The following is a 71,611-nucleotide window of genomic DNA, read 5'->3' as shown; positions in this document are numbered from 1 at the left end:
ACCCAGAGGACCGAGGGCCGAAGCAATCCGCTCCCCCCATGCTAGGTCCCACGTGCAAGAGGTAGCTGCCGCGCGACCCAAGCCTAAGAAGAAATGGACCCCCAATGTTCTGCTTCTTCCACCGGACGGACACACATAACACCAGGGATTGCCGGAGTCTTCATCTAATCGCCCACCCCGTTCCCAGGAGTGGTGGTCGTCGATCGCCATCAGCTGACAGGCGAGAGAGGCCTCGTGAAGCCGATCGGACGATAGCTGATAGGCGACAACAACAGACTCCCGAGCGGCATCGATCTCCGAGACGGGAGAATCTCCGGATGTCTAGGGAACGGCCCCGACCGTCCGCTCGGGAAGAAGAAAATAGAAGTAATACTTCCCGAGGCGAGATCAACATTATTGCTGGCGGGCCGACCGGAGGCGACTCTAACCGAGCAAGGAAGGCGAGCGTCCGGCAGCTCCAAATCCACGCGGTCGGCTGCAGCCAGGAACGGGCGAGCGGACCCGAAATCAGTTTCGGGCCCAGGGACTTGGAAGGAGTTGAAGTCTCCCACGACGACGCTCTTCTCATCAAAGCGGTAATAGCCAATTACACTATTCATCGTGTTTTTATTGACACAGGAAGCTCGGTCAATATCATATTCAAAAAGGCATTCGATCAACTGCAAATTGATCGATCCGAGCTGCTGCCCATGACGACCCCCCTTTACGGGTTTACGGGCAACGAAGTTCAGCCGGTCGGACAAATCCGATTGGCTATCTCACTGGGAGAGGAGCCGCTCAGGAGGACGCGGACAACAAACTTCGTGGTGGTCGACTCTCCCTCGTCATATAACGTCATTTTGGGACGACCGGCGCTCAGCGAGTTCCGAGCGGCTGTCTCCACCTTCCACCAGAAAATCAAGTTTCCAGTTGAAGACAAAGTGGGAGAAGTACGAGGAGATCAACTAGCGGCTCGGCGATGCTACGTCGAGATGGTCCGAGCAGAAGCCAATTCTGCTCGGAAGTCGCCACGGATCGAGGTGAACGCTATAACTGAAAAACCTCCCTCTTTAGTTTATGAAGAAAAAGAGGAAGTGCAGATTCATCCGACCCGATCAGAGACAACGTTTGTTGCGTCCAACCTGGAGGCAAGCCAGAAACAGGAAGTGATCATATGCCTCCAGAGAAACTGTGATGTCTTCGTCTGATCGACGCATGAGCTGCCCGGAATTTCGCCGAGCATAGCGCGGCACGAGCTACATGTCCGACCGGACGCTCGGCCGGTAAAGCAGAGAAAAAGGGATTTCAGCGCCGAACAGAATGCCATCATCCGGGCGGAAGTTGAGAAGCTTTTGGAGGCCGGCCATATACGCGAGGTTCAGTTCCCGAGATGGCTAGCGAACGTAGTATTAGTCTCCAAGTCGGGCAACAAGTGGAGAGTGTGCATAGATTTTCGGGATCTCAACAAAGCTTGCCCGAAAGACTTTTATCCTCTGCCTCGGATCGATCAACTGGTGGACTCCACAGCTGGCTGCGAGCTGATATGTATGCTCGACGCTTACCAAGGCTATCATCAAGTGCCGCTCGCCCGAGAAGACCAAGAAAAAGTCAGCTTCGTTACAGCCGATAGCACCTATTGCTATAATGTGATGCCGTTCGGACTAAAGAACGCGGGAGCCACTTATCAGCGATTGATGAACAAAGTGTTCAAAGAGCAGATCGGGCGAAATCTGGAAGTATACGTGGACGACATTCTCATCAAGTCCGTCCGAGCGGTCGATCTCTTTGGAGACATGGAAGAGACTTTCAGAACGCTGAGGAGATATGGAGTTAAGCTCAACCCCCAGAAATGTCTGTTCGGAGCCAAGGGCGGGCATTTCTTGGGCTATATAGTGACCGAGCGGGGCATCGAGGCAAATCCCAGCAAAGTGAAAGCCCTACAAGATATGCCGCCCCCAAGAAATCTGTGGGAAGTGCAGCGCTTGACCGGTCGGATAACTGCTCTGTCCAGATTCATCTCCAAGACTGCCGACCGGGCATTACCTTTTTTCAAAATCTTGCGCAAAGCCACCAAGTTTCACTGGGACGAAGAATGTAATCGGGCTTTCGAAGATCTGAAGACATATTTGAATTCTCTTCCGGTACTAGCCAAGCCAACTATGGGTGAGCCACTTTGTATCTACTTATCTTCAACCGAGCAAGCCGTCGGCTCGGCACTAGTAAGGGCGAGCGGAGAAGAGCCTGTATATTTTCTGAGCCATATTTTAAAAGATGCTGAATCTCGCTACACTGGGCTCGAGAAACTGGCTTTCGCTTTGGTCCTCGCCGCTCGGCGCCTTCGTCCTTATTTCTTGGCTCATACTATCATCGTCCGGATGAATAGCCCATTGGGAAGAGTGCTGTTGAATCCCGAAGCGTCCGGACGACTCATTAAATGGACGACGGAGTTGAGCGAATTCGACATCCAATACCAGCCCCGGTCGGCGATAAAGGCGCAGTCCTTGGCGGATTTTGTCACCGAAGTACAAAGGCTAGAACCCGAAGCCATGTGGAAGATATTTGTGGACGGATCGGCCACTCGGCTCGGGAGCGGTATTGGTGTATTGTTGCTTTCTCCCCAAGAAGAAAAGATGCATCTATCCGTCCGGCTTGATTATAGAGCTACGAATAATGAAGCAGAGTATGAACCCCTTATAGCCGGCTTACAGGCTGCCCGGCATGTAGGGGCCGGACGGGTGACGCTACATTCAGACTCCCAATTGGCCGCTCAACAACTCTTAGGCTCCTTTGAAATTAACAACGCTCGGCTCAAGCTTTACGCTCAAGCCTTCGAGAAACTCAAGGCCGACTTTAGAGAGGTTATTATCCAGAAGATACCCCGAGCGGAGAACCAAGCGGCCGATGAGTTAGCCAAACTCGCAAGCTCAATAACGCCGGTCGCCATCCAGCAGCCAGTCGAACAAGTAGCTTTGGTGGCGCACGTCGACCGGATGGAAGGCCTCTCGTTCCCGAGTGACTGGCGGACGCCCATCATGGAGTTTCTCCGCTCGGGCGCTACACCGTCCGATCGGGATGAGGCCCAGCTACTAAGGAGGAGAGCCGGTCGGTTCACGCTCATTGGAGACCAATTATACAAGAAGGCTTTCTCTCGCCCACTGTTGAAATGCGTGAGCTCGGAAGACGCGGCGTACATCCTCCAAGAAGTTCATCAGGGATCCTACGGAGGGCATCCGGGCGGACGATCGCTGGCTAAGAAAATCCTGCTGGCCGGATGATTCTGGCCAACTTTATAAGCAGACGCCGCTTGGACCGTCGCGACGTGCCTTTCTTGTTAAAGGTATCATAATTTCTCTCACCGACCGGCGGAAGAAATGAAAGCAGCTACTGTGTCTTGTCCGTTCGACCAATAGGGAATGGATATTGTGGGTCCGTTTCCTATGGCGACCGGACAGCGAAAATTTTTATTGGTGCCGGTTGATTATTTTTACAAGTGGGTGGAGGCTGAGCCGCTAGCCAAGATCACCGAGCAGATGGTCAAGAAATTTATCTGGCAACATATCATTTGCCGGTTCGGCATCCCTCGCTGACTTGTTTCGGACAACAGGCGGCAATTCACAGGAAAGTTGCTCGAAGATTGGTGCAAAAGCTATGGCATCGAACAGCACTTCACGTCCGTGGCGTACCCCCAAAGCAATGGTCAAGCTGAAGTAGCCAATCGGGAAATTCTTCGCATTTTACGCGCTCGGCTCGACCATCTGGGAGGAAGTTGGGTGGATGAAGTGCCGGGCGTTCTGTGGGCCATCCGGACGACCTCAAAGGAAGGAACAGGTGTCATGCCTTTCCATCTGGTGTACGGCGGCGAAGCGGTGATTCCTGTTGAAGTCGGCGTCGAGTCCGCCCGGATCCAGAATTATAATGATGGCAACGCCGAGTGGAGGAACATGGAGCTAGATTTGGTTGACGAGGAGCAAGCCAAGGCGTCCGTCCGGCTGATGGCGTACCGGCAACGGATGAAGGAAAACTACAACCGGCATGTCATCCCCAGATCATTCCAGGTCGGCGACCTTGTCTGGAAGAAAGTGAAGTCGGTCGGCGACGTCGGCAAGCTATAAGCTCCTTGGGCAGGCCCCTTCAAAATCATCGAAAAACTCCGCTCGGGCGCTTATTATTTGGAAGACGAAGACGGGCGGCAGCTGGATCGGCCGTGGAGCGCGAATCATCTTCAACCGTACCGAGCTGGGTAAGAGGTGCGCTGATGTAATTTCGTATACGTTTCGGTTGCCCATGTACCTGTAATACAGGAAGCCAAAATAATTGAAAGATGGCAAATAGCTTCGCCGAACGGCTGTGTCAAGTTAGCCTTAAAGGTCGTCGAGCTCCGACGTTAAATATCGAGAGACGAGCCGGCGTCTATAAACCCGCCGAGCGGAAGACCATCGAGCTCCGACGTTAAAAATCGAGAGACGAGCCGGCGTCTAAAAACCCGCCGAGCGGAAGACCGTCGAGCTCCGACGTTAAATATCGAGAGACGAGCCGGCGTCTATAAACCCTCCGAGCGGAAGACCGTCGAGCTCCGACGTTAAAAATCGAGAGACGAGCCGGCGTCTATAAACCCCCTGAGCGGAAGACCGTCGAGCTCCGACGTTAAAAATCGAGAGAGAAGCCGGCGTCTATAAACCCCCCGAGCAGAAGGCCGTCGAGCTCCGACGTTAAAAATCGAGAGACGAGCCGTTATAAACCCGCCGAGCGGAAGACCGTCGAACTCCGACGTTAAAAATTGAGACGAGCGGCATCTATAAACCCTCCGGCGGAAGACCGCCGAGCTCCGACGTTAAAAATCGAGACAAGCCGGCATCTATAAATCCTCCGAAGCGGAAGACCGCCGAGCTCGACGTTAAAAATCGAGACGAGCCGGCGTCTATAAATCCTCCGAGCGGAAGACCGTCGAGCTCCGACGTTAAAAATCGAGAGACGAGCCGGCGTCTATAAACCCGCCGAGTGGAAGACCGTCGAGCTCCGACGTTAAAAATCGAGAGACGAGCCGGCATCTATAAACCCTCCGAGCGGAAGACCGTCGAGCTCCGACGTTAAATATCGAGAGACGAGCCGGCGTCTATAAACCCTCCGAGCGGAAGACCGTCGAGCTCCGACGTTAAATATCGAGAGACGAGCTGGCGTCTATAAACCCTCCGAGCGGAAGACCGTCGAGCTCCGTCGTTAAAAATCTAGAGACGGGCCGGCGTCTATAAACCATCCGAGCAGAAGACCGTCAAACTCAGACGGTAAAAATCTACGTTAAGAGGCGGGCAACCAGAGTCTATAACGCCGCTGGACGGGTAACGTTCTGTGTGATCTTCGGCTGTAAAGGCCGACCCATGATCGGGCCTGCCGATAAGGCTAGAATAAAGGCAACGTGTGGCCGAGCGGAACCCTTATAAAATATACTTGGCGCAAGAAAATTAGGACCGAGGCAAAAGTTAAAGATTGGATGCTGGGCGAACAAACAAATAACAAAAGAAGAGAATTCATTTGCGCCGAACAGAGGAAAGACAGAATTTATAATAGTATTCGCCCCGAACGGCCAGCTTACAAAAGACAGCAAACACTTTAAGAGAGTTCATAAACCCTTCATGCACTATCATCAAAATTAAAGAGAGAATCAGGGATGGAGCCCATCATGACTGCCAGATCTTCGGGGGGGGGGGATCGACAGCTCGGTCGGTATGTGGCCCTTGGTCTTCAGATATTCGACTGCCACTTTGATCACCTCCTCAAAAGTCAAGGACAGCTTGTCGCTGAACTTTTCGCCAAATTCATCCGAGCGGACGAATGCTTTGCGCACCTCCGCCGACCAACCGGGCTCCCCGTCTTGATATTCTTTAAAAGTAGCTTTAGAAGCGTCGAGGGCATCTTGAAGATCTTTTAGAGCCCCTTCCGCTTTAGCCTGGTCGGCTGAACGACCCTCCCGTTCGGCGGACAGCGAGGCGTCCAAATCCTTCACCCGCTATTCTAGCCCCCGGTTCTTCACCTTCATCATATCCATGTCATCGATGGTTTTGCGCTTCCGGGCGGTCACGGTCTTTATCTCCTTGTCCCACTGCTTGACCAAAGCCTCAAGTCGAGCCACTTCGCTCGACAAGCCGGAGGACTTACCCCATTCGGCTTCCAGCAGCTTTTTGGCCTTCTCCAGAGCGGTCATTGATTGTTTGCTTTCTCCCGAAGTTTTGAGCTTTTTCAGCTCGTCCTCCAGTTCAGCTAGGCGGTTGCTGATAGCAATCTGCTCCACCCAGTTCTGCAAATGGACGTGATCAGGTTAGAGGTTAAATCAAAGTAACCAGCAAGGTAAAGAATATACCTCAGTCGCCTGCTGCAAATTGTTGTCGCCTAGTTGACCGGGAGTCATAAGCGCGATACGGAGCCGAGCGTCCTCCCAAGCTTTGGCGAGGGGACCCGTGAGAGTGATCTGCTGCTCGGGAACAGTTGGCCGATCAGCAGCCGCTAAATATTCCTCAGAAGGAAGTCGCAGGACAGTTTTTATCGGCCGCGCGCCGCTCGGGTCAACTTGAGGCGCAGCTGCTTTACCAGACGGCTCACCGCTTGAGGAAGGAAGGTCGCCCAATCGTCTAAGACGACGCATAGGCTGGGGAGGACTGGAGGGCGGCACCTCAGAGGTAGCCATGGGAGAGCCGAGCGGCGTGGGGGTACTCTCTATGGAGACCGTCCCGGAGATCACTGGAGCTTCATCACCCCGCTCGGAACGCTGTTCATCAGATGGGGTCGGCTGAGAGACTTGCTCTGGCCGTTTGCGCTTCCGAGTTGCTAGGGGAGCTTCATCGGCAGAACGACCCTCCACTTCGACTTGAGCAGACGGTATATCGCCCGCAGCCTCGGTGGGAGAAGCAGAAGCGGCTAAGGCCTCAGGGACATTCTGAGTCCCCTCACCCTCTCCGGTGGCCGGGCCAGCTAAGACCAAGCCCCATTCGGCGACCTCCCTATTCTTGGCCGCCTCAATCTCAGCGGCTCTCAATTTCAGCCGCTCGGTAGCCTTGGCGCGCCACATGACTTCGGCTACAGAAGCAAATAATAAATCAGTTAGAACAAAAGAAAGAGGACGATAAGAGTACTTACTCATGCTGCAAGGCAAGTCGGCTGGGACGGGGGACAGGCCGAATATATACAGCACTCCCGGAAGGAGCAGCTTATCGATGTGGTAGCGTTGGCCGACCAGCCGGTCGGCTGCATGAAGATAGGCCTGATCGCCCCTAAACTTACCGAGCTCCGGTTGTGCCGGCATCGCCGTCTGCCATTTGATACGGAAAGCCGGTGGCTCGGGGAAACGCATATAGAAAAAATGCTCCTTCCAGTGTTTGTTGGAGCTCGACATATTATCAAAAAGGACAAAACCTATCCTAGATTGGAAAACGAAAGTACCCCACTCGGCTTGCTTAGGATAATAGAAGTAGTGGAAAACTTTGGGATCCAAGGGGATGCCGTTCAGTCTAAAGAGAATTACCACCCCGCTCAGCAGCCTAATGGAGTTCGGAACTATCTGGCCGAGCGGGATGCGAAAGTAGTTGCACACTTGTAAGAAAAACTTATGAGGAGGAAAGCGCAGCCCGGCTAAAAATTGGTCTCGAAAAAAGAGGACAGTGCCGGGCGACGGTTCATGAGGCCGGTCGGCGGGGGGTGGCTAATACTATGTGGTGGTCGGCAGGGATCTCATAGGTCCGAGCGAGGCGCAGTGCGTCCTCCTCGTCAAACCGGCTCTCCATGGTCGTGTACCAAAGACCAGGAGCGCCGGCGGTCGGCTGGGAAGTGCTAGTCATGGTCGAAAGTCGGGACAAAAACAAAGGGAAATCAAGCAAGGAAGAAAGATGGCAAAACGACAAGGGTAGCTAATCGAAAGCATAAAGGAATGAGGAAGTGAAGAAAAGAAGGGCTTACGAGTAAAAGGGTGATCAAAATGGGTTGCGAGGTCGTCGGAGAGCTGAGAAACGGAGTCGCCGGAGCAGAAAGAAGCAGCAGGGTGTCGAGGTGCGATGAAGCAGGAATGCGGCGGAGAGAAGAAATCGGAAACTTTATAGCGTTGGCCTCTGATAGCCCTAGTCGTCGGATTCAGGTTGCAAAAAACGAAGCTATCATCAAACCGTTCATTTCAAACGACGACTGTCCCATCGGAGGTAACGCCACCGCCATACGCTGACAAAAGCGAGATCGCCACATGTCAGCAGAATACAGGTAACATTTAATGAACGCCCCTTACTGCGCGCAGTGCACGTGCTGGGCAGTAAAGGGGAAGATTCGGTATGGATTCCAAGGGAATACAAGGCACGGGCAAGACACAGCCGAACGGGTACAACGAAGAGGGTAAACCGAGCGGATGAGCATCCCCAAGCCCTGCCGAGCGGACTAGTGTAGCGGTCGTTACTCAGTCAGATCGGCAGTCCAGTCAGTCAGACTTCGCCTCCTTCGACTAGACTTGAGGGGGAGGCAAGTGATCTGGCGGTAAGAACAGGGGACCCCATTTTGAGGAGTCAACGCCACGGGGAAGTCAAAGGGCCAGGTGGTCCATAGGAAAAGGAGGGACCGATCGGATGCTCGAGAGAAGGTCGGGCCGATCGGCCGACCGGAGAAGGGTGGCTGACCGACCGGATGGCCGACCGGTGTTTAACTGACGGCCAAAAGGTGCCCCGATGGGAGTCGGGGTTCCGACGCTCGATTGAATAGGAATGAAGGGCCGAGCGGAAGTCACGCTCGGCCGAAAACATAAGGTAGCATACTGCTAACAGTATCCACAAAGCACATGACCTAGAATCTCCCAAATAAACCACTATATATATCCGGGCGGACGTAAGGTGGAGGCTGTCCGGCCGGACACCCCGGCATGGAGTAGGGAGAGAAGGACAAGGAACATCTTCTGACAGCTGTCATGCTCTATGACTAGGCCATACTCCAAATCTGGCGACAAGGTGTTCTGCTGTCCCATCGAAGACGTGCCTGGACTGTAGCAGTATGGTGTCAGGTAAGCTTTCTGATAAACACATACCGAGGTATGGGCTGAGGACACGTATTTGCCTCGGTAGGTGTGCGTGAGCTCCTTCACCGCTCTATATAAGGAGCCTTATACTTCGCTGGAGGTACGCGTTCTGAGAGACTGGGAGCCACTTTCTTGTTGTCGAGCTTTGCCTGACTTGAGCGTCGGAGGGTCGCCGCCGGGAACCCCTTCCCGGCCCGACTTCTGTGCAGGTTCGCCGGAGGATCATACGACCAGTCGAAGATCTACGTCAGCGACTTGGAGAGCGTCACGTGCCCAGCGTCCGTTGATTCAGCTTTCGGACAGGATCATGCACAATCAGTGGTTAAACCTTCTGGCAGTTCGGACTCTAATACCAATTGTATGATCGAAAAGAATTTAGATATCTCCACAATGATATGATATTGTCCACTTTGGGCCTAAGCCCTTATGGTTTTGCTCTTGGGCTATACCCAAAAGGCCTCATCTCAATGGAGATATATTTTCTTTATAAACCCATGATCTTTTCCATGTGTTTTTAATATGGGACTATACTTGTAACCTTGCAATCCCAACAGGTACTAGGAGTAGAGTTGTTTCATTGATTTAGATATACGTAGGGTTAGTTCTCATCAAAATCATCAAAGAATTAAAATCATGAAAATTGATGATCACTTGTGCATATAAATTCAAATAGAGGAAATTATTCTAATCAATTAGCAACTCAAAGTGGATTACATTAATTCCTCCCTCCATTTTTGTTTCTATTTAAGACATGCATTAGGGCTACTTAAGGTTAGGCACACAAAGCTTAGATGAAATGCAAAGCTAGTGATGCGGTGATGATGAAAGGATCCACCCTGCTATTACAGTCGAGGTTAAAGGAGGTCAAAGTCAAGATAGTCAACTAGTGAAAGGCATCTACCGGTCGGGTAATCATGCTCCGACCGGGGAGAGGGCTTCGACCCGTCGTCGACTTTGACATAGGGAGCATTCAAGCAACCGATGCTCAAGGGAGAACGACGCGCAGAGGCTCGTGAGCCGAGCGGGCACCCCGCTCGGACTGCCAACGAGGCCAGACATCGACAGAGTTTAACTTTGGTCGGGCAGCTACTCTGCTCGGCCTGATAACAGAGTCGACATTAGCCAAGCACGCAGATAGTGGACTTCCGGTCGAGCGGCTATCCCACTCTGCCCAACAACAGAGCAGAGCACGCGGGCAGTGGACTTCCAGCCAGGCGGCTATCCCGCTCGGTCTGACAACGGACAACACGTGGATAGTGGGCTTCTGGCCGGGCGGCTATCCCGCTCGGCCTGACAACGGACAGCACGTGGACAATGGAATTCCGGCCGAGTGGTTATTCCTCTCGGCCCAACAACAGATATAGTAGGCTATCTTTCGACATCCTTTCGGGAGCTAGTGCCGCTGATAGACAATATGGCCAGACAAAAGATCGTACGATGGAATCTTCCACTGTCACTTTAGAGATATGTTCGGCATGTTAAGGTACTGTGTCAGGGACAAGTCTTTTCAGGGAAAGCTTTGAAATGAGTGCTTGTCTTAGGAAGCATGCACGCGCGCTACCAAAGCTCTATATAAAGGGGGTCCAAGCTTCAGCGGAGGTATGCGATATTTTACTGTTGCGCTACAGTCTTCTTGTTGCTTTACTCTTTGTTTCTTCTTGTTTGCCAGAAACTGACTTGAGCATCGGAGGGTCATCGCCGGAGACCCCTTCCCTGTCTCGGCACTGATGTCAATTGTGTTGTAGGATGGAGCGAAGTCCACAGGAAATTAACGAGAACACTACATCTCTAACATCTATCTCATCGACTTTCGAACAAGATCAGCTAGCAAATAATTTAAGAAGATAGAAAGGAGAGTTGTGAATATATAGTTTAAACTAATAATATCACGATCCAATCATTGTAAAGGATCAAACTTGAATATAATATACTCCTAGCAATTATCAATTGTTTTTATCAATTATTTCATGCATGCTTAATAATCAACAAGAAGTGCCAACGGTAAGAAGTTCCGAAGGCAATAATGAACGAACGAGTAAAATATATATGGTACAAGGGAGGTGCTGCACATAAGATGTTGTCATTAATGAGATTTAGGGTTTGAATTTTAGTAAAGTCGAGGTAAATATTTTTTTATGTGTTAGTCATTATTCCAAAGGCTGGTAGTTGTCCATAATTTATCTCCTCCGTGTTGATCTTGGGACGAATTGACGGAGACAATGGAGACGAGCGTATTCACTTTTTACCACCAAAGAGAGGAATGAGAAAGAATCGAGTAGAGGCATAGTTGAGAAAGGTTGTTAAACCCCTTTCATTTTGTTTAAGTTACAGAAGAAAAGTTAGGAGTCAAGTATCTACATAAAATTATTTCCCTCGTATTTCATGCACAAAAGTAAATTGAATATATAGTTTCAAATACAAACTTATCAACTTTTAAAATTTTAAATTTCAAATTGTTTCAAAATAATTAGTCTAGCTATAAGATTAACCCCATAATTAACTATCATAGAGAGTCAACTTGTTTGCAACTCATCAAACCGATAGTATACTAAAATGGTGAATGGTGATAATATTATGTTGTTAGTAACATTTCGAATCGAAGGTGATAACTAATAGTGATAATTAATGTCGCTAGCAAATCAACACCATGAAGAAGGTGTTAACTAAATTGCACTAATCTACTAGAAGATATTAACTAAGGACTACTGATAACATATATGCTGAAGGCAAGCTAGGCATTGATCCCATCTCAACCTCTTTATTCAAAGCTCCACTGGCTAGCAGTGTTAAATTGAAGTTGAAGTACTGTAGCAAGTGACTTTGAAATCTAAAAAACCCTAGATTGAATATTCACTTCTTCCATATATTTTTATATAAAAAAATAAAGAATTCAATTGTACATACATACATACATACATACAAGTTAATTAATATGTACATACATATCTACCTTTGTACATATTTTGTCACTCTATCTTAATCCATTCACCAAAGAGCTTCAACCTCTTCTTGTTCTCCATCTTGGGCGACATCATCGACAACACCACCTCTCCATCCTCATACTTGGCCTTCATTTTCCTCTTCAATTCACCCTCCTCTCCTTGATGCCTCACCCTCCTCTTAAAGTTGAGCCCTAACCCTATTTCTACTCCCTCACTCGTGCTCCAACTAGAGTCCTGATGATCTTCTCTACATTTCCGGTCGTCGTCTTTGCTCTCCTTGTTCTCGACATGCTTGATTATGTCTATCAAGCAGTATGGCTGTCGGAGCCCATTCCTCTCGTTGCACTGGTAGAAAGCCACTGTGTCCTTGGCACACAGTCGCTTTTCCTTCACAAACCGATTCCACCCCTTAGTAAACACGTAGCTTTGGCTGCTCTTCCAGTAGCAGTACCGGAATGCCCACCAGTGTCCCTCCTTGTCCACAAACTTCATCAGCAGTTCGTCTTGTGCTGAGCCCTCAACGTGAGAGAAGTGTTGCGTAGCATACTTCTTAGGGATCACCAACCTAAGTCGATACGATATAATCATAGGATAAGACTGCGTACAATAGACCATGTCCCAAGACTTCATGCAGGGGATTAATTAACCTTTTCGTAGCTAAGATTGCATGGATTAATCTCTAGCTACCTGTTTAACTTGCCGACATCGCTGGGCGTTAGCTCCTTGGTGAACATCTCCACCGCCACCACGTCGTCCCTGAGGCCGCCGGGCGCCAGCTTGGTCGCCGGCGCGAGGGCGACCCTGTTTTCGTAGGTGGCCGCCGCCGCGGCGCTCTTCGACAAGAAGGCGTTGGGCCAGATGCAATCGCGGCCGTGGGCGTCGTAGACCTGCGCGTCGTCCCAGCGGTCGTCGTAGAGCCGCAGCATGACGCCCTTGTGGCGGTCCTGGCCGTCGACGGCGGGCTCGTTCGAGGCGGCCGTGTCGCCGGCGGCGGGGGACGACGGGCGCGGGCCCTGACCGCAGCGGCAGCCTCCGCCGCCCCACATTACGCTGTTGGAGCCGGAGCCTTCCCGCGGCTCCGAACTCATGATCACGGAAATCGCAGCCAGCCGCCTGGTAGCTAGGAAATTTTTTTGCGTATCCAGACGAAAGAAAAAGACAAGAAAAAAAAAACAAAAATCCGAGTGAAAAAACGATCTCAAATCCCGAGGAAGTAAGATCCGATGAAGAAGATCTAGAGATGGAAGAAAGATTGAAGGGAATCGGGAATTAAAGAGGTGGATATAAAGCAAGAGATACTCGAGAGGAGGAGGTGCATGGGAAAGTTGGTTTGCAGGACTAATTAGGGAATGACCTGGCTGGATTTAGGCGATGAACAGCATCACTAGATTGTGATGAGCTGGCTCAGACAGCAAAAGGACAAAAATGAAAAGAGAGAATGGACGATGATCGTCTCATTTGAGGGCGGTGATGAATTTGAGGAAGCTCGACTGTCAATCAACTACACCGCAAGTGAGGAGGGTACGGATTCCGTGGGTTGCCATTTTTGGATAGTAAAAAGATAGCAAACTTTTTATTCCCTTTTTCCCACAAATTTTTAATCGGCCAATTTATTAATATTGTTTAAGCCCCGTGCCTTTCTCAAATAAGCTAAATATTCTAGACAACTTACTTAAAAGTTATGAAAATTTTAAATGACGTTTCTAATTTTCAGATTTCAACGCACTTATTTCCTATTTCCCTCTTTTCGTTATTACAATGGTGTTACATTTAAAAAAACATCATTGATGTTGATTTTCCAAAATCAATTACATAAGTTTAAAATCAACACTATTGGGGTGTTATTTTTGAAAACTAATACTATAATGTCATTGTTCTTTGAAATCCAACACAATGGCAAGAGGGGTATATATGGAAAACAAATGTGCTATTTAAGAAATCTAAGGTGACGTTTTGTTTAGAGGTTTGAGAATAAGTGAATAGATTCATTCTCAAATTTTATGTTTGGTTGATGAGAATAGAATCAAGATTTGAGAATGAAATCCAAAAATTAATATGGATGAAACCTACTCCCTCCCTTGAATTTTGATGGAATAGAAATGAGAATTAAGTTTTAGACGAAAATACCCTTAGTATATTTTATCAATTTTTCTTTCATTTCACTCTCTATCATCATACTTTCTCTCTCCTTATCACATATTCTATACTATTTCTTCTCTGTATTCTCTCTCATCAAAGACACTTACTCATCATTTTCTCTCTATTCATTCTCTCCTCCTTTTTTATTATACTTTTTCTCTCATCATACTTTCTTTGTCCTAAATCTCTCTTACCATACTCTCTCTCCATATTTTCTCTCATCACACTTTCTCTCTTTTCATTCTCTTCCATTACACTCTCTCTCTCCCCTCATTTTCTCTCATCACACTTTCCCTCTCTTCATTTTTTCCCATTACGCTTTCTTTCTCATCACATTTTCGCATCATACTTTCTCTCCTCAATCTCCCATTTTCTCTCGTCATAGTTTCTCTCTCTTCATTTTTCCCATCACAGTACATTTTCTCTCTCATCATACTTTTTCTCTTCTCAATCTCTCCTATCAGACTCTCTTTTCTCATTTTCTCTCATCACATTTTCACTATCTTCATTTTTTCTCATTATACTATCTTTCTCATCATATGTTTCTCTCACATTCAACTTTCTCTTCCATGTAATTTTTTCTCTTATTTTTCTCTGAGGTTAAAAAATGAAATTTAGATTCATTCTGATTGAAAATATTCAACTAATAAAATATTATTTTTAATAATGATAATCAAACTCATACCATTTCTATTTTATAATATTATGATACTTATTCGGATTTGTAAGAGAGAACTAAACGCCACCTAAAATTTAGATATATCTTTTAAAAATTTCACAACTTTAAATGCGTCTCAATTACAGATTTATTAATATTCAAATAATCTAAATATTCTAAGATACTTTAGTAGTGTCAATCTGGCTAATATGAGCTAGCATGGCTAGAAATAGGTCGTACCAAGCCTAGTCAAGAGATCAGGTTGTGTAAGGTGGTGGGGGTACGACTCACATGGGTCGGCTCACTTTAGAAGGTAAGTAAAACTTTATCATTGCATGGGTTACGTCTCTCTAGAGTTGTTATTTGTGTTGATTTGGGTTTTAATGTATTAAAATATAATACAATAAAAATTATTTAATAAATTCCTTTTTATTTATTTTGATTTATAAATTTGTTCAAAGAGAATACGAGTCGTTAATTTATTAAAATAAATTAAAAGATTAATTATTTAATAAATTTCTTTCTAATGTGTTTTCAAATGATATTTATTTTAATTTATAATTTATACAATTTTTTGAAAATTTTTAATCTCAAATTTTATTTTAGCGACGCTTAATGTATCTACGTTGTCAAATGACTACAATTTGAGGTAGGAAAACTTTTCACTATTATTAATGACGTTAAGTGCAGAATGCGTCGTCATGTCACATTTGGCGACGTATTTTCTATGTTGTGTCGCAAAATGACCCAGGGAAAATTTGCGTTACCTTTTAACGACATGGAGTGAAATGTGTGTCGTGAAAGGTCTTCATTTGACGACTCGTATTGTTTAACACATCGCTAAATGATACAAAATAAATGTGGGAAAATTTCCTCCTAATGTTCTATCTTTTAGCGACGTGAAACATTCCAAGCATCGCCAAAAGATCATATTTTGCGACGTTGATCATGCTATGCATCGCTAAAAGTCAGAATTCTTATAGCGTGTATATAAGAATATTATAGTAATGTTTTATATAGGTAATAGGCTAACAAGAGAATAATTGCAAAATAATGCCTTAAAAGATTAAGGCATCAGAATTAGTGTCTCACTAAATGGGTCCAAATGATAGAACAAGAATAAATCACATGTCTCACGTAAGTATAATGATAGAAGTATGCTCATTTCGACACCACTAGTTGTTTTTATATAATCTCTTTTTGTATAAAACATCAATTACATTAGAACATCATATCTTAGGATAGCATCCATATCCTTTAAAATCCAAAACAAAAATATAAATTTACTGTGTTTACCTATTTAGTGCCTCAGCTTACAGTCTCATATTGGAGCAAAATCTCACAAGGTAGAAAAGAAGAGAAGAAGAAGATTTACTACCATAAGTTTTGCAAATTCCATATCTTCTTCCGTCAGACTCGCGAGCTACTCTTCGAAATTCAGAACTAGAGTTCCAGGCAATTGTACACAATCCATTGTAGCAAGAACTATTCCTGATATTGTTGTATCTGGTTCAACCTACTGAACCATATCGAATGTAGAATCATGTGAAAGATGTCATACTTGAGTGGCTTGGCATGCCACAGGAAGTGCTTCTTCAGCCTCCTCACACAATTGTGCATTCTGATGTATTTTCTATGAGATATCCCTAACAATATGTTCTTCAAGTTTGGTATATCCTTCTCGGCGACTACTACAGAAAACGAACTCCAATCCAACACTTCCTCAAAAGGGAGAACAAAATTGTCGGCTATGATCACTGGAACACACTCAGCATGTATGGCCTCTACAATCCTTGGGCTGTTGACTTCAAAACCCATGGGACAGATGCAGAACTTGCTGGCTCTCATATGCTCGACATAGGACATTGTCCTTGAGACTCTATTCGGGAGTCGTCTATAGATTTTCATGTCTTCATCTTTGTCATTCCCCCAGTGCTTGTTGAGGATTGGCCTGACCCTTCCGTGCATATTACCAGCGTAGAAGGCAAGAATAGAACGCTGAGAAATGGGCCTCCCGTCACCGACATACTTAAAGAGGCCTCTTTGGCACTTTGATAGTGGTTTCGGGGAGTGACACATCTTTTCCGCGAATAAATATACCTTCTGAAGCATCAGCATTGCACAGGGCTTTGATGGTGTTCTTACAAAGTTCTTCATGTAGAATCGTTGTGTAAGGTCCCTGTAGGATCTTACTTGTTATTACAGGAACTTGTATATATACTGAACTGTAAGATGCCTAAACAGTTATGTAGATTTACCCAGTCATGGCAAGCAACCAAAAAATGATCCCTTCCTCTAGTTCGATTCCAAAAGGGATACTTTGCGGCAATGTCGTTCACATAGTCTCTTAGAAACAACGATAAGGGCCTCATGTTGTGTGAGTTAGGCACATAAAGGGCAAGCTTTAGCTTCCTTATACTGTATGGTAGATAGAACAAATGAGCTTTGCTTGGATCCTTAGTCACAAATCCCCTGTTCTCCTCCAACAATTTCATAAACCATCCTTCAGAAGCATAAATACCTTGAAGTTCTGGTGTGTGGAAAATGGGTCTCCGACCATCTTCATAGATATAAACTTTAAGTATTCTCTCCATCAGTTCATAGCTCCTGAAAATTATAGCTATTTTTCAGATGCACAAGCCTTCTTTTTCTAAGGTTTTATAGATAGAACTATTGATTAGATAAACTTTGATTTGCATTCTTTAGTTCATGATTGCTGGAAGCTATGAAATTCAAGTGATCTAAAACATTGTGAATTCGAAGGCTTCACGGAGAAGAAAACAAAAGTCCGTGCCCTAAATAATTAGGGCATCAATTCATGTTGGGAAAGAACACAGAATTGGGTAATTTCATCGTCTCTGACCTCTTGAAGATCGATACGTTGCGGAACAGAAGGGAATACAGTTCTGGATCATCGGAAACTGCAGGGGCGTCGTCTAATTCCTTCCTGACACGCCTGAGTGCCTCCTCCGGCGCCATTCTCCAATAAGCCACCTACACGAACTCAATAACAATGCCGACACAATCTTCATTGGGATCGAAAGATAAACCAGATTTCTCAATATATGTTCTACCTCATGGCCGCGCAAAGGTCGGTGCTTTGCATCGGCACGGTTAGGGATCAACCCTGCGGAAGCCGAATCCAAAGGGCTTGGAGGTGTTGGGGATGACGGCCCAGGAGGAGGAGCGGAGGAATGAGTTGCAGGTTGGATTTGTTGGAGGCGGACGAGAACGGAAGGAGGCGGGGGGAGAAGAGGCTCAGAGGAGGAGAAGACGGCGAGGAGGGCGGTGGCAGAAGCTGCGAGGAGGGCGAAGGTGGCGACACGGCGGCGGCTGCAGAAAGCAATCGCTCGGCCATGGCGGTGGCGTCTGGCGGCGAGTGACCTTGAATCCGCGGCCGCCGCCATGTACGAGGGCCTCATGGTGAGGAGGATGGACGGAGAAGAGGAAATGGAGAGAGAAGCGGAGGCGGAAGGCAACCAATTAAAGGTTGCCCCTTTCGTTAGTGCGGACGTTAGTGCGGACAAGAGTGCTACTCCGCTGTCACCTACAAGACAGGCAACTGGGAATTAGCGGAGCGACCCGGGGCGTAAAGAAAATGTATTGGTCGATTCTGTGTTGTCTGTCCCAGATATGTGTCGTGTCTCCTCGTCGGTTGTGGAATTGCGGGAGGCGATTTTGGTTTTTTTTTTATTAATAATGTGTTCAAATTTAATCCTATTAATTTTAGAGATAAACTATTTTTATATATATATAATTCTCCTATAAATTCGAAGCACAGACTAAAAATAAATATTATTTTTATTCATTGTTAATAAAATTAGAAGAAAATACTAAAAATTAAAAGAGCATCTCAAATTAAGGAAACATAGAATGAATACCGTAAAAGAAAATCAAATGGATGTCTTATCTATAATTTTATTTTAAAATACTCATGATCCAGTGTTATTATAGCAACTAATAGTCAGCTTCTATATATTGTAACAATTTACTATCAACTTCTACATAATGTAATAATTACTGATTAATTTCTACACAACCAATTATAATCAAATAATGCTCATTTTAAATATTATGAGGGTGATAAAACCCTTTAATTTATTTGTTATCACTCTCAAATAAATAAAATTAATATAAGTTTGCAACTAATTTCGTACTAGCTAGTTATTAATTTTTAGAAGATTAATACTCATTTCAAATATAATGGATGTGATAAAATCCTTTAATTTGGTTTACTCATTTAGGTATTATGTTAATCAGGTTATCATTATAAAATCAAAAAGCCGAGTGATTAATGCTATTATGTTAAATGTGATGTTCATTTAATTATAATTGAAAATGAGACGTCCGACCATTTCATAAATGATGGGCGTAATTTTTGTTTAAAAAAAAAATATATTTATTACAATGGTTGCAAAGATAAAATATTTTTAAATACAACTAATGAAAATATTAAATTATTTGAGTGAAATTAATTTTAAGGCAGGATTTTTTTAAAAAAAAAATTGAGAGGAGAAGGAATTTTAAGAATTATTTTAATATAATAAAAATTTAGCGTGCATTTAAAAATTATCCTAATTTTTTAATCGACCCCAAAAAGGAGAGCACATCTCCTAAATCACTTTTTTATGATCTAGAAATGTACTACTCGTATTTGGAGTCGGATTGTGATCACGATTTGATCATAAATTGTTGTGATCTCTTCTTGGATTCATCGTCCCCATCAAATTATAATTTTTGTTCGGAACGGGATAAGTGATCAGATTATTAGACACCGAGTGAGGGTGTCCTCCAGGCTCCAAACGGTTTCCGACCCGCTTCAAATAAAAACTATAATTTGATGAAGATAATGAACCCAAGAATATTATCGCAATTATTTACGATCGAATAATGATCATGATCCAATCGTAAATACGAATGACCACACCAAGTGGTCCAGGATATCCTGCCGACGGAGAAAAGCCCGAATGTTTCATCCGACGAAGCGTCCAAGAAGGCATCCTCCTTCGCAGAGCGCCTCGCCGTCCGCTTCATCTGGCGCCCTCTCTCCGCCGACGGAGAAATCGCCGTAGCCCTCCTCCACCTATGCGCGTCGCCCATCATGGATGCGCAGGAGCCCCCTACCCTCCGGTGCCTGCGCATCCTCTACCAGAAACTCACCTTCGGCTTCAAGGCCGGATCCCGCGTCTGTTCTAGCTTTCTCTCCCTCTGTGGCGGTGAGGAAAGCGTTGTCCCTGAGGCGGTCCTCTCTCTCACCCAACATAAACTCCGCTAGATCGGTGTCTCCTCCCGCAAACCCTCCTACCTCCACAACCTCGCCCGAAAGTTCCATAGCGGGATCCTTTCCGATGCCGTCATCGTATCCATGGACGACAAGGGCATTTGCACCTGGTCAGTTCACATGTTCATGATCTTCTCACTCCACCGGTCTGATGTCCTTCCCGTAGGAGACCTTGATGTCCACATGGGGTGCAGATGCTTTATAGTCTCGCGGAGGTACCGCAGCTTTCGCAGACGGACCAGATTTGTGAGCACTACTGGAGACCGTATCGCTCTGTAGGGTCTTGGTACATGTGGCGCCTTGGGGAGGTGAAGGGCTCACCCACTCTGGCTTCATGTGGAACACTTGATACGGCAATTGAGGAGGAACAATGCAGCATCAGAAGCTAATTGATCCAGTTCAGATGTTTCACAATCTTGGATGAGAACGTACGCTGCCTGCTAACACTTTTGATTCCCTGCTCCTCTAAATGTAGCTTATTAGAATGGGCCGTTTATCCTTTCTTACGTTCAGTGATTGAGCTGCTGTCTGTACCGAAATTCTCAAGTTTCTTATATGGTAATTTACATTCTGCCTATGTTGTGTTTGCTCATTGACTCATCAACTTCCGCCACTTTTCTATTGGATTTCTTATAGCCTTCCATGTCTATGTTTCTTTAGAGTTTGCGCTTAGTATCAACACTTCAGCGTGGGTGGAAAATGGTGATAAAACATTATTGGTCATCTGAGACAATTGCTTGTTATCATTCATTTTCATCTACCTTCCACGTTATTATGCTAATCTGGTGATAGATCAGAAAATAGGAATTAAGAAGTGCCAGGTTGTTCTATATTTTTAACCTAGACCACAGACAACTGAATCTTAGTGAATAGAACTTATCATCATTTTGCATTGTTAATTTTTATGAATTTTGTACTTTCTTGGTGCTTTCAGTATATTTGGTCGTTTGATGTGTCTGGTTGGAAGTGTATCAACAGGGAGGTCATGATGAAGATATTTTTAATGGGATAAAGAATGAATAGGTAAAATGGATAGAAGTTTCAAAATTATTTTGTATGTTGTGTGGTTCTTAGTTGAGAGAGAAAAATATATATATTATTTCTAACAAAACCGCTATTTAACTATTTGAAAATATTTATTATTTGATGATTCCATTATCTATGTCCAACTTTTACATAAAATAAAATTTTCATAAATATAAAATAATGTAAAAATACACAAGGTTAAGATGCCAAATTTCATAATGACTCTAGTAGTAGATGAACTGTGTCTATGATTTATTGGGTCAATAAGGCTATATCTACAAATGCTGATGTTTCACTAGAGTTGCCAGGAGTCAGCTTTTTATTTCTTGGATCCACTTCGAGTTTTATTTACAGACAAATATTATTTTGTTTCTTTTTTATGGTATTCTAGCCAATGTAAACGACAGTAGCTGCCTGACGCTAATTATGTTATTGCAATTTGCAGTAACACCTCTTGACTGAATTTGACACAGTACTATCAATTCTAGCCAATAACTCGATCACTTGTAGAGATGTTTTGCAGTCATCAAATGGTTATCTGCATTACCATGCAACATTAACCTAATCCAACCCACCCTGCTATCACTCTTCAATTTAACTAGCATACGAGGTAAAATGTCTGCTAATTAATGGTACCAGGTTCTGTTGCATGTAAAGTCAGTGGTACTTTGACTATTTCACGTGTCAATTATTTTGGATCCACAAATCCAAAAAGCAAAGTGAGGTTGTTAAATTGCCAAATCTTGAAGTAAGATTACAGTCAAGAAAAGAGTTCGAGCAATCACAAGAGTGAAATCACAGAACAAGTTAGAAAAGGTTTGAATTTAGCTTCTGCAAACCCTTCTGGAATAGGAAATTTGAAGGTTAAGATTCTATCTTTTAATGGTCCACCATGGAATTTGGCGTTGGTTTTGGAGAAGAGACAATGGACTGATTATATGATTACGTGGAAATTGGAAACAGTTAGCCCAAAGTTGATTTGATTCACTAATATTTTTGGTTGTTCTTTCATTGTGTTATTTCTTTCCTAAACGAGCCTAATTCAATCTCACGAAAATGTTTCAGTGAATATTATAAGAAGCATTAAATATCACTGTGTATTTTGTTTCAGCTGTTTGGATGCTGATCATTTGCTAAGATCCAAGATGTTGATCATTTGATAAGTTTCATCCAACTGTTGTCCATGCAACTAGTAATTTTAGTTATAGTAGCTAGTTTGATGACCTTTTGCTATCTTTTTTGCTGAATATTTCTCAGAACTTTCTAATGAAATGCACAAGACTTGAGTTGGGCAACCGTGTGGCTCTTTGTCACATAGCATGCATTTAGTTGAGATGTTTTGACATATTGACATTAGGCAAAAAAATTCCGTCTGGGTAACATTTTTGCACTAAAATGATCTAATCCATGGTGCTTGCATGCATTCGTCTTCCAAGGGAAGAATTGACAAGTAATCAAAAAGCTAGAAGTTTATTTTTTTGCCTCGCTGACTCTAGATGATCTACCATCTAAGCTAGACTGACTTGTTGGGGCATAAGAGAGACATGCGCTGTTTCTGTTTCAAGCTATGAATTCCTTGATGAATAAACTTCTTTCGGTGGTAATGATGCTTCAAAGTGTCCATTGTTGTGGCACCATGATTTAGTTTTAATCTGAGTGTTGTGGAATAAGGAAAATTCTTTATGGATTTAGGGGAGCAAATTAGTGTTAGTTTGAGTTTAATAATTTTGGATCGAAATGGCTGTATTATCATATAGGTCCAATGGTTGAGTTTAGTGGTCGAGCTTAGTAAGTTAATGAGTTATCATCATTGCTGAAGAGCCATTATTGCTACTGAGATGTCGGCTCCTGTCTTTTGTGCCAACGTCGAAGGGACGTTAAGTGCAACTATCGTGTTGCCTCAGGCACCAATGTTATGCATGTTTTATGAAGATAGCCAAGACTTGTCATATGTTTGTTTGAGTATATGATATTATAGTTCAACCGATAGCTGAGGATCCATATCATTGCAAACTATGTGCTGTTTAACTATCCAAGTGAATACTAATAATCACTTGTAAGCAATTTGGTTTGGGTCTACGTATACTGTGACCAACTATGCCACTGCTAGGCACATACTGTGCAACTATTAAGATATGGGAAAGGAGAACTCGGTATACATAATTTTGGATTGGAGCAAGCAGATATCTACTGACTGTTATTTTTGAGTGTTTTTCAATTGAATGTTGCCTTCTGATTAGACAGGCTTTGATGACCAGATGTCGAATGGTGCTTGAGATGCCTTCTTGTGATTATTGTCTTGGTCGTCATCCTTGTTGCACAAAGTACAGAATGAGGTTTCTGTGTCACATAATTGATGATTGGATCTGGGTTAATAAGTACATGATTGTCTTTTGGTGGATTTTTCCGCCTAGAATGTGACTTACTTTACCGGACATCTCCTGTAACAAATGAGTGAAATTTTCAAGAAATCTTGTCAATGGTTGCAGATATGGTGGACCTGTGCCGGATTAGGATTTTAGCTTTCTATGTACGCATCCTTAAACATGGACTATGGGTTACAAAGGATCTGCATGTGAACTGTTTATCTGTATCTGAAGATGACTATTGCAAATGAGGACCACTACGCAAGGTGAAATTTGAAGTTTGTCAATATATGAAGGTATGGTTTATTGGTTTTCTTGGTTTTTGAGTTTGGCAATGATTGTTCATGGTAAAATCTCCTTGTGTAAATGGAATTGTTATGCTATTTTCTTTTTGATATCATGCTTATTTTGTAAGGCATGGCGCCCAGCTAGAAGCTGTGCACCTTGCTTTACTGCACAGACTGACCATCGTTCACGACTATTCATAACCTACCTCAGTAGATTTTTGCCCATAGCTCTTCCATAACTCCCTGCCTTTATCATCCTGTGGTCCACCGAATCTGCCCATCCTGATTGGCTCCCTCAATTTGTCCGATTAGATTGGCCTAACACTGCTGATTAAGTCTGTCCACAAAAACTAACATACATGTAATTGAAAATGTGCATAATTCTTTTTCGTTTTTCTGTGATAATTGTTGATGAAGGATTTATGGTGGCTCTTTTTCCCCCACCAACCGAGATGTGGTCGTCACGCCATTCTTGACTTTTTAAGTTTTGATACATTGGATTCCATGCACACCGTCACATGGTTTCCCACTACCTTATCGCTTCTTACACCATATGCCTCTCTACCCGTGCAGTTGATTCTATTTGGGAATTTTACTGTTCTCTTCTTGTTCTTAGTCCATGATTATGATCGATTTAGTTCAACATTTTTATACCATAATCAAGTGCTAAGTAAGCTTGTAAGTTTATTCATAGACTATACAGCTTAATAAAGGTTGATGCTAAATATATACACTCTTTCATGCACGTGAATATGATGTCCATTTTATCAACTGAACTGGAGTAGCAGTTAAGTTAACAAAGAGAGTTGGCTTGAGACTATGTTAATTGTCCTGTATTCAATATCTTTCAGCTGATGATCCGATATGGATGGTGCCTGAAACTGAATAGGTGGTAAAGCAACAGGAATTTAGCATCTAAGAGACGAGTGGAATGTTGTAATCAAGACATGGCATGCGCCCTCTCGAGAAAGAGATTCCTTGCCTAACAATCCAGTCCAGATCAAAAGGAAAAGCATACCGAGCCAAGTAGAAGCAGCAGTGGTACAAAAAGAAAGATCCTCTTGGATAACACTCAAAGTGAAGCAATTAGTTCTTCGAATCATGTGCTCTAATTTAACGGAGACAGAGATCCCGCTGATGCATACAATCAATTGTGAGCTCTCTCTAGTGCAGGAATGAGTGAGATTGTCGGGTGCTAGTAAATGAATAGCATGCATGTTACAGTAAAAACATGATATGACATGACGAAACAAAGTTAGGTTGACCGTAGATGTGGAGACTGCAGCCATCACCCTTTCTAGTGCTGGAATTCTGACACCCCACCGAGGCCTGGCCCTGGGCATGGCCTTGGCGTGGGGCGTGGTGACTGAACCAGCAAGCCCAGAGGCCCCCACCCGGCTTTATATCCATCCCCCTCCTTTGCTTTTGCGCCGGTGCAAGCCAAACCCCTGTGGTCAAAGCAGGAGGTGCGGTGTGACTTTATTAGCCTGCAGCGATCCCCAGTACTACACTGCAGGAGGCAGCAACGATCTTTTGTACAGAAGTTCTGAGGTGATTTAATTTCAACAATTATTATTATTTAATTCAAGTAAATATCACTTTTTTCGTATATAGTTTTTAGAGAAATGATATTTATCTAGAATTTTCATCTAGAAAAGTCATCTAGATAGACACATAAATAATGGACCCACAAAAAATGAAATGATGGGTCCCATCTTTTATATGTCTATCTAGATGAATTTTCTAGATGAAAATTCTAGATGAGTATCATAGCTCATAGTTTTTATTGGGTAAAAAAAATAAAATTTTTTCATTTTATCGAAATTCGAAAGGATAAATAAAAATAACGATGAGTCCTCATATAACAAATAAATTAAACAAAGTTGTTATAATTATACAATTAGAATAATACAATTATAGCAATTATAAATTATAATTATTATAATATAATATTGATTAATAATTATTATGATAAAAGATGATTATTTTTATCTTGATATTGCTCACAGTTCTTTCAATAGTAGACCAAGATAAATTATTGTCAATAATTTATCTTTATCTTATTATAATAAATTTCTCATAAAAATTATGATTCATAAACTCATGATGTTACCAATTTTAAAATATAAAATTAAAGAAAATTATGGCAGTATATATTTATTTATATAAAAAATAATTAATAAATTTTTAAATCATTTTTAGTGTGAAATAAATAACTTAATTCTATCAGTTTCATCAAAATTAGTTAGTAAAAATTTATATTCTTAATAAAATAATAAAATAATAATTTTAAAAATACAAAAAAGGAAGGGATAAGATTTTATTTTGATGATAAATTAAAAATCATATTGACAATTTAAAAAGAATCCTTTTCACAATTTAAAAAAAAAGGTGAGGTTTTTAATTTGTACCATCTGTATATCAAATTGTATGTATTTTTATCGGTACTGATAAATGGGAAAGTACTAATAATGATGTATCTAGATGGCGAATAATTTTCAAACTTATTTTTTATTAGATAGTTGAGGTTTATGCTTTAGATCTCATTTTCAAGGGTGGGGGTGACGAAAAGTGTGTTCATTTATTAACTACTTATAGAGCTAACAATATGTGAGAAATAAAATATTATTATTTTTTAGGTTAAAGACCTCCATCGTGCGATAAAGACGACACTGCTTAGATATACAGAAGGGTCCTTACCCTAATTCGGTCCTAAAAGATAAGCTAAAAATCTTCCCTGTTTTTTTTTCCCCTATTCTTCTTCCTTCTCCCTCCTCCTGTTTTTTATTATCTTACGGCTGAGGCTTCACCCACCACACACATGCACTACTCCTCCTCCCAAGAAACGACACCGTCGAGTGAGGAATTATTGTGGATGGCGACCTCTGAGCAGGGCTGCTTCTCAATCTCATCTACAGTGAGATAAGCTTTTATTCCGCCCTCATGGGTTTTCTCCCTTCCCAACCCTCGGATGGCTGGTGGGGAACCGAGAAAGAAGCTGACTCCGTCTTTGATTAGGGAGCTCTCCTTCTCTCCTTTTGGCTGCTGCTAAATGGAAGGCAGGCAAAGACCCCTTCTTAGCTGCAGAATTTTCGATCGCCGGCCTGTGCAGCTTCCTCTTCCTCTTCCTCCATCGACAAGGCTGCAGGTGAGTTGAGTTGAGTGAGTTCCATGGAGTTCAGGAATCAAGATGGCGACTTGCGCCTTCCTCTGGCTGCTACTGCTTCTTCTTCTTCTTCCTTGGTTTACAACCCTCCTCCCATTAGAGGCTCGGCTTTCTCCAAGCCACCGGCCCTTGCTCCTCCGTCCGCTATCTTGTCACCAAAAGGAGGAGGAGGTGGAGGTGACGGTGGATTGAGAAATGGTAGTTCTCCGGTGGTTACGGAGGATATCAGTTCTTTCTTTGGCAGACCGAAGGTAAGAGAGACAGATCAGCCGGCGCCTGGTGCCGGTTTGCCAGGTTATAAAGTGTCGGAAGGCGGCGAGACGTTCGGCGAGGAGGAGGAGGTGGCCGGGAAGTACAAGGAGTGCTTGCGGAACCACGCGGCCGCTGTCGGCGGCCACGTCGTCGATGGGTGCGGGGAGTTCATGCCCAATGGCGGTCCTTCCACTCCTGACGCCCTCAAGTGCGCCGCCTGCGGCTGCCACCGGAGCTTCCACCGCAAGGACGGCGACGGCGCCGACGTCAATCCGTATCATCTACGCCAAGCCCCGCCGCCGCTGTTGCTGCCCCCGCCGCCGCTGCGGCTGCAGAGGGCGCTCGGCGGGGTGTTCCCCGCGAGCTCGCCGACGTCGCGAGCGGTGCCGGTGTCGTCGTCAGGGTGGATGGCGAGCGCGACGACGGAGTCGTCGAGCGAGGAGAGGGTCGTCGTCGGCGGCGGCCCCGGGATGGATGCGAAGGCCATGAGGAAGCGGTTCCGCACCAAGTTCACCGCCGAGCAGAAGGAGAAGATGCTGGCCTTCGCGGACCGGATCGGGTGGCGCTTCCAGCGGCAGGACGAGTCGCTGGTCGAGCAGTTCTGCTCCGACGCCGGCATCAAGCGCCATGTCCTCAAAGTCTGGATGCACAACAACAAACACTCCATCAAAAAACAGCAGCAGCAGCACCACCAGCAGCAACCTCCTTCACCTCAAGAACAACACCAGTAGCTCAAAAAGTTTACATACATATTTATATATCTCATGATTTCACGAAGAAGATGAAGATGGACTACAACAAACTAATTGTGCTGCTCAAATCGCTGCCTCTTATAGATTTGAGCTACTTCAATTTCTGCACTAATCAGTTCTAATTTCCTCAGTAGAACGGCCATTCCTACTCGATTACTGTTGCATTAGAGAGCTTCACGTGCCCTAACCTCCCTCCCCTTTCCAGATTCCGATGGCATCGGGATGGGATCACAAAAAAAGCAAAGCAAGTTTTGTCACCATCGTGGCCTTCTTTTTTCACTGTTGTGGTTGCGAGGGGAATTTTTCGGGGAGCTTTCTCTTCTCTTCTTCCTGCATCCTGTTACACTTAGCAGCAATCAAACACCGAACTTGCCACAACTAAAGAATGCTTGGAGTTGAATTTAATGGTGCAATAATTATTCATTTGTGTTCTTGTCTTGTTAAATATTGGCATTGCCCTCGTGAAGGGGAAGCAGATAAGGACACACTTTCTTGCTTGATCCAATCTATAGCTACTTTACCAGTTATTAGATAGATATCCACTAAATCTATATCGTTCTGAGTCATGGTTACTGCTGAGAATACAATGTGTTTGATTAGAAGAGCCAGCCACCGGGTGGGTTTCGATCGACTGAACTTTGAGTTTAACTGAGGTGGCTGAGCTCGGAGTGCCTAACTTTGCACGAACTAAATGGGGCTTGATTTAGCTATTTGGCGAGTGACAGATTTTGCACAAACCGAATAGGGTTCGATCGAGTTGCCTGATAGCACAACATATCAAGTATCAATTACAACGATATAACAACTCGTGCGGCATATCCACAGTCACTTATATAACTAAGAAGACGTTTTTACTATCCAAATGAATCATCTCAACTTCGAACTAATGTCACATATCAATATCCAACAAGTTCAACGAGAGACCTGACAATGATAGTCTTTTCTATTTGTCAATTCTTGATTATGAGATGAGAAATCAATAATGATTCTATTCGAAAGTCGATGAGGTGAATATTGAAGATGTGACGTTCCTGTAGATTTCACTCCTGCCTGCAGCACAAGCAGCGTCAGTCCCGAGCTAGGGAGGAGGGGGTCCTCGGCAATGACCCTTCGACGCTCAAGTCAGTCTCTGGCGAAACAAGAAGTAAGAATTGTAGCGCAACAGTAGAAATCGCGTGTAAAATATATATCCGCCGATGCTTAGACCTCTTTTATATAGAGCTCTGGAAGCGCGCGTGTATACTTCCCAAGACGAGCGCGCATCTCAAAGTTTTTCCTAAAAGGACGTGTCAGTAAGTGCCCCTGACACAGTACCTTAATGGGTTAGAGCATATTTCTGAAGTGACAGTGGAAACTTTCGTCGTACGATCTTCTGTCTGACTATGTTGTCTGGCAGCGACACTAGTTCCTAAAAGGATGTCAAAAGATATCCTGCTGTGTCTGTTGCTTGGCCGAGCGAAATAGCCGCTCGGTCGGAACTCCAATATCCATATACTATCTGCTGTCGGGTCGAGCGGGAAGGCCGCTCGGCTAAAAGTCCACTGCCCCGTGTAGTATGCAGCCGGTCGAGCGGGGTAGCCGCTCGACCCGAATCCACCGTCCTTGTGATCTGTCGTAGGGCCGAGCGGGCTCCTCCGCTCGGCCGGAAACTCACTGTCCACGTGCTCGGCTGATATTGAGGATGCTGCTTGATCTAGTGGAAGAGCCGTTCGGCTCGACTTCTACGCATCCCTTGAGCGTCAGTTTGATTACTTCCTGTGTCGAAGATGGTGGGTCAGTACTTAATCCCCGGTCGGAGTATGCTTCGCTCGATCGGTAACATTGTCGACCCGTTGATCGTCTTGATTTTGATCTCCACCACGATAGTGGGGTGGAGTCCCTCATCATCACCACATCAAATGACTTCACAACACAATAATTAGTGTCAAATCACACTCGCTAGTGAAAAACACTCTAGAGTTTGAATCCCATTAGAGATAAATTTTTTGGAGGTTAACGTTTGAGTGTGCATAAGTTGTACTTTGGTAGACGAACTAGATAAAAGAAAGCCTATCTCGAAATTAATAAGGCAAAGTTCAGATACTTAAATTATTAAAATAATAATAATAATAATAATAATAAGGGTCAAGTCTAACGCTTCACACTGGTTGGGTAGAGTCTAAAAGCAATAAATGTTCATCACAATTACAATTTGATAAGCTAAACAAGTTTAATAGACAACAGGTTGTTGATTAGAGTCTAAAAGCAATAAATGTTATCACAATTACAATTTGATAAGCTAAACTAGGTTCATATAATAATCGCCATAGGTTTGAAGGCCTTGTGAATACTAATCATGTAAGCTCACAATTATAAAACAAAAATAATGTTGTGTCCTCATCATGTTTGCTATTACTCTTTAATAATAGAGTACTATATATATATTATATATTAGGATCCACAAAATCAAATCAATATGCACCGACACATGCTCTATTGTCATTTAGATTACATGTTTGATCTTACCAACCAACAAGATATATATAGTTGACATAATTATGGATCCATAATATGATTTAGTATTTAGCCTATTTCAACATTATTGTGTTGACAACCAACAAACTTACAACATAAATCAACGAAACATGTTAATTATGTACTTCTCTCTTTCTTTGAAAAAATGGAGAATTTTCCTTAGTCAATAGTACCTTTCTACAAGGTTTTATTTTAAGTGTGAAAGACGTTCTAGAACTTTTTGTCCCTTAGTCAAATGCTTCATATGTATACATTGAAACACATTTTAAAAAAAACATAACTTGGAATTTTCTTTTGTCGAACTCATTAAACTAAAAATGTCGAATTTAACCACTTGGGAGTATCACTTTCCCGCTTACCTAACTTGATTGACTTTAGCTCAATTGAGCCACATTTGCATATGAACTATCTATCTTTATAACTGCCCTCCTTTTTGAACATGCTATTTAACTCACTTAAAGTCAATTATCGAGTCACTTCACATGCCATGTATTTTCTTCCAGACTTTATAGTCCCTTGCCAGAAGAGAACGAACTATGCCGAGTATATTAGAGAATTTTAACGGAATTGAAACACTACACATGCGTCAATTTTAACTTACTTGTCATGCGAGAGAGAGACCCTCTTATTATGTATTTATTCACATCATTAATGCATATGCAACAATTTAAACCAATTAACTTACCAAGAAATTTCTTATGTGGAACTAAAGTTAATTTCAAGGCCTAAAGTATATGAGCAAACCAATCCTATTTGGTTAAAACTTGACCAAGTTTTTAGCACATAGATGAGTATATATATTGAGCCAAGAGTTTTGTGGTTTAAAGGAATTAATGTGGAACCTCAAGCGAGGAAGGTGGTGCAATTCATAAGAGATTTCATATCGAATTCTACAATTTAATTAGTAAACTTTTAGATTATTGGCGGGTGGGCATATATGAATACGATAGACTTCATATTGTGTGAATGAGATTTTATGTGAGGGAATAGTCAATTAGATCCACATACAATGATACAAGAGACATTTTATAGACATGTTATCTATACATCGATACCACCAAACACATGATACACTAAAGCTAAACATCACGTCCCCTCAGATGGGTCTAGTGGCTAGCACATGAGGTGTTGCCACCAATGAGGTCTGGGGTTTGAATCTCGGCAAAGCTGAGGTAAATGCCTCCCTTATGTGCTAGTCACTATTCCAAAGACTAGTAGTCGCCCGTGATTGACCTCCTTTGTGTTGGTCCTGGGACGAATTGACAGATTCACCTTTTGCCACCAACTAAGGCTAAACATCACATTTAAAGACTCTTTCATTTATGGATTATTAATTAGACCAACTAGCTAGGATCAAACCCTTAACTCTCAACTAATTTGTTGAATTTGACCTAATTTTTATTTATAAATTACTAAAAATAATATTATAAACTTTTTAAATAGCATTTATTAAAAAAAAGTAACAATTTTTTTATATAATATTTTTTTAATATCAAGATTTTGCTTAATCAAATTTTATAAGATTTTTTTTTGAATTAATGCCCCCTTTATGGATCGTTTTGTGGATATTAACACCACTGCATTAAACAACATAAAGATCAATTCAAATAGAAGAGATCGACAAAGTGTCAAATTGAATAAGACATGCCCAATCAATGACAAACATCCAAAAGTAAACTAAGAATTCAAATAACTCCAATATGTATATACTTGAAGTTAATTATTATTAAATTAGAATTTGATTCAATTTAAACCAAGGTCATATCAAGGACAAAATAACAAAACCAAACCAATTAAGAAGGCTTCCAATTTATTTCCCAAGATTAATTAATTAATTAATTGTTTCATGTAATTATCAAAGCAAAACATAATTTGAATAAATTACACCTTAATTAATTCCAAGAATTCAGCACAATATCCAACAGATAAAGAGCTGGACGGTAACCAATCTTTAGGGAGTATCCAACAGACAAATCTAGTAAAGAAACCTCTCCCTCGGACATGCCATTAAAATCCCATGCAAACAGAAGATATAGCAATGAGGTTGATTAATCAGTTATATATTATTTAGAAAATAAAGCACACACATTTGTACAAGAACAAGGATTAGTCGATCGATTGGCATGTAAAACGATCGATATATATATATAGATATCATAATTAGTTACCTAACTAATTAAACGTACCAACAGATTCATGGAAACTGTTTTCTCTGACTAAACGCGGGAACGACGTCCTGCAGGAGACCGTAATCCGGGAGCTGAACCGAAGGCTGCATGCCGATCGTCACCGTGCTGTTGCCGGCGGCGTTTGCTCGCTGCACGCCGCCCAGTGCTCGCACTTGCTGCAGGAGCTGCTGCTGGTGGTGGTGCTGTTGTTGTTGTTGGTGGTGGTGGTGGTGGCTGATTAAGTTCGCCGGCACCGTGAACTGCAGCAGCGGCGGTGGTGGCGCAGCTGGTAAATAGTGTCCTCGGGGAGTACTCGCAGGGCTCGGGTGGATGTGCTTCCCTTCGTAGGTGGTGATCACGGTGGTCGGATCTTGATACGATCTCTCCACTCTCTTCTTCACCGGGCACTTTTGGGCCGTGCAACGATAGTAACTTCTGTGATTAATTAGTAGATAATTGGGAATTATAGAGAGCTTAATTAAGGAGGATATATATATTTCATGTAGAATTAATTAACCTTGGAAAAGGGCTGTTTTTTACTGCCTTTTGGCCGTATTTTCTCCACCTATAGCCGTCTTCGAGATGATCGACCTCGCTCTTGGTCATGAAGGCGAAGCGAGGCTCCCTCTGCCTCTTTTCTCCCTTCTTCTTCGGCTTGTTCCTGCACCATCAACAAAACCCTAAAAGTTTGACCGGAGAGGCCTCAAAGTTTGGTTTTGTTAGGCAAGCTAATTAATATTTAATTAGACATGTGAAACTAATTGTGACTTCCTTCCATAGTCGATCGATATATATATATATATAGATTTGGGGGAAAATATAATAATAATAAAAAAATCTAGCGAGAGAGGAAATCTAAGACTTACAGTTTGAGCTTCGATTTGTCTGCGTGATCAGTCGCCGGTTCTCGGTCTTTAATCTCCTCGTTGATGGCCTCCGCCGCCTCCTGATCCTCCAGCTTCACCACTTCTAGGGCCTCCATCGACGACGACGACGACGCCGAACAATTGGCCGACACCGGGGACCCAACTCCGGTCGACGGGGTCGCGATGTGGTTCCCCCAGTACTTGGCGCCGCCGTCCGCCGCCATCTCGCCGCCATTGAACCAGTCGTCCGGCTGCGCCCAGCACGACGCGTCGAAAGGGCCGGACGCCTGCAGCATGCCGTCGTCGTTCAAGTAGTAGTCGTGAAGGCTGTCCGAGTCCGCCGTCCATTTCCCGGCGGCCGGAAAGATCGCCGACAGGTCCCTGTCGGGGTGGTAGTCGAAGAGGTCGCCGCGGTCATCGCCGCCGGACATCGGTGCGGAAAACTAAAGGAGAGAGAAAGAAGACGAGAGAGAAGGGAAAAGTTAGACCATATGAAACGCCGGCCACGCTCGCCTTTGCCAAATTCCGATCTCCATTAGAATGAGAGAGCGAGAGATCATCAGTTATTATATTTATATCGACGGTATCGAAGAAAAAGAAAGCGGTGGAATAGTCCACGGTCAACAAGAGAAGCTGTCGATGAGTCAGCGGCCACCGGCAACCGGCGGTCGGTCACGTGCCCGGGAGGACGAGTGGTCCAGAGTGCCGTGGATTTCTCCTTGAATTCTCCCGCCACGTGCCGGTCGGCCACAGGTCATCCGGACATCCGACCCACCGTGACGCCCCGCGCGCGTCACGCGGTGGTGCTCGTTGCGGCTGGGTGTTGACCGCGGCGAGCGATCTATAACGTTGGATCACGATCCGACGGCGCGCGTAAATTCATATTAGATTTGCTGTTGGCAATCTATGTAGTAAGATTTTGCTATTTTTGTAAAAATCTGGAAAGCCACCTACCCACTGGACGATTGGGATTTGGAAGCCATGCACGATTCGCTGGTGGAAAACGGAAATCCAAAGCATGTATGATAGTCAAGGCTTGTGCTTTGAGAAAATCACGTAGAAATACAATGTCCGAATTCTTAGTTTTTTTTTTAAAAAAAAAAACTAAAAATTAAAAATGTCAAAACAGGAAAGTTGACTGGACATGACGAAGCAAAAGTTGACGGTTTAAAATTACCGTTTGGAGAAGTCAAAAGTGATGTGGAGAAGTGGACGCCACAAAAGTTTCGAGAAGTAATTAAAGATCGATCGATCGATCGTAGGGAGTAGAGCAGCATGAGATTGTGGACCAGATAAAGAAGTCAATGCTTTTGATCGATCATAAAAATCTTAATCAATAAATGTGCATTTAATTTCCTATTAGCGACTGTTTTATCTCTCCTTCACTTTCTGCAATCCGGAAACGTGTCGATCAAGGCGATATATATATATGTCTGATATATGGCTCTTCTTAGCTTGTAGCAGAGAATCATTAGGTTTCGGTCATCTTTTTCAATGTCGACAGAAAGATGCAAGTTGCTTGAGTCAAGACCGGACTTGGTCTAAGATTTCTAGAGACTTGGACCAGCTCGCAGTGCATCTTTCATTAGTAAAAAAGGCAGCGAGTTGAGAAGAAATCAAAGGAAGAAGGTCAAAGGGTGAGTTTGATTCATCTCTTCATGCCCAACCTTTTGACTTCTCTCCTCCTCCTCTCGAGCCATCCTCAAGAGGTTCACACTTTGTGCTTTGCTCAATGATTAGCTTGTGATCAAGATGAAGGAAGCCCCCACTTCACATGGGAAACATGATTCAGAGGGTTCCTCGAAAGTAAACTTGCTCAGGCAATTGATCAGCCGGCCATAGAGAACGAGTCAATTTCCACTGTAATGTCAGATTCAGCATGCACTGCACTCACTGTTTTTTCTTCTTCCTTTTGTCGGACAATAAAAGATGGCATCGGATTCGTGCGATCCTGATCACTGATAAAAGCATGCAGCATGCATGCATGCATGCATGTCCTGGAAGCTCATAAATTGGATGAGAATTAAAGAGTTGAAGAGGAAGAAGAAACAAGAGAGCATATCCAGTATCTGAAGGGGCAGTGAACAGTATTACATGCCAATAGATTAAATTTCTGTCTCTTCTGTGCCACCGTGACAGTGCATGTGATCATGAGCAACCTTTTGATCCCTCAAGCTAGCTATCTGGGCATGCACTACTGGAGGCCGAAGGTGAAGACAACATGTCTTTCAGCATGCATGGCCACTTCAAGTGGCGATCACCTTCACTGATGTCCTGCTTCGATAAGCGTGGTGTCAGCGAGAAGAACGAGTCTCTTAAATTCTAGTGCCAAATTGTTTTGCATGCAGTGAGAACTTGTCTTCGAGCTCGCAAAGTCGAACGCAGCCTACTTCAGTTGCTGCTGCCACGCCGTCTCAGAGTTGTTAAGGATAAAGAAAGAAAGGGAAAAGGGGGGGAGGACAAAATTAAAGGAGGATCCACTTGCGAGAATAAAGTGTAAAAGAACAAAAAGAAATAAGTGGAGGGATGAAGATGTGGGAAACAGAATCTGACTTAGAATTCAAGAGAGAGAGGGGATCAGCTTCTGATAAAGCATGAGCAGCTTGCTGAATCGATTGGAGTGGATTAGGTTTATGAGTTATAGAAGATTAAAGATGATGGGTATTAGTGCGTGTTTAACTATTTTTGATCGAGCAATTTAATTAGAGGAGAAAAGGGAAATGAATGAACTCTGGGAGTGTGTACTTATCATAAAGTGGGGCCTTATGACTGATGGGTCCCACGAGGTGTCTGTCCATTTTCAGAGTTGTACTCACATGCAGGGTATATTGTCCCATTTGCTCATGGTCTAGTTGGTTCGTTTGGATGAGTAAGTTGGAAGGAAAAATGCATATAAATAGATTGATAGATCTATTATATATATGCTTAGAAGAATGGATTAGTGAGTAAGTATCGATCGAAGGATAGAAATTTCAATTTATCCCTTGTATTTGTCCGCCTAAGTAGATAATGTTGGACAATCTCTGGTTGGAGTTATCAAGGGTAAGTTGAATTGAAATTACACGAATTGACTTACCTCTGTTGAGATGATTTAAATTGATAGTCTCAAGCTGTCATTGTGGTTGATTCGGATGAGTTACGTTGCAAGGTTTGCCGATCAAGTTGAGTGGGATATCGATTGTCATATGCCGAATGCAAATGCCACAAGGTCTGGTGGTCCGATGCTTGAGCCCGAGTGGAAAGAGTTCGAGTCAGGATGCGAAGTCGTCCGACTGCGGAATCCAAGTGAGTTGATGAGCACTGAGTTGAGATGCTAAGTCGCCCGACTGTTGAGGGGGTCACTGAACGATGAGTCAGGATGCTAAGTTGACCGGATGTTGAGTGGGTCACCGAACGGGGAGTGCCAGGCAATGCTTCTTGAGGCCAAGTGGGTCAACGAGTGCTCGGGAGGATGTCAATCCGGTTGGGAATTGATGTCAACTACTCAGGAAGCAATCCCGAGTCCAAGTGGGTCGTTGCCACTTGAGGAACGAGTTGGAAAAGGAGAAGCTAAGGCCTGTGTTCAACGTGAATTTCTTAAAATATATATCCCTTCTGACAGTGATACAAGGTCATGTTGAGTGTTTATTTTCAGGATACAATGACGAAACTATGATCACAACCTAGCATAGGTAGAACTGTCGAGCAAAATGCATGACAGGAAGAGGGAATTTGAGAGGGGAACAAAGTGGATGGAATTTTAGTTATTTTTTCAATTATCTCTCATCTCCTCTTGTTCGTAGCCTAGCTCCCTACATAGGGCTCTGATCCTCAGCTCCACATAAATGACCAAATGAAGGCTATTCAATGCCTAAGTATAATGACAATCCTTGGTTATCAATAGTTCCTCATTTCATTATGAATTATCCATTAACATCCGATTGTTTCAGATTTAATTTGGCAAATTAATGCGTCTGTTACCCACACGAGCAGGATGCAAAAAGAGATTCGGGTGGCAAATATTGACTAATTTGATTTAGGCATAACTAGCTTTATTCGGTGCTTGCAGGTAGTGCTCAAACAAGAGCCATATTGGGTTAGTATAATTTGGGGTTTGGATTATCACCCTCTCTTGTAAGCGAATTTCACGAGAGCATCCACAATTTCACAATTGCGATTTATTTTAAACTAGCCTTAATGCCTCTCAATTTCTAATATGGGAATAACATCTCATTCACAATAGAGTTGAGTCGCCTTCCATCCACCACTTTTTTCATTCACATTTTCCAACAAAGAGAAGGGAGGATGAATGAGAATAATTACTTTTTTTTTGCTTATGTTATTATCTCTAGTTGTGGGTGTTGGATCGGGTGGACTAGCTAGAGAGAGTGAATAGTCTGTAATTAAAATTAGAACATTCTCTTACTTCTAGCTTAGTAAGGACACACAAATTAAATGTAATAAAAGAAATGCATAAAATAAAGTAGGAGACTCATAATTTGTACTTGGTTATAATCTGAGTGGTTGTTAATCTAAAACTATGGAAAAGTTAATAACAAACTCCTTCAATAATATTGGAGGTGGAGAAGCCCTTACAGCAGTTGGAAGCTCAAAGAAAAGATTACAGATTGAAAGAACAGGTGTGTTTGAACTCCTAGCTTTCAGGTACTATTTATAGTGCACTTATTGAAATGACTATTTTGCTGACGTAGCAAATGGGGGTGTCTCCGTTGATCCAGGGCACCTCTAACAAGATGAAGTTTGTTAACGTTCGACTGATCTAGCTAAATAGAGGCGTCTTGGTTCATTAGAGGCACCTTAGTTTTGATGAAGGTGGCTCAGTTCTGATGGAGGTGCCTCAGTGCAGCTGGTTAGCCTCTGTTGCTTATCTCTGTGGCAACAACTTTATTTTCATTTTAGGCCCCTTGAGTTGATCTGAGAAACCTCAAATACTGTTCATTGGAGGCGCTCAGATGGACTAGAGGTGTCTTGAGTATTGTTCATCCGAATGGTTAATCTCAACATTGATTATTCTTTGTTCTGCATGCTTGGGCAATGCTTCAGTTATCCAAAGTTGAGTTCACTCAAACCCAACTTCGACCTTCTCCTCGAGCAGACTTTCTCCCGGTTTCTCGTCCATCAGATGGACCGCGCACATCCTTCTCGCTCTACCGGTGTACTTTTCCACAACTTTTTGTCCCTCAAATACGCCAAGTCTGCCGATTCCCTTCTCGTGTCATTTTTCTCGTTCACTACGTCTTCCGCTCGACTTCTTGTGTTCCTAAATTCCTACATACTCAGACATAAGACATCAAACACACAAGGCTTAACTTAATCACATCAAACCTAACCCAAGGTATTTACAATTTCCTTCTTTTTTGATGTGCATCAACCTGAGTTATGATTAGAATAATCAAACAATAAAATAATAAATGATTTATATGTAAAAATATTAAAAACATGAAATATTGCAATTAAGTTCTCTTTACAAACTTCATCTATACCCATTAATTTATCACATCAAAAAAAAAAAATGGATAATTAAAATGGGAAAAAAATAGAGAAAAGAATCTGAAAATTATTCTAGGGAATGTACATATAATATGTAAGTCTGTAAATTTTTTTAAATAATTAATAAGCAAGTATAATTCTACAAATAAATTTGAAAATTATTTTTAATGGCTGAAAAATTCTAAAATTTTTTGTTATTGTTTAAACATGATAAATCTAACAATAGAAAAAAAAAATTCAAGAGAAAACTATATTTCTTTTAGTGACAAAATATTTTTATTTACAAAAATAAGTATTTTGAAATTTTGACTTCAAAAAATTATAATTTTACTAATTTTTTTAATATTTAAAATATAAACCTTATCTGAAGAAATTTGAGTTTTTTTTAAAAAATCCTAAATTTTTTAATTTTTAAAATTTATTTATTTTTGTTAAAAAAATCATAAAACAATATTTAACAATTAAAAAATTCTAATATTTTCTATGCTAACAAATAACATATTTATTTATCATAGAAAAAATTTAAAGTGAAATAAAATTGGATAAAATATTTGCCACAAATAATTTTTTTCAAAAATTCAAACAAATTAAATTGTAGTAATCAAATAACTACACTTTAATAGGGTAAACATTGATTTTAGTATTCAATATAGATTTCTACCTTTTGGATTTATCAAAAATTTTCTTATAATATTATTTTTTAAATCTTTGAAATTTGACTCCTATGATTTCTCAAATATCAATTTAGTCCTCTATAATACCTAAAATTTATTTCTAGGACATATGAGTTTGAACATATAAAATCTTTTTATGATTTTACTTTATTTATTTATTATTTTTATTTTATATTTTCAATTTGAATTTTATCAAATTGTTCTAATGGACATGTATTTGTTAAATTAATTCTTAAATCAATATTATCCTTTTTTAAATTTTACAGACTTAATTCTGAGTTTGTATAATGATCTAAACAATAGTTTAATATCTTCATAGTCAAAGAGGTAGACGATGTACCTCACTTACTATGTCAGACTTATAGTTTAATGCTCCCCCTTCATCACTACTTTCCTTTGAATTAGCTTCTCCTTCATCGATGCTCTCCTCTTGGTAGTTGGCCATTAGTGCTAGTCTAGGTTATTCTGTGTTTTCAGACTCTTTAGATGGCGATTCAGTCCAAGTTGCTTTGAGATTTCTTTGCTTGGACCTTCTTGACCCTTTGCCCTTTTCTTTTTCTTTATTCTTCAATCTGAGGCAGTTGTCCTTAATATACCTTTCTTCATTATAGTTGTAGCATCTTACTTTCCTTCTTCCTTGTAGAAGTTTTTTTTCCCACGTCTTATTAAACTTATTAGCTTTAAAAAACTTATCGAACTTGTTGGAGCAATCCCAATGGTCCATGCGACCATGTGTTTTAGTGTTTGGGCAAAGAGTTTAAGTTAGGTTTACCCGTATATTTGATATGTGTAGTTGAGTTGTGTAGGTTTGCAGATACACATGTGACTCAGGTTGATGGCTTCGGGTTTGATGAAGGATGGAGCATTCGAGAGACCGTGGACAAGGTAGCAAGGACAAAGGCCGATGGAAGCGACTTCAACACATGCACGAAGGATGGCATTGGGAACGAGCCGTGGATTTGAATGCATCCGAGGGATGAGAGCCAAAGGAAGTAGACTTGAAGGCAAGATGTTAAGGCTGCAACGAAGAGTCAAGTTAGTCGTAAGAGTGAGGGTCCGAGTGCTGAGAGATTATACTCAGGTATCAGTCGACTGGTGGTTTCATCAGTTGACTGGTTCAGTCAACTAGGAGCGAACAGAATACTTTTGTTCACTCGGCCAGTGTGGAGCAGTCGACTGGTATTTTTTTTGTTCGCTCAACCAGTGTGGAGCAGTCGACTGGTATTTTCACTGGTCCACTAGTATCGAGTCGTTGGGTTGTAACGGTCGAATCTCCACAGAGAGCAATCGACTGGCACTTTCACCAGTCGACTGGCAGAAGGGGTTTTCCAACCCGTGGCCTATATAACTAAGGCTTAGAAACTTGGTTAAAGTTGACGAAATTAGTGATGGTTAATCCTAATTAGTATTCAACTAGTGCCCTCGCAATATGAGTGCTCTTGGTCGAGTTGTGGCGAAGTTTCTCCACCGACAAGGAGGATTGTGTTAATTGAAGTTTTTGTGGATTAATCCACTGACGGATAGGGATCGTCCACCTCACGGACAACCGTGAAGTAGGAGCAAGTTATCTCCGAACCACATTACATCGGCGTGTCGATTTGTTTGCTTGTTCTTTCTTGTTCTTTAGCTTTCGTATTCATATTATTATTGTCTTTTCGCTTACGCACTAACGAATACGTAGGAAGCGATCATTTGGGGGTGTCGTCTCTCCAACCCCCTTCTAGCCGGCCATACAAAGATCCCCAACAAGTGGTATCAGGGCGAAGATGCTCTCCTTCAGACTAACTGCCGAGAAGAACAAATTTCAAAGATGACCGACTTGATTGAACCTCCGAAGTTTGAAGGAGGAAGCCTAGGGGACATCACATATTAGATGATGAAGATCGAGGTCTTCTTCGATACGGATTCAGACACCATGATGGTGGTTAAGAAGCTGTTCGAAGTCTCAAAAGATAAGAAAGGGAAGAAACTTTGACCGCGATATTAGACGGAAGAGCAAACATCACGGACAAAAACAAATTCAAAGGTAATATCGATTTTAATTGATATTTTGCATAATGACGTGATGAGCCGTGTAGTTGAATACGAGAATGCCCACGATTTGTGGAGCAAGATAAAGAAGGTTCCTTGGAAAGAACCTATGCCTACACAAGAAGAAGAAGAGCCTAAGGAAATGGGTTCAATTGCTCAAGGAGAGGAGGTGGAGCAACCAGAAGTTGAGTCATGCTCAACATCCGAGGAGGAGAAGGAGGATGAGGAAGTATCATCTACATCCTCAAGAATTGAAGAAGATTCCAAGATAAGTGAAGAAGAAGAAGAAGTCTTTGAAACCAACTTAGTGAGCATCTTCACTGAAGATAAGTCAAAGGATCACATTGTGTGCTTCGGTTGCAATGAGAATGGACATTACACAAGTAGATGCCCCTTGCTCAAGAAGGTAACTCATAAATTCATTCAAGTTAATTTTAAAACCAACAAGGGTTGTAGGAATGAAAAAACTCAAGGAAGGAGATTGTGCATCGTATGCTTCACGTGTGGAGAAAAGGGACACTACCACACCAAATGTCCCAAGAAAAGGGAGATTAAGAAGTTAGCTTATCTAAAGAAATGGGAGAAGAAGAGAGACTCATCTCAAAGGAGAGCTTCAAGGGTAAGGGAGGTATACCCTAATTTGAAGTGTAATTCAAATTATAATTCTTATACTTCCATGTATGCTAGAAATAATTTTCATTATTTATCCATGCAAAATTTTAGCTTTAGATATCATGATAGAAATAAGGTAAATGTAAATCATAACATTAGGAGACTCATTCATCATAAATCTAGAAATGGTAGACCTAAGGAGAACCAAGACATTAATCCCAAAAAAGGGATACACATGCCTAAGAAGGGTAGGTCTAGGAATGTCTAATGTGAACAAGTCAATTCTAGGGTTATGAATCTAGAAAGGGAAAATCAAGCTTTGAAGGCAAAGCTTGATCGTTTGGAGAAAACCCTAGAGAGATTCAACGTTGGATCTAAGGAGTTAGATATGATATTGGGTAGTCAAAGACCCAACAATGATAAATCGGGTTTGGGATACCGATCTAGTGTCTCCAAGACTAAGAGAAAGTCTTATGCTAGGGTTGCATATGATTATAGCAAAGAGAAGTCAGTCAATAAATGGCAAGGGAAATCCATTTAATGGTAAGAAGAAATTAACTAAGGACAAGGTGTCCAATGTTAAAAAGGTTAGGTTTATAGGCCAAATGTCACTAGATGTGGCCTACCAATTGTGGATGAGTCACCTAGAGAGGTGACTAAGGCTAAGAGCTCTAAGGGAGTTCAAAGAGTCAATTTGGGACACATGGTCAATGGATCTCAAGTGGATTTTACTTGGGAGTCTAGAGGAGACATGCAGTGTGTCAAATGATTTGGAGACGGACTTGAGTGTCAAACCTAGAGAATTGGCACACATAGGTTATGCTTCATGCAAGGAAATATGACATTGGGATCATATTGCATGATAATTGATTTTGGATGTATAGATTATTAGGACCTTCGGATGCGGCTAGAGAGGGGGGGTGTGAATAGCCGACCCCAAATTCTCGTTTCTTCCTACAATTTTAGTTAGCGCAGCGGAAATAAAAGATAGAAACGAAATAGAAGAATATCAAACCTCAAACGCGACGATATAACGAGATTCGGAGACGATACTCCTAATCGGTGTGTCCGTAAGGTGGACGAATCCTATCAATCCGTCGGTGGATGAGACCCCGGAAAATCGGCTAATAAAAACTCCTTCTGGGTGGAGAAACCTCGCCACAATCTCTCTTGCAACAGCAAGATCAGAGTACAAGAAATACAGCAAGAAGCCAAGAACAATATGAATGTAAAAACACTAGTTTGCTTGCCTTCTCGTCGACTGTTGATGAAGCAGCAACTTCACGGATGCCAACCACAGCAGCAACTGATCAGTTGGAGTCCAGCCGAGGGAAGCTCACACGAAGCTTCAGCAGTGGAGAGCTCAACAAAGCTCAGATCGCAGGAGCAAGAAGAATTCAACCTTTTCTTTTTCTCCCCTTTTCTTACAGAGGCCCTCGACCTCGTTATATAACCTGAACCTGCGAAGAAGACAGAAACAGACACAGAAATCTAGCCGTTGTGACTCAACGGCTAGACCTGGACCGATCAGGCTCCACCCTGATCGATCCAGGATGGATCTGATCGGTTAGGGGACCGATCAGGCCCTAGGCTGATCGGTCCCAGACCGATCCCAACTCTCACAGAGAGTTGGTTTAGGGCCCTGATCGGTCTGTGGACCGATCAGGCCATAGGTGGATCGGTCCACAGACCGATCCCTCCTATTCCTTCTCCCAATCTGTTTGGTTACTGATCGGTCACTAGACCGATCAAATGACCCACAGTGAGAATCTGTGTATCATTGGATCGGTCAGCAGATCGATCCAGATACCCATAGTATCACTGGATCGGTCAGCAGACCGATCCAATTTCCCAGCCTTAAACCCTAAAGCCTTCTTGATCTAGAGAACGAGCTACCGAGCCCTCTCTGACCTAGTCCGGAGAACGAGCTACCGAGCCCTCTCCGACTTCCTCGTCTGGTCCAGAGAACGAGCTACCGAGCCCTCTCTGACTTCCACGTCCGGTCCAGAGAACGAGCTACCGAGCCCTCCCGGACCTAGTCCGGAGAGCAGAGCCCTCTCGGCCTAGTCAGGAGGCAGCTACGAGCCCTCTCCGACTTCATCCGTCCGAGCGAGCTCAGAGCCCTCTCGGCCTGAGTCAGGAGAGCGAGCTCAGGCCCTCTCTGACCTAGTCCGGAGAACGAGCTATCGAGCCCTCTCCGACTCCATCCAGTCCAGAGAACGAGCTACCGAGCCCTCTCCGACCTCCCATGCCAAGCTTCCATACTTGGACTTTTCCCCGTGCCCAGCTCCCTGCTTGGACTTTTCCCGTGCCAAGCTCCCTGCTTGGACTTTTCCGTGCCAAGTCTCCATACTTGGACTTTTCCCGTGCCAAGCTCCCTGCTTGGACCTTTCCCGTGCCAAGTCTCCATACTTGGACTTTTCCCGTGCCAAGCTCCCTGCTTGGACCTTTCCGTGCCAAGTCTCCATACTTGGACTTTTCCCGAATCAGGTCAACTCAAGTCGGGTCAACCTTGACCAAAGGTTGCACCCACAATCCCCCAAGTTCCTATTCTTGTCAAACATCAAAATATACATCGAGTCAGGTCAACTCGAGTCGGGTCACCCAGGTCAACCTTGACCTAAGGTTGCACCAACAATCTCCCCCTTTTTGATGTTTGACAAAAACCATAATCAAGTTAGGTTAACCCGATAACCTAACTTAGGTTTTCCAATAGTTCTCCAATGTTCTTCCTCGAACATTCTCTGAACATTCTCCCCAAACTCCAATGTTCTTCCTTGAATATTCTCTGGACATTCTCCCCCTTTTTGACACACATCAAAAAGAGTAAACAAGGTCAAGAGTTGTTAGAATGTATACTAAAAGCCTAACTTTTGGTATAAACATTTATCTAGAAATAAGAATCACATTGGTCAAATGTCTACATTTATGATAAATGTAGTTACTCAATTAATTTATATTGTAGATAACATGGTGTGTGGTGTCACACACAGAAGATCATGTTATCAGTTCTTTATAAATTATAAACAGTAGCTCACGACCAAGATGGAAAGGAACAAACCATTGGAAGGTCGTAGTGTAATTAGGTAGTAGTTTATCTTAACTATATAATTACACTAGTACACTTAGAGTGTATTGAGTAGGACCATTAGAGGTCGTTTCTTTTATAATGACTTTATAAAGGAACAAAGACCTCAGTTATTATGGAAGTGTGTGCTCTTAATCCTAATATAATAACAAGCACATATATTTGATATTTATTTCTTTAATTTATCAATGGGTGAGATTTAGTTCGATAAATCAATAAGCCCGATAAGTTGGGAAATGATATCACTTATAGTGTGTGTTGTTGATTATAGAAGGAAACTGTGTCCTAGTGATCTAGGTTGAGAATGTCCCCAAGAGGAGCTCATAAGGATTGTCATGTTAAACCCTGCAGGTGGACTTAGTCCGACATGACGATGAAGTTGAGTGGTACTACTCTTGGAGCTAGATATTAATTAAGTGAGTTGTCAGTAACTTACTTAATTAATGGACATTTGTTATCTTAAACACAGGGAGACTAACACACTCATAATAAGAAGGAGTCCAAAATGTAATTTGGGATTGGTGTGGTAGTTCAATAATAGTTCTCTAGTGGAATGAATTATTATTGATAAAATTAAGTTGTGTGTTCGGGGTGAACACGGGATGCTTAATTTTATCGGGAGACCAAAACCAATTCCTCCTCTCGGTCCCTATCGTAGCCTCTTGTATATAGAGATTTATACCCACCACATACCCACCTTCTTACCCATCCTATAGGGGCCGGCCAAGCTAGCTTGGAGACCAAGCTAGGGCCGGCCATGGTTTGGTTCATGGGTGAATTCATGTGGCCGGCCCTAGCTTGAACTCAAGCTTAGGTGGCCGGCCCTATTAAAATAAAAAGGAATTTTAATTTTAATTTTTTTTCTTATGTGGATAACATGATTTAAAAGAGAGTCTAAAAATTTAAATCTTTCCTTTTATAAGATTCTACAAAAGATTAAGAGAAGAGTTAAATCTCTTTCCTTATTTGTAGATTAAAAGGTTGATTTTAATTTTGGTAAAAACTTTCCTATTAATCATGTTTATTATTTAAAAGAAAGTTTAAAAATTAAAAATTCTCTTTTATTAGTTTCTACAAAAGATTAAGAAAAGATTTAATATCTTTCCTTATTTGTAGATTAAAAGAGATTTTAATTTTAGAGATAACTTTCTTTTTATCCACATGTTAAAAGAAAGATTTTAATTTATACAATTTTCTTTTTATTAACCAATCATGAAGGGATAAAATTATTGGAAAAATTTTATAAATTTCCGGAAGCAAATAAGGAAGTTTTAATTTGTGTTTAAAATTTTATTTGCTTGGAGATTTGTATAATGGCCGACCATTGTAAATTGAGAAGAGAAAAATTATTTTTAATTAAATAAATTTTCCTTTTCATGGAAAAAGAATTAAGGAAGTTTTTATTTAAATTTCCTTATTTGCCAAGACCAAGGATTATAAAAGAGGGGGTAGAGGTGCCTTCATGGGTGAACAACTCTATTATTTTTCTCCCTCTTTTCTTCCTTGGGTGTGGCCGGCCCTTTCTTTCCTCTCCTCTCCTTTGTGTGGCCGAAATTTTCTCATGGTGGAGATAGCTTTGGTGGCCAGAACTAAGAAGGAGAAGAAGGAGAGAAAAGAAGCCTCTTTTCTAGTATCTCTTGGAGCATGGTGGTGGTGGCCGAACCTCTTCATCCTAGGAGAAGTTTGATGGCCGAAACTTGTAAGGAAAAAGAAGGTGCTAGGTGGTTCTCATCTCGGAAGATCGTTGCCCACACAACGTCCGAGGTTAGAAGAGGAATATGGTAGAAGATCAAGAAGTCTTTCTAAAAGGTATAACTAGTCATTTTTCTTTCCGCATCATACTAGTTATTTTTGGAAATAATATTAAATACAAGAGGCATACGATTCTAGTGTTTCGAATTTGTTTTCGATATAGTGTTCTTTTGTTTTTCTTTTTCTTGTGATTTGATTGTTCTTTTCGATTGACCTAAAGTTATTTTAGGAAATTAAATATTAGCTTTCCTTAAAAGGTTTTGTCTAGTCGGTGGTGGTTGCTCCCATATCCAAGAAGGCCATGTGCCTCGCCACGTCAGTACTGGGAACCAATTTTGGAAATTAATATTTAATGGAATTAATAACTTAGGTGATTTGGATCAAACGTGTTAAGTTCCGCAGGAGATCCAAGTCAAAACCTAAAAGAATAAATAGATTAAGTTTTGGATCAAACGTGTTAAGTTCCGCAGGCGATCCAAAATTTAATTTAAAAGAACACATGGTAGCTAGGAAAAGGTTCAGACCTTTGTACAAAATTTTTATACAGTGGAACCTCTAGGTTTTCCGAGTAGCAACCAGCAAGAGTTTCTTCCTAATGAAAGTCCCATACCTTTCATTGAAACTCTTAATTTCCCCCTTGATACTAAAATCAACAATCAACTTAGTAATAATCCCCTATCACTCATCCTCAGAAATCTTGACGAGTAAAAACTCCCCCTAAAAGTCAACTCCCCCTTGACCATTAGGTAAAACTCCCCCTAAAGTTCAACTCCTCCTTGACCATTGCACCAACAATGTCTTGGAGAGTTTCAACCCTTTAGAAATCTAAAGCACCAACTTCCATAGCTGAAATTTCAGACAACAGTCGAAAATCAGTATTTTGGCACGCTCTGATCGGTCACCAGACCGATTAGGACTCCACTGGATCGGTCACCAGACCGATCCACACTGCCCTGGATCGGTCTAGTGACCGATCCAGACTTCCCTGGACCGATCAGGATCTCCTCTGATCGGTCCACGACTCTCTGATAAGAATTTCTGATTTTTCTCCCGAAACTTAGAAACCCCTAAAAAATTACACAAAATTCCAAAAATTGTAAATTTTTTAGGATACATTCCTCATAACATATATTATCATGGAAAAATAATTTTCTATGAAAATAACTCCCATTTTTTTAATCTTGATACAAAGTTCGAAAGACTTTGAAATAGCTGAAGGTTAATCCATCTTTGTATCAATCTTGCTCAATGATGAATGCTATCACTAGAAAAGCTTCATCAAGGTTTTTCAAATCAATTTTGAAATGATCTTAAACCATTCAATTTAGGACCACAATCTTAGGGCTAAATGTACATGACTTGTACACAAGTTTTCCTTATGATCCTCAAATTCGAATTAGGCTCATCTAGGTACAAGAACTATGCACCTTGATCCTAACTCATAATCCTAATATCTCACACACATCTAAGGTGTATCAAACACATCCAAGTCAATTTTGATGTGAGATATGGGTTTAGGTCATCTTAAGCTAAGTTTTCATGCATTTTCTAAACAACAATTAGATCTCCATATCAAATTATGTTTTTTTATCCTTAAATCAATTTAATTGATCATAAATGCAAGAGATGATGACATGGCATAAAATAATATCATAAGTGGAAATATGTGCCAATGTCATGATGTCATGGCATAAAGTATGAAACTTAAATAATACATGACATATAACTAACCTAAGTATTATCATGACATTTCAAATGATAATAAGTTAAATATGATGTCATGGCATGACATATGACAAACAATATATGACAAATAACATATAAAGGTATAGAAAATACCTAATTCTAGCCTTAGTTGTCATTTTTGATAATTTTGATCATTTTACCATAAATTCTATATTCCTAAGTGTAATAGACCTAAAATCATATACTAAAGATTTTTATATCACTATGTGTCAATTAGATTGACCCTAGAAAATTCCTCAAATGTGGTTGGCACATCCTAATCACCTTAGGAATAATTTTTAATTTCATTTTCAAGGCTTGATTACACCTTTAAAATTCCTAAAATGCCACCTTTTGCCATGAGTAGGTTAACTACCTATCCAATCAAGGTTGGCACATCCTAAACCATCTAGCGTGAAGAAATCACGCTCCTAGGAACCCAATACCTATTTGAGCTCATTGGGTTCACTAAATATTCACTAGGGATGACTTCCCTAGCAACCCTCCTAATGATCCTCCTAGGCTTTAAAGCCTTGGTCATTTGGGACTCATCAAGATCAACTCTAGGAGTGACTCCCCTTGTGACCTTGGTGATGGTCTTCTTAGCTTTAGGTCTTGTTCCATAATCGAATGGAACATTATGATAAGCGGGCTTGACCACTTGAGACTTAATTAGGTTTGTGACCCAAACCTCTCATGTCCTTGGGCTTTGATTTTTGACCCTTAGACCCTAGAGTTGACTTCTCTATATTCTTAAGAGCCTTTTCTAAAGTGTCAAGTCTTGACCTCAAGACTTGATTTTCCTTCTTTAATACCTCAAGCTTTAATTTTCCATTTTTCTTTGAGGTATTCGTAGGCATATGTCTAGTTGTTTTGGGATTCCTATCTAGGTTTTCCTTAACCTTAGATGAGTTAACTCTAGGGTTGGCATTTCTAGCATTGTCCTTATCTAGGCTAACATGTTTGTCACCTAAATGTTGGATCGAGACGCGCTAGAGGGGGGGGTGAATAGCGCTCGCGGCTATTTCGTTCGATTCATAAAACTATCGGAGTAAAATACGCAGCGGAAAATGTAAATAAACACAAACACAGAGACACGGTCGTTTACTTCGTTCGGAGCCTAAGGCGACTCCTACTCGAAGGCCCGCGATCCTTGATCGCTTCCGGTGGGCAACAACTATAAGCTCGATAAAGGATTACAAGTTGAAGTACAATAAACGACAGTAAATAATTATACCAACGACAAAGAAATGAAGATTCGGAGCTCCTGGTCGTCGGGCACAAGTAGCAGCACTTCGGAACGTCGTTTGGAGTAGCACGTAGCACTTGAATCACTTGGAAGAAGATATTTGAAGCTGCTGGTCGAGACCCCTTATAAAGGGGGTTCAAGGCGCCTTATACTGTTCACCAAGGCGCCTTGAACGAGCCGAGTCACCCGCGTGGATCAGCACTGACCTGGTCGAACTCTATCTGGTTTAAGGCCTTGACCTATCCAGGCGCCTTCAACCTCGGTTGGCGCCTTGAACTCCATTCAAAGCGCCTCGAGTCTGCTGCGCTTTTCCTTGCACTCGAGGCGCCTCAAGCTCCATGGGGGCGCCTCGGCCGAGGTCTTTTTTGTACTTTGGTCCCTGCAAGATATGTTAATCCCAAAATACCTGCAGCACAAAGTTAGCACAAAAACAATGATATAACTATTGAAATATTTAACAGTCTCTGGACCTGACTTCAGGTTTCTCCTCGGAAACCCTAGGTCGACGACGCCTCTTGTTCCCTCTACGGGAACGCGTCCTCACCTACTCCACTCGGAGATTTACTGCCATGCGATCCTCCAGATCGACTGGACTTTTGCTCGGCACTCGATGCTTTCGGACTTTCTGCTGAACATCCGCTTCACCGGCCAGTTCAGACTTTCACCTGGTTCGCGACACCAGGGCTTTCCACCTAGGGTTACCACCCCCTAGGACTTTTGCCTGAAGCCATCGACCTGCCAAGACTTTCCGCATAGGGTTACCACCCCCTATGACCTAGGGTTACCACCCCCTAGGGTTTTACCTTGCCTAACCGCAGTTAGGACTTTCCTGAAACACTCAGCAAAAGCTGTCAGATAACAAAGCACCTTAACTTTGAATCCTTTGCCATTATCAAAACTTAGGTTCGATCGTCGGATGCTTCCCGCACCAACAATCTCCCCCTTTTTGATTATGGCAATACGTAATTCAAAGTTAAGAAAAACAACATATGCATAAAGTTAACCAAGCTTAAGTAAATAAACTTCAAATGCAATAACAGTTAAGCTGGAAACTTTTAACTTGGTAATATTAGACTCCCCCTTAATAAAAGCCCTCCTTTTATTAAATACTTTGAATTTTCTTTTAACTTTAATTTACCTACTCTCCCCCTTTGCCATATATCAAAAATAAACCAATTTGAAAGTAGATTTGTAGTTTTCTGAAGGAAAATTTTCACAGAGGGATAACAATAAATTTTCTTCTTAGATTGCCAAATTTGAAAATACTTAGCTATATATTTAGCTTCGAAATGATTTGTATTGAGAAAAATATTTTGCCAAATAGCTAAGTTTAGAGTACAATCTAACTAAGTCTAGTTAAAATAGTCTTAAAATTAACTAAGTTTGAAAATATGAGTATTTGAGTTTTCAATAAAGGGATTTGCTTAGAAGTTATAAAATATGAGGTTACTTGAAAACTTTAAAACGTTATAAAAAGTTGACTAGATTTGAAAATATTTGAATACTCAATTACATGGACAAGTTTTGAAAAACTGTAATTAAGTTTTGAATATGCATTTTGAAGAAACTTTGATATTAAAAATATTTAGTTTTAGGACACAGGGAGTGGCAGTAGTTTGTTTTCTAGTACAAGCATGAGCCAAATTAAATTACTGAATTTGATTTGATTAAGTATCAGAGCTTTGAAATAATCAGGTAAAGTACAATCATGCTTAAAAAAATTGAAACACACTTTTCCCAATTGTCTAACCTTTAGCTATTTGCTGATTGCCTAGAGGGCAGTAGCTTTCACATGGTTAGTCAAGTTGAGTTATTTTGATCCAGGTAGACTTGACTAGAGCTGGAGAACTTAACTTGATTAATGTTTATTGCATATTTAACGCCCAGACTCATATTGATGCATAGATATAAGCATTCTTGAGTCCAGGCAATACCCTATGCATCTCACGCCTTTCTAAGTTTTTCAAAACACAAGCAAGGTAGACCTAGGTGTTTGTGAGATGCTCTGGCTTAGAGCTAGAGGAACATGATTTCTAGGGGAAAACCTAAGCTAAATCCAGAATTTTTGAAAATTCTAAGAAATTGGAGTTTTGAAATAAGTATTTTCCTAGAAATTTTAAAAGCAAATGATAACCAATTAAAAAAAAACATTGTCTATTCTACCCAACACATTCCTATTTGTCTTCTGAGTGAGCTGAACTCAAGTTCAGATAAGGGTTTTGTGAAGATGTCAGCTAGATTTGATTTTGACTCAACATAGTTGAGTATAACATCACCCTTAGCGACATGATCCCTTACAAAATGGTGCTTTACTTCTATATGTTTAGTCCTTGAGTGATGAATTAGGTTTTTTGTTAAATTTATGGAACTTATATTATCAATTGAGATTTTTGTGTTATGATAGTTTAGTTGATAGTCTTTAAGAGTGTGCATCATCCAAAGCAATTGAGATGTGCATTCACCTAAGGCTATATATTCATGGTAGATAAAGCAACACAATGTTGCTTTCTACTTGACCAACTTACTAGGCATTGTCCTAGAAATTGACAACTACCACTTGTGCTTTTTCTATCTAACTTGCATCCGGCGTAATCCGAGTCAGAATAGCCAAGAAGGTCAAAGGTGCAAGTTCTAGGGTACCAGAGTCCTATATTTAGAGTACCTTTAATGTACCTAAGTATTCTTTTAACATAGGTTAAATGTGACTCTTTTGCACAAGATTGGTATCTTGCACACATACCAAATATGTCGGGTCGACTTGCAGTTAGGTAAAGCAAGCTTCCTATGGCACTCCTATAGTACTTTGGATCTACTGGTTTTCCTTCAGGGTCAGAGTCTATGTTAATGTTGGTTGCCATTGGAGTATTTATTATTTTTGAATTTTCCATGCAGAATTTTTTAATTAATTCCTTTGCATATTTAGTTTGATAAATATATATTCCATCTTTAGTTTGTTTCATTTGTAATCCTAAGAAAAAAATTAAGTTCACCAACCATACTCATTTCAAATTCATTTTCCATTAATTTAATAAATTCTTTTAAAAATTTAGAGTTATTTGATCCAAAAATTATATCATCAACATAGATTTGAGCTATGAAGATGTCTTTTTCTACAGTTTTTACAAATAGAGTTGGATCTATTTGACCTTGGTTGAAACCTTTGGATATTAGGTGATTTGATAATCGTTCATACCATGCCCTAGGGGCTTGTTTAAGTCCGTACAAGGCCTTTTTTTAACTTAAATACATGATTAGGATATCCTAAGTCCTCAAATCCTGGGGGTTGACTTACATAAACTTCCTCCTTAATAAATCCATTTAAGAATGCTGACTTGACATCCATTTGGTATAGTTTAAATCCTTTGTTTGCTGCATAGGCTAACAACATTCTAATGGATTCGAGTCTAGCTACTGGGGCATAGGTTTCATCATAGTCCAAACCTTCAACTTGGCTAAATCCTTTAGCTACAAGCCTAGCCTTATTTCTAATTATTTCGCCTTGATCATCTAGCTTGTTTCTAAATACCCATTTTGTATCGATTATTGATTTATTTGAGGGTTTAGATACAAGTTCCCAGACTTGATTTCTCTCAAATTGGGCTAACTCTTCCTGCATAGCTATGATCCAGTCCGGGTCAGGTAGTGCTTCTTCTATTGTTTTTGGTTCGATTTTAGAAATTAGGGCAATCTGACTGTGGATTCTATAGGAGGATCTAGTTCTGACTCCTAGGTTTGGATCACCCAAAATTTGATCAGATGGGTGAGAGGTACTGGCCCTAGTTGGTCTTATAAGTGGGTCAGGGGCTGGTTCCTTTGGTTTATTAAGATTTGGTTGAATTTCATCATCTTCTATATTTCTTGGATCAATATCAACATTCTCATTTATATTTGGTAGATTATTTTCTTCATCAAATATTATATTAGTTGTTTCTTCAACTTTTAGGGTGTTTTGATTGTAGACTCTATAGGCTCGACTGTTTGAGGAGTATCCTAAAAATATTCCTTTGTTAGATTTGGGTGTGAATTTTCTTAAATAATCTTTAGTATTTAAAATGTGAACTTTACATCCAAATACTTTTAAATAATTTAAGTTAGGAATTTTATGATAATATAGTTCATAAGGAGTTTTTTTGTGAAATTTGTTGATCAAGATTCTGTTTTGAATATGATTTGCAGTATTTATTGCTTCAGCCCAAAATTGGTGATTTAAATTATATTCATTTAGCATGGTTCTAGCGGCTTCTTGTAGTGTTTTATTTTTACGTTCCACTAGACCATTTTGTTGGGGGGTTCTAGGACATGAAAATTCATGTTGATATCCATTTATTTTACAAAATTGGGTAAATTTATGATTTTCAAATTCCCCTCCGTGATCACTTCTTATTCTTTTAATTTTAGTATCTTTTTCATTTTCTATTAATTTACAAAAGTTACTAAATATTTCATAGGTTTCATCTTTAGTTTTTAGGAATTTTACCCATGAAAATCTAGAGTAGTCATCAATTATTACTAAGCAATACTGGTTCTTGCTTAGTGACTTAGCTCCATGTGAATCAAATAAGTCAAGGTGAAGGAGCTCAAGTAAGGAGCTGGTTCTTTCAAGATTTGTTGACTTGTGGGTTGACTTGGTTTGTTTTCCTTGTTGACAAGCATTACAGATTGAGTTTTCAATAAATTTTAATTTGGGCAAACCTCTAACTAGACCATTATGACTCATTTTTGAAATGAGTCTAGTGTGAGTGTGACACAATCTTCTGTGCCACAAATCAGTTTCCTCTTCTTGTGTTAGAAAACACTTTGTTGAGGATGTCGGTAGATTAATTGAATATATATTATTTATCCTAAGTCCTTTAAGTAAGATTTCAGGATTTTCAATGTTTTTAACTAAACATTTGGTTTTGTCAAAAGTTACTAAGTATCCGCTATCACACAATTGGCTTATACTTAGTAAGTTAAACTTGAAATTTTCCACTAAAAGGATTTTTCGAATAATAAAATCGGAGTTGAGTTCGATATTACCTCTTCCGATTACCTTAAGTTGACTTTCGTTACCGAATGCAACTGATCCTAAGTTCTTGTACGTGAGTTTAGTAAACTTCAATTTATCTCCAGTCATGTGTTTGGAGCAGCCACTATCCAACATCCATTGATCCAATTCCTACATAGGACGTGGTTGAATTGTTTTAATGGATTTCACGATAGTTAAATTGAAGTAAACTTGTTAGAGATAAATATTGAAAGACTTTTGAAATTTAGTTTTGAAATAATTTTGAAGTTTAATTTCATTTCGAAGTTTAGTTTTTAAAATAATTTTGAAATTTAAGTTTTTAAAATAATTTTGAAATTTAAGTTTTTAAAATAATTTTGAAATTTAGGTTTTTTTTTAAAATAATTTTGAAATTTAAGTTTTTAAAATAATTTTGAAATTTAAGTTTTTAAAATAATTTTGAAATTTAAGTTTTTTAAAATAATTTTGAAATTTAGGTTTTTAAAATAATTTTGAAATTTAAGTTTTTAAAATAATTTTGAAATGATTTTGAAATTAGTTTTACAAGATTTTGAATTTAAGTTTTAAAAGATTTTTGAAATGATTTTGAATTTAAGTTTTAAAAGATTTTTGAAATGAATTTTGAATTAACTTGATTTAAGTTAATTTTAGTTTTAATTTCTTAGTCATCTCACCCGATCTAAATTTTCAATCAGGTAAACCTATAATTGTTGTGAGATGAATTATAATTCAATTTTAAGGTTTGGGTTAACTTTGTGTTAGATTCAGGTTTAGCTTTGGGTTCAACAAGTAAGCATTCTTTGGATAAACTTCTGGGCTATGGTGAGTCACAAGGAACTCATTAAAGTAACCATGCCTTCGAGGTTTTCCAAATAGTCCTACCCATTGAGCTTAGTACTAAACCTTGGTCTAACTAGTTAGGATCCATTTAAGGGTAGCTTCGGTCAGTTCCACTTGGCCAAATGCACCAGGTCGAAGCCATATCTTCCTAGACATGCGATGCCCAAGTTTCCCTAACGTACTATCATCCAAAAACTTTACCGGTACTGTGGTTAAAGTTAAACTCAGCCCTTTTTAAACTATCCTTAATTACCCTGCCGGGTAATCTACTCTTGTTTTACCCATTTCGGGTAAATTAGGTTCAGTTACCCTGTCGGGTAGTTCAGTTGGAGGTGCCAGCTAGTTTGGATCCACCATCTATTTTTGAATTTAGAATTTCGAATTTAGAATTTTGAATTTGGAATTTCGAATTTCGAATTTTAATTTCAATTTCGAATTTAATTTTGAATTTTGAATTTAGAATTTTAATTTCAATTTCGAATTTTGAATTTAATTTTAATTTCAATTTCGAATTTTGAATTTAATTTTAATTTCAATTTCGAATTTTGAATTTAATTTTAAATTTTGAATTTAATTTTAATTTCAATTTCGAATTTTTAATTTTAAATTTTGAATTTAATTTTAATTTCAATTTCGAATTTTGAATTTAATTTTGAATTTTGAATTTAATTTTAATTTCAATTTCGAATTTTGAATTTAATTTTGAATTTTGAATTTAATTTTAATTTCAATTTCGAATTTAATTTTGAATTTTGAATTTAATTTTAAATTTTGAATTTAGAATTTTAATTTCAATTTCAAATTTTGAATTTAATTTTAATTTCAATTTCGAATTTAATTTTGAATTTTGAATTTTAAATTTTTAGGATTGTTTTTCTTTTTGCTCCCCCTGGATCATGGCCTCGATATGGTCTATCGAGGTAGTATATTTGATCCTTCGGAACCCAGTATTGGCCAAGTCCAACTTGATTGACCAAGTTAGACTTGGAGACCCATGCTTGGACTGATTTAATACTTTGTTTGTTTATTAATGATAAATAAGATCTATATTTACTTTTGTATCCCAGCCCAGTTCTGTTGTAGACGGCTCTTTGTGTCCCAAGAATCAAGTCCAAATTCTTGGAGCCCAAAGTAAACCGTTCTAGGGTATTTTCTAAATCTTTAACCTGATTTGTTAGAGTTGAATTTTCTTCCTCAAGTTTTTGAACTTGAGTTGGAAATTCAGTCTGACTCTGGTCAGGTGAGGGTTTGGTGTCGGCCACTTCTTTAAGGACACTTACTTCCTTTAGAAGTGACTTAATTTTCAGGTTTGACTTAGCTAATTTGCGCAATAAGTAGCTAACTAAAATGTTCAACCGGGAGATACTTACAGCGGGGTCTGGTCCTTCGGAAACGGATACGGATCCGTGGCTTTGCTCGGACTCTGCCTCAGACTCGCTCTCGCATCCATATTCAACGACTTGGTCCCGGGCCATTAATGCGAGTAGACTCGTTTGTTCGAGCTCGTCGTCGTCCTCCTCCGATGAAGATTCGTCCCATGTTGCCTTAAGGACCTTTTTCCTTCTTTGCTTTTTGACCTCCTTCAGGTTAGGGCAGTTGGATTTGATGTGCCCTTTTTGATTACACCCGTAGCATGTAACTTCAAACTTCATCTTTGTATTTTGTGGGCCTTCCTTTGATTTTACTGCCTTCTTTAGATCTCTTTTGTCGAATCCTTTCGTCTTGTAGAGCTTCTTCACGAGGTTTACCAGCTCGGTTGTAATGTCACCTTCTTCATCGTCAGAGTCTGGTTCAGCTTCCGATGCTGGTTCGGTTCTCCGTCGTGGTCTCGGTTCCCGGGTTCGGCTTGTACCTGCAACCAACGCAATACCTTTCTCGGTTGGCTGTGCATTAGTCTGCTCATGAAGTTCAAATTCACTAAAAAGTTCATCTAATTTTAAAGAAGATAAATCCTTGGAAACTTTGTAGGCATCTACCATTGATGCCCACAATGCATTCCTTGGAAACGAGTTTAGGGCATACCTTATTACGTCCCGATTTTCTATCTTCTGGCCAATTCCATGAAGAGAGTTAAGGATGTCTTGTATTCTCGCGTGAAGAGAACTCGCCGTTTCGCCTTCCTGCATTTTTAGATTATATAATTTATTAAGTAAAAGATCTCTTTTACTTACCTTGGTGTCGTCAGTGCCTTCGTGGAGTTCGATTAGCTTTTCCCAGAGCTCCTTTGCAGAGGAGAACGGGCCGACCCTGTTGAGCTCTTCCTTGGTAAGGCCGCACTGGAGGGTGCAGGTAGCTTTGGCGTCGGCTTCCACCTTTTTGATTAGAGAGGCATCCCACTTCTCGCAGGGAGTCGGTTTGCCGTCGTCATCGGATGGTAGCTGAAGTCCCGTCTTTATGATCATCCACGTTTCGAATTGTATCTTTAGATACGTTTCCATTCTTCCCTTCCAGTAGCCAAAATCCTCTCCGGAGAATAGCGGGGGACGTACAGTGCTGAAACCCTCTTGTTGGGCCATTTATAATATGTAACAAAAGAAAACAACAGAATATGTTCCAAGACTAAGTCTTGGATTAGTAGTGTTGGAATAAAGAGTAATAAAAACGAACTCGAGTGGTGTTGCACCTACTTCGAGCAAATGTCGATTCGAGGGAAACAAAAATTAGAATATAGCTATAAGGCTAAATTCTAATTCGACTCTGAAAACGAAAAAAAACTGCGAAAAATTTGTTTTGAAAGGTGGTTGCACCAATTCAAAACGACCCCGCTCTGATACCAATTGTTGGATCGAGACGCGCTAGAGGGGGGTGAATAGCGCTCGCGGCTATTTCGTTCGATTCGTAAAACTATCGGAGTAAAATACGCAGCGGAAAATGTAAATAAACACAAACACAGAGACACGGTCGTTTACTTCGTTCGGAGCCTAAGGCGACTCCTACTCGAAGGCCCGCGATCCTTGATCGCTTCCGGTGGGCAACAACTATAAGCTCGATAAAGGATTACAAGTTGAAGTACAATAAACGACAGTAAATAATTATACCAACGACAAAGAAATGAAGATTCAGAGCTCCTGGTCGTCGGGCACAAGTAGCAGCACTTCGGAACGTCGTTTGGAGCAGCACGTAGCACTTGAATCACTTGGAAGAAGATATTTGAAGCTGCTGGTCGAGACCCCTTATAAAGGGGGTTCAAGGCGCCTTATACTGTTCACCAAGGCGCCTTGAACGAGCCGAGTCACCCGCGTGGATCAGCACTGACCTGGTCGAACTCTATCTGGTTTAAGGCGCCTTCAGCCTATCCAAGGCGCCTTCAACCTCCGGTCCAAGGCGCCTTGAACTCCATTCAAGGCGCCTCCAGTCTGCTGCGCTGGCCTTTTCCTGGCTCGCACCCGAGGCGCCTCCAAGCTCCATGGAGGCGCCTCGACACTGTTCATCCGAGGTCTTTTTTGTACTTTGGTCCCTGCAAGATATGTTAATCCCAAAAATACCCTGCAGCACAAAGTTAGCACAAAACAATGATATAACTATTGAAATATTTAACAGTCTCTTGACTGTCCGAGTCTGACTTCAGGTTTCCTACCGGAAACCCTAGGCCTACTGTTCCCTCTACGGGAACGCGTCCTCACCTACTCCACTGTGAGATTTACTGTCGCCAAAACGATCCTCCAGATCGATGGACTTTTGCTTAGTGCTTCGACTCTCTGCTGAACATCCGCTTCACCGGCCAGTTCAGACTTTCACCTGGTTCGCGACACCAGGACTTTCCACCTAGGGTTACCACCCCCTAGGACTTTTGCCTGAAGCCATCGACCTGCCAAGACTTTCCGCATAGGGTTACCACCCCCTATGACCTAGGGTTACCACCCCCTAGGGTTTTACCTTGCCTAACCGCAGTTAGGACTTTCCTGAAACACTCAGCAAAAGCTGTCAGATAACAAAGCACCTTAACTTTGAATCCTTTGCCATTATCAAAACTTAGGTTCGATCGTCGGATGCTTCCCGCACCAACACTAAACACATGTATCGGTTTCTATGGTTATCATGCTTATCATTATTGACAATTGCAATAAAACTACTAGCATGTGTCTTATTAGAATTGCAAGAGTGTGCCTTAAAGGATACCTTAGGGTTTGCCTTAGCTCCCCCCATAGATGTGCTTGATCTCTTGTCCTTGTGAGGTTGCCTCCCCCTTGGACATTGACTCCTATAATGTCCCCTTTGCTTGCATTGGAAACACACCACGTGCTCCTTGCCCTTGCGTATCGGGACTCCGACTTCCTTGACTTTTGGTGCCGGTGGAATCTTCCTAATCCTCTTTGGACATTTACTTTTGTAATGCCCATATTCCCTACACTCAAAGCACATTATATGTAATTTACTTGAAATTAAGTTGCTTGAGTTACCTAGGGTTGAGGATGGATATAAGCTCTCTCCTTCATCCCTTCCGGAGGTAGAGGCTTCTTCTTCTTGCTCCAGTCTTGAAGAAGAACTCTCCTCCTCTTCTTCCTTAGATGTTGAGTAGCCCTCAACTTCTAATTCCATACCTCCATGATGTGAGCTACTTGGCTCACTTGACTCCTCTTCATGACTTGAATTGGAGCTCTCCTCATGGAACTTAGCCAAGTTGTTCCACAACTCCTTGGTATTGTTGTATTTATCTATCTTACACAAGATATTATTAGGTAATGAAAATTCAAAGATTTTCGTTACCTCGTCGTTGATTATGGATTGGTGGATTTGTTCTTTTATCCACTTCTTCTTCTCGAGAGGTTCTCCTTCTTTATCCACCGGAGGAATAAAACCTACTTGTACACAATTCCAATTTACTAGGTTAGTCATAAGGAAATACTTCATTCTTACCTTCCAATACGCGAAGTCGTCGCGATCGTAGAAGGGTGGAATCGTGACGTCTTCTCCAAGTTGATCCATTCTCTAGCTCGTGCTCCCCCGGGTGTTAATCCGACGAAGAGCGACCTGGCTCTGATACCACTTGTTAGGACCTTCGGACGCGGCTAGAGAGGGGGGGTGTGAATAGCCGACCCTAAATTCTCGTTTCTTCCTACAATTTTAGTTAGCACAGCGGAAATAAAAGATAGAAACGAAACAGGAGAATATCAAACCTCAAACGCGACGATATAACGAGGTTCGGAGATGATACTCCTACTCCTCGGCGTGTCTGTAAGGTGGACGAATCCTATCAATCCGTCGGTGGATGAGACCCCGGAAAATCGGCTAATAAAAACTCCTTCTGGGTGGAGAAACCTCGCCACAATCTCTCTTGCAACAGCAAGATCAGAGTACAAGAAATACAGCAAGAAGCCAAGATCAATATGAATGTAAAAACACTAGTTTGCTTGCCTTCTCGTCGACTATTGATGAAGCAGCAACTTCACGGATGCCAACCACAGCAGCAACTGATCAGTTGGAGTCCAGCCGAGGGAAGCTCACACGAAGCTTCAGCAGTGGAGAGCTCAACAAAGCTCAGATCGCAGGAGCAAGAAGAATTCAACCTTTTCTTTTTCTCCCCTTTTCTTGCAGAGGCCCTCGACCTCGTTATATAACCTGAACCTGCGAAGAAGACAGAAACAGACACAGAAATCTAGCCGTTGTGACTCAACGGCTAGACCTGGATCGATCAGGCTCCACCCTGATCGATCCAGGATAGATCTGATCGGTCTGGGGACCGATCATTCCCTAGGCTGATCGGTTCCCAGACCGATCCCAACTCTCACAGAGAGTTGGTTTAGGGCCTTGATCGGTCTGTGGACCGATCAGGCCATAGGTGGATCGGTCCACAGACCGATCCCTCCTATTCCTTCTCCCAATCTGTTTGGTTACTGATCGGTCACCAGACCGATCAGATGACCCACAGTGAGAATCTGTGTATCACTGGATCGGTCAGCAGATCGATCCAGATACCCATAGTATCACTGGATCGGTCAGCAGACCGATCCAATTTCCCAGCCTTAAACCCTAAAGCCTTCCTGATATAGAGAACGAGCTACCGAGCCATCTCTGACCTAGTCCAGAGAACGAGCTACCGAGCCCTCTCCGACTTCCTCGTCTGGTCCAGAGAACGAGCTACCAAGCCCTCTCCGACTTCCACGTCCGGTCCAGAGAACGAGCTACCGAGCCCTCCCGGACCTAGTCCGGAGAACGAGCTACCGAGCCCTCTCCGACTTTGTCCGGTCCAGAGAACGAGCTACCGAGCCCTCTCTGACCTAGTCCGGAGAACGAGCTACCGAGCCCTCTCCAACTTCATCCAGTCCAGAGAACGAGCTACCGAGCCCTCTCTGACCTAGTCCGGAGAACGAGCTACCGAGCCCTCTCTGACCTAGTCCGGAGAATGAGCTACCGAGCCCTCTCCGACACCATCCAGTCCAGAGAACGAGCTACCGAGCCCTCTCCGACCTCCCATGCCAAGCTTCCATACTTGGACTTTTCCCCCTGCCCAGCTCCCTGCTTGGACTTTTCCCGTGCCAAGCTCCCTGCTTGGACTTTTCCGTGCCAAGTCTCCATACTTGGACTTTTCCCGTGCCAAGCTCCCTGCTTGGACCTTTCCTGTGCCAAGTCTCCATACTTGGACTTTTCCCGTGCCAAGCTCCCTGCTTGGACCTTTCCGTGCCAAGTCTCCATACTTGGACTTTTCCCGAATCAGGTCAACTCAAGTCGGGTCAACCTTGACCAAAGGTTGCACCCACAATCCCCCAAGTTCCCATTCTTATCAAACATCAAAATATAACTTCTCTATTCTTGTCAAACATCAAAATATACATCGAGTCAGGTCAACTCGAGTCGGGTCACCCAGGTCAACCTTGACCTAAGGTTGCACCAACATAGATGTCATATAAACCAATGAAAGAGATGCATTGTGGTTTAGTATGAGCAAATACATCAAGAGGAAGTCAAAACTAGGACTTTAGGTCAAACCATTTAGCTAGTTTGAGTTTTGTGTCAATCTTGGAATTGGTTATAGATACATTTTTGAATATATTTTTCCCAAATAGACATGGGTAAAACAGACCTCTCCACAAAACTGCAGTGTGCAGTTATCAGTCGATTGGTAACAAAGTATTTCGAACACAAAATGGTTCTGTGTGTTTAATTCGATAGGAGCAATCGACTGATGCTTGTGGTAGTTGACTGATACCAGCTTGAAACTGTTTTTTAGCAGTGGTTTTGACCAGATCAACTCGTATAAGTGTATGAGATCCATAGGGGATAAATACACGAGTTTATGGTCAATTTGGATAAATAGTTTCAACAATTGGGATATTGTTGGAGCTTTTTGGTATTAGGTAAAGGGGAAAAAAGTAAGGTTTAGCTAGGAAAATCTTAAATGTCTTTGCATGAAATTCCTAGGTCAATGGGGAGCATAGGTGTAGAGGAAAATCTTAAATGCCTTTGCATAAAATTACTAAATCAATGGGGAGCATAGGTGTAGGGGGAGCCTTGTGATAGGTTAATAGCTCTGTGGTAAAATTCTTCACTTAATGGGGAGCTTAGGTGTAGGGGGAGCCTTGGGATAGGTTCCAATGCATGTTTGCATTTTTATTTTGGCGGTGTAAGTCCAAGTGTGTATCCTTGGCAACGTAAGTCCATTGTTTTTAGCATGTTTATTTGCTATTATGTTTTTCCTAACTTAAACGTATTGTCAAACATCAAAAAGGGAGAGATTGTTAGAGTAATCCCAATGGTTCATGTGACCATGTATTTTTGTGTTTGGACAAAGGATTTAAGTTAGGTTCACACTTGTATTTGATATGTGTATTTGAGTTGTGCAGGTTTACAGGATACACATGTGACTCAGGTTGATGGTTTCGAGTCTGGTGAAGGATGGAGCATCCGAGGGACCGTGAACAAGGCATCAAGGACAAGGGCCGAGGGAAGCGAGTTTGAGACATACGCGAATGATGGCATTGGGGATGAGCTGTGAGCTTGAATACATCCGAGGGACGAGAGCCAAAGGAAGTAAGTTTGAAGGCAAGAGGTCAAGGCTACAACGCAGAGTCAAGTGAGTCATAAGGGTGAGGGTCCGAGTGCTGAGAGATTGTACTCGGATACTAGTCGATTGTGGTTTCATCAGTCGATTGGTCGATCGATTGGGAGCGAATAGAATGCTTTTGTTCGCTCGACCAGTGTGGAGAAGTCGACTGGTACTTTCACCAGTCAACTAGTATCGAGCCGTTGGATTATAACGACCGAATCTCCACAGAGGGTAGTCGACTGATAGGCGGGGTTTTCCAACCCGTGGCCTATATAACGAAGGCTTGAAAGCTTAGTTAAGGTTGACAAAATTAGTGGTGGTTAATTCTAATTAGTAGTCAACTAGTGCCCTAGTAATCCGAGTGCTCTTAGTCGAGTTGTGGCAAGGTTTCTCCACCGATAGGAGGATTGTGCTAGCCGGAGTTTCCATGGATAGGGATTGTCCACCTTATGGACAACCGTGGAGTAGGAGCAAGTTATCTTCGAACCACGTTACATCGGCATGTCTATTTGTTTGCTTGTTCTGTCTTATTCTTTAGCTTTCGCATTTATATTAGTATTGTATTTCTTCTTGCGCACTAACGAATACGTAGGAAGCGATCGTTTGAGGGCGTCATCTATCCAATCCTCCTTCTAGCCGACCATACAAAGATATCCAACAGAACTTTCTTACCATGTATGCTTCTTCATCTTCGTTAGGTGATGACTCTGAATCCAGTTTATTCTTCTTAGCATTGAGTGTTAGGACCAAAAGTAGCTAGAGGGAGGGGGGGTGAATAGCTCGTCGCGTTCGCTCATTGCTCGGCGTTGCTTGTTCCTTCAAAGATGTGCAGCGGAAAATACAGAAACAAACACACAACGCTAACACGGTTGGTTTTACTTGGTATCCACCTCACAAGAGGTGACTAATCCAAGGATCCACACCAACACACACACCCTCCACTAAATAAAACTCTCCTTTATGGTAACTACCAAGGGCGGAGAAGCCCTACAAGACTCAATACAAGAAGAGAGGGAAAGGATACAAGAAATACAAGCTTACAATGAGTATAAACCCTAACCCTAGCTTCTCTTCTTGGCTTTGATCCGCCTCTTGACTTGGACAACTTCCAAGATCCTTCAAGAACTGGCGATCTGAGCTTTTTGAGTGCTGTGGAGGAGCTGGCGAGAAGTCTGGAGTGAATCGGAGAAGCAATACCGCAGCCATCACACGCCTGCAGCTATAAACGACGCCAACGGTCGGATCCCGATCGATTCGAATGATCCCAATCGATCGGGGAGGCTTTGGATCGATCCACGGATCGATCCAGAGCGCCTCTGTGCTCTGGAAAAGCGCCTGGATCGATCCATGGATCGATCCAGTGCTTATCGCGCGAAGCAGCCGCGTCCCAATCGATCCACTGATCGATTGGGACCTCTGGATCGATCCACGGATCGATCCAGAGGCTCTCTGTTCGCTGGGACAGGTCTGGATCGATCGGACAGGTCTGGATCGATCCACTGATCGATCCAGCACTTGATTTTTGTCCAAAACCAAGTCCCAAACCTCCCAAACCAACATCCGGTCAACCTTGACCTGTTGGTATGTCATGCCTAGCATCTAGTCACTCCCTTGACCTGCTAGGACTCCCTTACCAAGTGTCCGGTCAATCCCTTTGACCCACTTGGACTTTTCTCTGTGCCAAGTATCCGGTCAATCCCTTTGACCTACTTGGACTTTTCTTTCATGCCAAGTATCCAGTCAATCCTTTGACCTACTTGGACTTCCCAGCACCAGATGTCCGATCATCCTTGATCCATCTGGATTTTCCCTTGCCTGGCTTCACTCACCAGGACTTTCACCTAGCTTCACTCACTAGGGTTTTCCATCTGCCTAGCTTCACTCACTAGGACTTCCTTCTGCCTGGCTTCACTCACCAGGACTTTCACCTAGCTTCACTCACTAGGGTTTTCCATCTGCCTAGCTTCACTCACTAGGACTTCCTTCTGCCTGGCTTCACTCACCAGGACTTTCACCTAGCTTCACTCACTAGGGTTTTCCATCTGCCTAGCTTCACTCACTAGGACTTCCTTCTGCCTGGCTTCACTCACCAGGACTTTCATTTTGCCTAACATCCCAGTTAGGACTTCCCAGTCAAGTATCCGGTCAACCTTGACCTACTTGACTCTTCTTCAATCAATATCTTATTGTCAAACATCTAAACCCAAACCAAGACTCAGCTTGGTTACCCAGGTCAACCTTGACCTGAGGGATATTGCACCAACAATCTCCCCCTTTTTGATGTTTGACAATACCACAATAACACTTACAATCCCATATGTAAGTTAGGCTAATTCCATAGCCTCCTTCTTCATGCCACTAGGTAATGAAAGCATAAATTAAGCTCTTCATTCTCCCCCTAAGAGGGCAAACTCCCTCTAGGTAATGAAAGCCTAACTTACTCCCTTTCATGAGTCCTTTCATTCTCCCCCTATGACCTTCCCATAGGTAATGAAGGCCTAAACTTAACCATACATTCTCCCCCTATTGGCACACATCAACCCATCGTTGGACACACATCAACCTATGCTCCAATTCTGGGCACACTTCAACAAATCTATTTGTTGAAGACTCTCCCCCTGAAGAGTTGCTCATCGTTGTTCACAACATCACTCGTTGTGATCAACACGATAATGAAGGTCCCATACCCTTCATTTATCCTTAACTTCTCCCTCAATGTAGACAACTACCCAACCTTGAGCATGATCTACCACTTGAGTGTCCACTTGAAATAATGAGGATATCCACTCCCCATTTCTCCCCATTTCAAGTTTAAATGCTCAACCTTGAGCAAGTTCACAACAGAAGGTTAACCACCTTCCAAGGTTCATGAAAAATAATTTTCATGTCTTTAAAGAGTCCCTCCCCCTAAAGACATGGTGGTAACTTCTGTCATTGCACCAACAATGACTTGGAATCCCTAAAACTTTAGGAAACCCAAATTTTAGAAGTTTGGAGGTTCAAATATTCAAAATTTGAAACAAACCTCAACCTAAACTTCAACGAAGTCTTCCTTAACCATTCCATCCTTGTTTTCAACACGAAAACACCCGGTTTGTGTATACAAATGTATTTTTAAGGGTTTAGAATGGTTACAAGGACTAACCATGGTTCAAAGATGCTGAAATCAGGCCTTCCCAGCCAAAATCAGCAACTTGGATCGATTGGAGTTGGGTTCCAATCGATTGAACCTTTCTGAATCGATCCACTGATCGATTCAGACTCCCTGGATCGATCGGCTGATCGATCCAGCGAGCTTCTGCTCGTGGAATTACCTTCTGAATCGATCCACGGATCGATTCAGGCACTCCAATCGATCCATGGATCGATCGGAGCTCTGATAGTTGCTGAAATTCCATTTCAGTCAACTTCAGAAACCCCTAGAAAATTCTACAAAAATTTAAAAATTATGAAATTTCGTGTAGACATTATTTAGGGCATTTACTATCACGGAAAAATAGTTTTCTATGAAAATACTTCATATTTTCAAAGATTGACACAAACTTGAAAACTTGCAAAAACTTTAATGTTTTCTTCAAGTTTGTGTCTAACTATTCAATGGTGATTACTATCAAAAGATAGCCTTCACCAAGGTTTTCCAAAATCATTTTGAAATAATTTTCAAAGCCAATATCCCATCACATTCCTTGGGCTTAATGCACATGACTTGTACATTAGCTTTCCCAATGATGGGAAAACACATAACTATGTGTTTTGATGAACCTAAAACTCAAAAGAATGCACTAAATCAACATCTTGAGTTTTGTTCATCTTTCTAACATCTCACTTGTATCTAATGTGCACTAAAACACATACAAGTCACCTTATAGTCCTTGTGAGATGTGAGATTTTGGTTTTGCCCTAATCTAGGGATCATGCATATCTATCTAGGCATTTTAGAAATATTAGACATCCACCTAGAATGTCACTTGTTAATAAGGGTTGTTAAATGCCATTTGTCCTTAATTACAAGGGAATTAAACTAATGCATGATAATGTTATGGCATACATCAAAATAAAATAACTTTCAAAAGAAAGATTCCTATAATTACATGATGTATGAATGTCATGACATGGTATTTTTGGATTTTTCATAATAAAACATGAATGCAAAAATAGACATGATGTCATGGCATATGATGGGCAAACAATCATGGCAAGGTTTAGCATAAATAAAAAATACCTAGATTAACTATCTAAGTATCCTTAAAATCTTAGCTAAACTTACAACTTAAACCTAGATTGCCCTAAAGTGCTTCAAGAAAATGCCAAAGCCTAAGTTTGCATTTCTAATTCCCTTGATTAATTTATGCCAATTAAAATTAAGCATATTCCTCAAATGTTGGCATATTCCATTTTTCAACAAGAGTAGCACTTTTAAATTAAGGCTCAGATTGCCTTAAATTGCCTAAGAACATACCAAAATCCCAACTTGATAGTTCTTATGAATTTCCCAATATGTGCCTTTTAAGATTAAAATCAATTCTTCCACCATTAGGCACATTTTACTCTTTCAAGGAGTAAATAATAATTCCATTTCATTTTCAAAGGTTAACAAAACCTTGAAAATGCTCCTTGAGTGTCAATTTCCTCAAAGTTGGGTTAACTGCCCTTCTAATTGGAGTTGACACTCTCTAACCCATCTATGGGGTAGAGAAGATGCTCCTAGGAACCCAACACCTATTGGTGCTCCTTGGATGCTCTAGGTATTCACTAGGGATAACTTCCCTAGATACCTTCCTAGTGACCTTGTTTGGCTTCTTGGAAGCCTTGGTCACACTTTCTAGGTCAACTCTAGGGATAGCCTCCCTTGTAACCTTGTTCGTGACTTTCTTAGACTTCTTAGAAGTCTTAGTCACTTTGGTTGCAAAGATACTTCTAGGGATATCTTCCCTTGTATCCTTGACTTGACCTCTAGACTTAGGATTTGTTCCATAACTATATGGAACCCTATGATAACTAGGCACATCCTTCTTAGCTTTTGGTTTGTATCCCAAACCTTTATGGCCATTGGATGACTTTGATTTTCCTAAACCTAAGTTATGCTCACTTTGCCCTAATAGGATATTTTCCATCCTTTTTAGGGTCTTTTCCATTTTATCAAGTCTTGACCTCAAGACTTGATTTTCCATCACTAAGTCCTTAGTTTTTGGTTTTCCATTAAGTTCATGAGTATTTTTGTTTCTAGGCTTGTAGCTACAATCCTTAGAGTTCTTGCCTAGACTTTTACCTACATTCCTAGCCTTAGGTGTAGTAGTTTTGGCATGTAGGGCCACATGCTTTTCCTTAAAGCCCTCATGCTTTCTATTCTTATGGTAAATTGCATTAAAATGATAAAACTTAGAACTATCATGCTTTTTATCATAATTTAAAGGAGTAGGCTCAATGAAAGTTACCTTCCTTTTTACCTTAGAGGCTCCCCCTTGACTAATGCCTCCTTGAGCCTTGACCATCTTCTTCCCCTTGAGGCATTGACTCCGGTAATGCCCCTTTTGATTGCAAGAGAAACATATGATATGCTCCTTGCTCTTCTTTGTTCCGGGAATGGTCTCCTCGGGCTTCTCCTTGCCCTTTTGCGTCACTTGACCCTTCTTCTTGGCTAAGTTGGGACACTTGCTCTTGTAGTGCCCACTTTTCCTACACTCAAAACATATTATATGATTTTTATTTTTAATTGAAACATTTATACCTTCTTGTGTAGGGATGGCACTTGCTCCTCCATTTGCTATTTCTTGAATTTCGGAGGTGGCACCATCTTCTTCTTCTTCACTTGACCCGGATGTAGAAGCTTCTCCTTCTTCTTGATCCGGCGTCACCAAGGATTGCTCCCCCTCAATCCTAGAGGTGGAGGCTTCATCATCTTGAACATGAAACAAGGAGTATGCTCCCTCCTTGTTCCCTTCGTTGCATTCCCTTGAGGATGAAGCTTCTTGAATTTCCTCTTCTTCGGAGGTTGAGCATCTCTCAACCTCGGAGCCCTCCTCTTGGTCTTGCTCCAAAGAGTCACCCTCTCTGGATCCTTCTTGCTCTTGTACAGTGGAGGGGATCTCTTCATGAAGCTTGGCCAATTTGCTCCATAGTTCCTTTGCATCTTCAAATTCTCCAATTTTGCAAAGGATGGTGCTTGGCAATAAATTGACCAAAAGCTTGGTCACTTTGTCATTGGACTCGCACCTTTGGACTTGCTCTTGGCTCCACTTGCTCCTTTTGAGTACTTTGCCCTTGGAATTTGTGGGAGCTTCAAAACCTTCCATGAGAGCAAACCATTGCTCTATCTCCATCATAAGAAAATTTTCGATTCTTGATTTCCAAGAATCGAAGCTTGTAGATGAATATGGTGGAGCCACCCTTGTGTCAAATCCAAGTCCATCTTGGAATTGCATCTTGAAGTTGAGCTTCTTGAAATCTTTGACTTTTGATGAATTTGCTTCAACTTCTTCACCCTCTAGCTTTTCTTGTTATGCTTGACCCTTCCGGCGATGATTCCGGTGAAGAGCGGCCTTGCTCTGATACCACTTGTTAGGACCAAAAGTAGCTAGAGGGGGGGTGAATAGCTCGTCGCGTTCGCTCGTTGCTCGGCGTTGCTTGTTCCTTCAAAGATGTGCAGCGGAAAATACAGAAACAAACACACAACGCTAACACGGTTGGTTTTACTTGGTATCCACCTCACAAGAGGTGACTAATCCAAGGATCCACACCAACACACACACCCTCCACTAAATAAAACTCTCCTTTATGGTAACTACCAAGGGCGGAGAAGCCCTACAAGACTCAATACAAGAAGAGAGGGAAAGGATACAAGAAATACAAGCTTACAATGAGTATAAACCCTAACCCTAGCTTCTCTTCTTGGCTTTGATCCGCCTCTTGACTTGGACAACTTCTAAGATCCTTCAAGAACTGGCGATCTGAGCTTTTTGAGTGCTGTGGAGGAGCTGGCGAGAAGTCTGGAGTGAATCGGAGAAGCAATACCGCAGCCATCACACGCCTGCAGCTATAAACGACGCCAACGGTCGGATCCCGATCGATTCGAATGATCCCAATCGATCGGGGAGGCTTTGGATCGATCCACGGATCGATCCAGAGTGCTCTGGAAAAGCGCCTGGATCGATCCATGGATCGATCCAGCGCTTATCGCGCGAAGCAGCCGCGTCCCAATCGATCCACTGATCGATTGGGACCTCTGGATCGATCCACGGATCGATCCAGAGGCTCTCTGTTCGCTGGGACAGGTCTGGATCGATCCACTGATCGATCCAGAACTTGATTTTTGTCCAAAACCAAGTCCCAAACCTCCCAAACCAACATCCGGTCAACCTTGACCTGTTGGTATGTCATGCCTAGCATCTAGTCACTCCCTTGACCTGCTAGGACTCCCTTACCAAGTGTCCGGTCAATCCCTTTGACCCACTTGGACTTTTCTCTGTGCCAAGTATCCGGTCAATCCCTTTGACCTACTTGGACTTTTCTTTCATGCCAAGTATCCAGTCAATCCTTTGACCTACTTGGACTTCCCAGCACCAGATGTCCGATCATCCTTGATCCATCTGGATTTTCCCTTGCCTGGCTTCACTCACCAGGACTTTCACCTAGCTTCACTCACTAGGGTTTTCCATCTGCCTAGCTTCACTCACTAGGACTTCCTTCTGCCTGGCTTCACTCACCAGGACTTTCACCTAGCTTCAC

At 41.8% G+C, this 71,611-nt stretch overlaps 2 protein-coding genes and 2 pseudogenes across 2 annotated transcripts; 2 read left to right on the top strand and 2 right to left on the bottom strand.

Annotated features, from left to right (window-relative positions):
* Window positions 1-15,954: 15,954 nt before the first annotated feature.
* Window positions 15,955-18,181, bottom strand: LOC121981245 (annotated as a pseudogene).
* On the top strand, window positions 18,176-25,259 carry LOC121979851 (annotated as a pseudogene).
* Window positions 25,260-26,415: 1,156 nt separating this feature from the next.
* LOC121981244 (zinc-finger homeodomain protein 5-like) lies at window positions 26,416-28,015 on the top strand. Its single transcript, XM_042533673.1, has one exon. The coding sequence runs from the start codon at window positions 26,887-26,889 to the stop codon at window positions 27,862-27,864; it is 978 nt and encodes a 325-aa protein (XP_042389607.1). The 5' UTR covers window positions 26,416-26,886; the 3' UTR covers window positions 27,865-28,015.
* A 4,414-nt stretch (window positions 28,016-32,429) lies between these two features.
* Window positions 32,430-33,980, bottom strand: LOC121983073 (WRKY transcription factor 71-like). Its single transcript, XM_042536052.1, has 3 exons — window positions 33,434-33,980; window positions 33,085-33,228; window positions 32,430-33,002 (listed from the first exon to the last, which is right to left on the bottom strand). Exons 1-3 carry the CDS (start codon window positions 33,862-33,864, stop codon window positions 32,594-32,596), a joined length of 984 nt encoding a protein of 327 aa, XP_042391986.1. The 5' UTR covers window positions 33,865-33,980; the 3' UTR covers window positions 32,430-32,593.
* Window positions 33,981-71,611: the final 37,631 nt, after the last annotated feature.

The sequence above is a fragment of the Zingiber officinale genome, chromosome 5A (assembly GCF_018446385.1).
Source record: "Zingiber officinale cultivar Zhangliang chromosome 5A, Zo_v1.1, whole genome shotgun sequence".
In the NCBI taxonomy this organism is placed as follows: domain Eukaryota; kingdom Viridiplantae; phylum Streptophyta; class Magnoliopsida; order Zingiberales; family Zingiberaceae; genus Zingiber; species Zingiber officinale.
This window is presented reverse-complemented; position numbering and strand designations above follow the sequence as displayed.

Excerpts from the sequence above, each read along its gene's own strand:
- LOC121981244 (XM_042533673.1), top strand. The coding sequence starts at position 26,887 with ATGGAGTTCAGGAATCAAGATGGCGACTTGCGCCTTCCTCTGGCTGCT.
- LOC121983073 (XM_042536052.1), bottom strand. The coding sequence starts at position 33,864 with ATGTCCGGCGGCGATGACCGCGGCGACCTCTTCGACTACCACCCCGAC. Across the intron at positions 33,229-33,433 it reads GACAAATCGAAGCTCAAACT|GAACAAGCCGAAGAAGAAGG; the intron begins GTAAGTCTTAGA and ends TTGATGGTGCAG. Across the intron at positions 33,003-33,084 it reads AAAAACAGCCCTTTTCCAAG|AAGTTACTATCGTTGCACGG; the intron begins GTTAATTAATTC and ends AATTAATCACAG.